At 40.6% G+C, this 72089-nt stretch overlaps 1 pseudogene; it reads left to right on the top strand.

Annotated features, from left to right (window-relative positions):
* The first annotated feature begins 40346 nt into the window (after window positions 1–40346).
* Window positions 40347–48947, top strand: LOC138110976 (uncharacterized; annotated as a pseudogene).
* Window positions 48948–72089: the final 23142 nt, after the last annotated feature.

The following is a 72089-nucleotide window of genomic DNA, read 5'->3' as shown; positions in this document are numbered from 1 at the left end:
TCCATTCTCCCCCACATTTTTCCTCTGTTATAATGCTATTTCACTTATGTTTCACCAATATAAATTTTCACAGCCAAAATCCAAATTGTTTCTGTGTGAGACACAACACCCACTTTCTTCCACTGTCCAAATGAGCTCTTTGAATTAAAAAGAAGTAGACAATTACTGTGATCTAACAAAGATATGACAAAAGTAGTAATGCGGGGCAATATCCACTGTGAAGGCAAAGAATATACACAAAAACTAGGCAAACAGTCCAAAAACAGACACTGCAATGAACTGATACAACACAAAGCATCCCTCTACATATCTGGAAATGCAAATGAAACCAGGAAAACAAAGCTGTAAGACTGAGAGTTCTGTGAGACTTTAATAGCTCTATTAGAACTGGAAGAAGCAAACAACAGACTTTTTTGCTTGGATAATCAACAACTTCTCCAACTGCATCTCAGCTTTCATTTGAATTGCTATTTCACTATAACTGTCTCTGTATATGCACAGTGCTTAATATACATGAAACTGGCTAAATAGCTGCTGCCTTTGCCCTTCCCATCTCCTGACTGCTGAATGTGCCACAAACATTTATGTTTTTATATTGTCACAGCCAACCACCAAGAGCTGAGGACAAGCTACAGACAACTCTGAGGATGTGGTCTAAGCCACCTCCATATTGCAGGTCCCTCTATGATATAGCCAATTTGGACAGCAGGAATTACTGGCCTTTAAATAAGGACAAATATTAGTATTATCTATAACTTCAGAATTACCAGCTGCTATTGCTGCTGCTGTAAATTTTCCATTAATACTTTTGCTTCCAGGTTTATCTCTTCACTGCCGAGAAACAAGAAATTACCATTTTAGACAAAAACAGTGGAGGAGAGTTGGAGGAGCATTTGCAAAAGAGCTTTCAAATAGAAAATTCTTATGTGATGGAAAAGATCTTATCAGTACTTATATTTCCTAGTTTACCCAGATTTCTTCACATTTAATTTTATTTCTTTTCCCCCAAAAGACCTGCTGTTTTTTAAACATGAAAAACTATCCTTCAGGGACTGAAACATAATTATTCTCTGCTATTAACAGGAGCCAAGTCAATAGCGGAGAAATAGATTTCTCAACATTTAGATTAATTAGAAAATCAGATTTATCACACTGTTATGTCCTTTCCCTCTCTTTGCTTGTCGGCGATTGATGCACGGACCCAGACTGGCAGGGAATCGGAATCGTTTATTCAAAGGAATGAGCTTTGAATAAATATACACTTCTCCAAGGCACAGTATTTCCTTATATGACGTGACCTATCCTGTGTTGCCACATCAGCAGCACGCTTCCTTCTATGGGATGATCACTCGCTGTTCACCCATCTGTCAGGTCCCGGCAGGTTCCTCTCCATAGGGGTCTGCCGTGTGACACCTCCTCCCCCCAGGGTCCGGTGGAGACAAGCTTCTCTGTGCCGCCATGTGCTCCTTTGTGCTGCCATGTGCCTCTGCAGGCAGGTTTTACAGCTCACAACCCAATTCTCTCTTATAATTCCCCATAATTCCTCATATTGCTTTATATTAACACTTAGATTTTGTTCATAAAGAAGCATACAGAAAATTAAGATTAAATTCTAATTAACTCCCTCTATAATTTTAATAGTGATGTTTGTTTGGGGTTTTGTTGAGGTTTTTTGTTTGTTAGTCTGTTTTCTTGCAAGAGGCTGTATTCAAAAGGAGAAACAATAATTACAGACCCTAAACATTACTGTGATAAATGGATTCCACTCACTTATTTCATTTTCTTTGGAAGAATTGAAATTCCACTGGTTAATACTTACCACTCCATATTTTTTTACAGTTCTAATCATCCAAATTGAAGAAGAAAAACAATATGTCAATCATATGACTGTTAATAAAGAGATAATTATGTATAATGAGTACAATCTATGAAACTTGCTTTAGCAAACACTGTGATGTTTTTATACAGTTTTTAACGTGTTCATAATTAGAATGGATCAAAATGCATTGCTAACGTAAGAGAAGGAGACAAAAATCTAATATAAATTACTTCAAGTTCTGTGCATATAGTTCTTTTATTCTATATGATATAGTAATTGAACTAAATGAAGTTAGAAGTTAGAAGCAAGCAATATGAAATTGCAGATCATTTTGGAGGTCCCATAATGGAACTGTGACAAATGCAATGGTCTGGAATCATAGAATGCCCAACCCTTTTACACTGAGATTCATAGATACAATATTAAAACATCACTGTAATAAACTGATGCTGTATGCTTATTTTTGGAATTTCTTTCTCTCTATTGCTCACTCAACAGAAGATGAAGAATACTTAACCCAGATACTAAAGCTATATTTAAGGTAGAAAAACTGCACTAATTCCCAATACCAAAAAGGTCTCAGTAATTCATCACTTGACATTTTATTTATATAACACTGGCAGAAGAAAACATTTGTCCTAGTCCAAGTAGTATTACTGTTTAATGGAAGAACCTAAAGAAGTGTACTTGTTGCTGGAAGCTTTAGATAAACTAATGCATTGACTGGGATCATGGACACCATCAACAATCCAGAATCTATAGAAGTTACAGATCTGTGGTGTTCTTTAAACACTTCTCTGCTAGTGTAAATGCCTTACCTTTATAAAGCACTACTACTGCTCTGTCATTTCTAGCTCTCCCCTCAAAATCCCTTTGTTCCTCATTGTTTGAAATGATGGAAGTGAACTAAGCAGAAGTTCCAGATGGTGTTTATTAGTTTGGATTTATTTTTCATGGGAGTCATGCTCTATACTGAGCTGGACACTGTGCAGTTCATCTAAATAATTCAGTTGCTGTATGAATTTGTAGAAAGAGTATAGAGACACAGCATATTCAACTTTTTTATTCCCCTAAATTAAGTCACTTGATGTTAGGAAAATAGAAATACAGCACTTCCTAAACCTCATGAGAAAAAAGAAAGTGGTCATTGTATTGTTTTCTCTTTTCAAGAGTAATGCCTTGGAATGTGTCTAGCAATAAACAGCTTTGCAGTGATCAGATATCTCAACATTACTCGTGCAATTACCAATATCTAATGCCTTAATATGTTTTATATTCAGGACCATAAGCACCATTTCAAAGAGTGTGTATGAATATCTATTCTTTAAAACATGTTTCCAAATAATTCTTATTTTCAGGGTTCTTTCAGTTTTTAGTGGTTCTATGCACCTGACAGAAAAAGACAATTATTTTTAGTTCCACATATGACTGTTTGAAGGATGATGGTTACAAGCACATAAATCCAAAGCAGCACGAGAATATACTAAAAAGAAGATACCAGAGCTTTTAATATCTGTCTGCAAGATAAGCATTCAGTGTGCTTTACCACAAATAAAGTACTCTTGATGTTCCTTTTAAAAGCAATAGAAACCCCTTTAAATTTTCCTTATTTAACTACAACTTTAATGCTGTTGCTCATGCGATGCACTACTGTTTGTTGCAAGTCAATAGCAGAACATGGTTCAAACAGGTTCTTATCTCACCCACAAGTGAGATTCATCAGTGTTTACATTTTAACTTCACCTTATGGATGTGTGAACCCACTTTTTCTGAGATACACATGTAAAAATTAAATCTGAGCTTGAGGAGCCTTGGCAGCCTAGGTTTCCCAGTGCAACTACTGTTTATTAATAACACCCTCTCTAAAGAACTCAAATTGGCACCAGTTAATTACTTTTCAAGAAGAGACATTCTTTAATATATAATTTACAAAGCCAATTATACTCTCCTTGTTAATAAGGGGAATGGGAAGCTGTTGATAACTTCATCTGAATTAGAAAGAATACTTCCCAGGATTTTGTGGGGAAACGCAGAAGGTGAAAAAGCTCTTAGGTGTGAGAAAAAAGCAGGTTTCAGAAATAAAGCAGAAGAGTTTAGGGATCAGCTCTAGCTGCGAAAACTTGAAGATAGAAGAAGATACAATTATACAGAAGAAGATTCAATTATACAGTAAGCAAGGATATTAAAACAATGGTTAGAGTTTCTAGGTTTGGCTGAAATAGGTTTTGAAGTTGCAAAAAATATGCTTAGCAAGATAGATAAGTTTAAGCTTAATAATGGAATACTGTGTGTTCTTATATAAGGTGTAACAAGCGAGTATTGTGTACAACAAATGTACGTGCGCTGTTGTGGATTGATTAACAATTGTCTGTAACTTTTAGAAGCATGCTTATTGGCTAAGAAGCCTTTAAGAATGCTCTGTAACCAGGGAGTCTTTGGATGTCTGGGACAGCATGAGCTTTGTATCATCTCTGTCTCAACTCTGTAGGTGAGACTGACAATGGAATAAAATAATAAAAAGGCTTCTGGAACGCTTTTCCAAGCTCCCCGTCCAGTTTGTTGACAAAAAGGGGAATGGGAAGCCTTTGATAACTACATCTGAATTAGAAAGAATACTTCCCAGGATTTCTTTCTAGTTTTGATGATCTCTGTACTGATTCACACAAGTCTACTTCTGCACATCAGAATCTGATTTCCAGATCCAAAGCCAAAAATCTGTTAAGACATTTCCATTTTCATTACTTTTGCCATTTTTATTTGTAGTATGGAAAATTTGTGATTCTTACTGTACTAATTTCTTTCCCACCATTTCAAGTGAGTGACATGCTTTACTATCATTCATTGTCCTCTTAGTTTATATGCAAATAGACTGTCACTGCAGGAATGTAGATATTTTCTCTACTGTATATCTAAACCACTTCTACCTACACAAGAGATTAATTGTATAGATTTAACTGGAAGTTGTCAGGGTTCTGATGAAAAGAAATATCTAAGAAGTAGCACCTACTGACCAGGAAGGCTCTGCAGGTTCCACATGGGGTCTATGTGAGATACCTCCATAATAGAAGAGCTGAAATGGTTAAAACTAAATTAATTATTAAACTTAAGGGAAAAAAGAAACACACAAAAAAATAAGATACAGGCATTCTTCCATTATGGGAATTGGGATGCAAGATATAATCAGAGGACTTAACAAGTGAACAAAATTGCATTGCCTTGAGAGTCTCCATTTTGTTTTGAAACTGGAACTGCTACCACTGAGGTATATACCAAGCAGTGACCATCCTGCCTAGCTTAACCTGGACATGAACTGCCCTCTGCCTGACAGGAAGGGAATACAAGGTACTTACCTCTAAAAGATGTTTTTCAAGGATCACATTTCAGCCAAATCTGAATACTGGCCACATTGCAGAAAGCAGTTTTATTGGACTGCAGAGACCACCAAGTCCTGCAGTCAACCACTGTGAGTGTAAAGACACTTCTTGCACTGCAATATCTGGGAAGGGGAAGCTAGGGATAGGAGGGATGGGAGGGAGAGGATGGTTCTTTTTGGTTTGAAACATGGCAAGTGGAATAAGTTCCTTTTGCTCATATGTTTAGAAGGAACCTCCTGGACATGTAGCCTCACTTAAAAATTCCAGGGTCCCAATTTTAAAATTATTCTCTAGTCTTTTTCTTTTCTTTGTAAAGGGACTCAGGTCCGTCAGTCATAGAGTCTACCCTATAGTCAAACATCTAAAATGCAAGCATCAGAGAAGGCAATCCTTACTTGTCTAAGTCTGCTTGACAGCAGCTTTCTATGCCTTCCCAAGCAATCTGAATCATTTGCAGCCTTTCTTGGGCTTCATGTGTGTATATTTAAATATTATGTTTCAGCTACCCTACATAGATCACTAGTATAGTAACTAAAATAAAATTGTAACAGGTTACGGAGTGCTCTGAGCCCTACAGTAAATAGTTTCACACAGGAGAAAAATATTCATATCTAGGGCTTTAATAGCTTCACCAAAAGAAAGCTACACTAAATCTCAGATGCAGAGTATCGTGCGGATATGGAGAGTCTTAAAAGGAAAGGAGAAAGTGTCTTCACTAGAACTGCTATTTGTACATGCCTTTAAAAAAGACTTTTGCTGATGTAACGGAATGGATGAAAAAGTCCCCAGGAATCTATCCACTGACTGTATGAACTGTCAGCAAACCATTTCTACTAGCATATCATTTATTGTTGGACTATCCACATATGTCACTGGCAAAAACTCTGCACTGCAAGGCAGATCCAAGGGAAACTAAAGAAAGGGTAATTAATTCACAAGCACTTCCTCAAACTGCCCCCAGTAGATCCATTAGAGCTCCCTGCTTCAGCTGTGAAAGCAAAAAAGGCTCCAACTGCACTTTTTCATAGGAACCTGCACCCCAAAGTTTTCCCTCTAAGCTGGCTCTCCCCTTCATTGTTATTCACAACCACATACCAAGTGGTAAGCTCCTAAGAGAAACAGGCAGTTCAGTTATTTTGATAGAGAAACACAAAATTCTCCTGAAGCTTTTCTTAAGGCTCCCACTGCAAGTAAATCTGTAGTTTCGATATAGTTACTGCAGTGCAGAAAAAGATACAGCACATCACTTACACACATCCCTAGAAAGCATGGAAGCTGAAATGCTTGTATCCTACTGGTGAAATGACTTGGCACTTCAAACACAAAAAAAGGTCTGTGATACAGAAATCTGTGCTGGAATTTCACAAAGCAGAAAATATTATTGAATGTAGGTCTCATAATGACTTGTTATAGTTAGAAAAAACCAAAGTTTTTTCTTGTGTTTTTGGCCATCCCTTTGCTTTCATGACTGTCCAAGCATGTGAAGTGCCAAAGTCTAAAGAAAACTAAGAATCTGTCCTCAAGACATCTGGGCTCCTCTATTCTTACCCTTTTTCACATCACAAGTATCCATAGATGCAAATCCCCTTTTGCAATGTTGAATCAACCAATTGATAGATAGCAGATATATTTAAGTGCTGAAAGGACATGGATCTGCATAAAAGAAGTCACAAAGGAGCAACAGGGGAGGAAAAGTAGGAAACAAAAATCAGTAGAATAAATAATTCTGCTGACAGGCAACTGTAAAACTTGAGTTTGGATTTAGAGGCAAGTGCTTTATTAGGGAGAAAAGAGAGATCACCATGTTCAGCCATGGAGACAATGCAGTTTGGTGGATTTGAATGTGTAATTAAAAAGATGTATTTTTGACCTACATTTAAAACCATTTGTCAGTGACATCATTTCTCAATACTATAATTTCTACATGTTGATCACTTTCCACACACAACACTAGCACAGTAGAATAGTCAGTCTATGTTGGGTTTTGCAGATGACATCAGAATATAAATAGTAAGTGGCAATAATATTAAATTAGAGGAGATAGAACATTCAAACTGTCCAAATGTGTTGATAGAAAGGATGAAGATACACTTGAAGAATATATCAAGCTTAGTTTCATTATCGATCTGCTTGATCTTTACTAGTGGAAGAAAGGTACTTCTGTAAAGTTCTCACTTCAGAGGCAAATTTTAGCAATAATTCAAAAGCAAATACAAGCTACACAATAGAGGGTAAAATTGGGAGAAAAATCAAACAAGTATTCCTAACTATAAAATTGCATTTTATTCCAAAAGGAGATGACTTTTTGATATATTTAATAAAGGGAATTTGAGCAAATGGTATCAACCATTAATGAGAGCTCCTGGGAAATTAGAAATTATAAAAGAAATAAATTCCCATGTAAGGACAAAATAGAGAAGATATAATAATGGACAAGGAGTTAACAGGTTATAAATCTGAAAGATAATTTCTAGCATTAAGACATCCTTTGCAGATTCATTTAGCACTATTAATTTCTGCTCATATTCTGACTCCCAATTTATAGAGTCCTTGTTGAAATAAGGGATTTTTCAGAAGTAAAAAATATTAAAGGCCAAGGTGAAAATGAATATTTCAATTTGACCCACTGAAGTATTTGCGTCTCATGCAAAACCTGTTTTTGTGATTCTAAGCTGTTTCAGAATCCAAAGTTTCTCCCACTGAAAGTAATTGAGGCAGAGAAAGCCAGGATTTTTTCTGTTGTGCCAGCTGAATTTCAGTTTCTGAGGTGAGGTACAAAAGTAGCCTAAAGCAACATAAATTTAAAGCTCTTCCTACTATGTTGTTCTTGACTTGTCATCGTATGCCTCTGATGACTTTTTCTTTTTTAGTGTTTTTTTTTTTTTAATTGGACATCCAGATGTGTGACCACTTGGAGATGATAATAGTAGACCCATTCCTTTTTCTCTTTTCTCTCCAAAGGAAAACAAACCAGACTCTTATATAGAGGTTTCCTGAAATATTTTGCTTTCTTTCTAGCAAAACTCCTTACTACCCACCACATAAAAAGAAAAAATATAAAAATTCACCAAAAATATAGGAATTAAGAAAGGTCTCTTTGGTTTTGGGTCCAAGTATTAATTTCTTTTAGACAGATTGTCTGTTAATTCATTCATTTTGCACAGGACAGAGTGCGTATTTTTGTGTTGTGTCTGTTTTAAGTCTTGATTGATCCTGCACTTTAACCTGCCTCTGGTAAGTTCATAGGTGGACAGACTGCAGAAAAGCAATGAATCAGTATATATTTGTTTTCTCACTCAACACCCACTGGACATGTCTGAGAGCAACTGGAATGTGGTAAGTAATCAGCTTTTTCCCCATTTTGCTTCCATTTGTTCCTCAATTCCTCACCTGCCTCCCCCCCAAAATGCCCTGAGTGGGGAAAGATTCACTGCCTCAGGACAGTGTGTTTTTCAGGAGAAAGTTAGATTCCTGCCTCATTCTACCCAGTAAATGAAACTTAACCCAGATAAAACCCTTTAGGCAGCTCTCATATTGCAAAATGCCTTGTCTTCCTTTAACCATCAGTTCATTAATAGGGTGTCTGATAAGAAGGAGCAGATTATTTTCAAAAGAACAGCAATGTCATTGCTCTCATATTTCTGGTTCTCATTTTTTTCCTTCCTATGATCTTAATGATGTGGCTGTCTCATTTACTTCTCACAGAAAGGTAGAGCCAAGCTCAAAAACTGAAAACATACAGGGACAGTTACAACACAAAAGGTGTCTAAACAGCAAGCTGTTGCTGGTTATTACCTCCCCATAGCAAATCATCTGCACCTGAAACACTGGGTCTAGGTCCTTTCCTTCACAGGTAAAAGCACTGTGATCCTCCTTCAGGTGCCCACCACCGAAATCTGGATTCCACCTCCAGTATTGAATACATACAAGGATTGCTCTCACAAAAAGGGTGCCAGGGCAGAGAGGTCTTGCCAGCCTTTACCTCCCCGGGGCAGCCTATAAACTGTGTCTGAAACACTGGGGCTAAGTGCTTTCCTGTTGTGCCATTTCTGACTGGGGTGCAGGTAATTTCCTTCACAGTGGCTAGTGTGGGTCTATGTTTTGGATTTTTGCTGAGCACAATGATGATAATAGAAATGGGTTTGTTCTGTTACACAGAGCCTTTTGCTGCTTTTAGCACTGCCAGGCCAGCAAGGAAGTTGGGGGTGCATGGAAGGGTGGGAGGGTACACAGCTGGGACAGGTGACCCAAACTGATCACAGGGATATTTCAGACCATGTGATATCATGCTCTGGATATAAAGTGGGGGAAAGAAGGAGGAAGGGGGGATGTTTGGAGTGATGGCATTTGTATTCCCAAGTAGCCATTACATGTGATGGGGCCCTGCTCTCCTGGGATGGCTGAACACCTGCCTGCCCATGGGAAGCAGCGAGTGAATTCCTTCTTTTGCTTTGCTTGTTTGTGTGGTTTTTGCTTTCCCTATAAAACTGCCTTTATCTCATCCTGTGGGTTTTCTAGCTTTTACTCTCTCGATTCTCTCCCCGATCCTACTGGTGGGGGAGTGAGCAAGAGGCTGTGTGGGACTTGGTGGCTGGATGGTGTTGAACCTTGACACTTTCCCATTTAAAAGCACAATCATCCTCTTTCAAGAGTCCACCATCAAAATTTGGATACCACCTCCAATACGGAACATGTTCAAGGAATGCTCTCACATAAAAGATGCCAGGACAGAAAGGTCTTGCTGACCTTTTGTCTTGGGGTGACTTTGTGATGCTGTATCCCGATTGTCTGCTCTATGCTAGATATGACTCCTGTGCCTTTAAGCCAGATCCAAGAGAGAGTGAGGGGAAGGTGGTGGAATTCATTCGGTGTCTGGGTTCAAAAAAATACAGATAATTCCCTTGCTCTCTTCGCAGCTCTTGGCTCTGCAGCAGGGAAGAGAGTTGCACTCCGTTGCTTTTTAGCTAGCTTCTTGTTCATTAGCTGAGGCAAGAAGTTTTCCTGGGACTATGGCTTCTTCTTCTTCTTCTGGAACTGTTCAGCTTTGCTCCAGTCCAGAACACCATCACCGGGAGGCCCCACACCATGGCCCGGAGGGGCCCATGCCGCACTCCAGCTCTGGAGAGAACAGAGCCACACGTACAGAAAGGACTCTGAATCTAGCATGTCTTTTCCACAGCGAGAGGTTTTATTAGCTAACCTTATTTATTTTTTCTTCCTCATGACCGCGTGCACCTTCCTTGTTAAATAAACAGGGTTTTTTTCACTTTCTCCCAATAAATTCCTTTTGAACCTGGGGGCAGGAGGGGCTGCCAAAACCTGCCTTCCATTAGAGGACATGTTCATCTCAGGACATTTCCTCCTAATTTGTCTCAAACCAAGACACCTTTACTTCCTCTGGTCAGATGATCATCTGCAGCACCAACGGTAGGACTAGGTGTTCCCCTTCTCCAGCAAAGGTACTGTCATTCAAATCTAACAGCTGCCTGCTGCTTGTGATACATGTGGTGCTAGAGTTCAGAGAAATTATTTGGAAAAAACACTTTTCAATTAACATTTTTATGAGCATCTTATATAATTAGGTACTCTGTGAGTTAGTGCTGAATTTTAGTTCATATTATTTTTATGCTGTTAGTGTGGACTCTTGAAGCATCACAAAAGTTAAAACTTTGAAAATAACTTAATTTCTGACTAGGAAATAACCCCCAAAATAAAAGAAAAGCTAGAAAGACAAAATTTTTATACCTCCTGTACAACTGGAAATCAAAGTTTGAGATAGAGTTCAAGAAAATGTTACATATCCAAAAAAATACCTAGAAATGGTCTACAAAACATTCTCAATTCTTGATTTTGTTTAATACTTAAAAAAAAATTGAATGTGTCTGCATCTGAGTTGCATATATCAGGAAAGCAACTAATGTCTTTATGATTATATTCTGTTTCTAGCATAGTATATTAAAAAAATCCACGAGAAAGGATATTCTGATTTGTAACATCTAAGATTAGTGGTCAAAAGCAGACCAAAGGTCACTCCCATCTCCATCACCTTAGAGCCTATGGGGTATAAGAAGTTTGTTAGTGTAACTATGGATTTGGATTTCCTTCTTCTTAAAAGTTTGAACCAACTAAAAATTTCATTAGCAACTTTTTAAACTTCTGCTGAAGAGGCAAGGTCATGGAAATGAAACAAAGCAATGGTCCCATTAGTCTTACACATTATTCCTTGCTTTATCCTTTGCTTCTGCTTCACTAATCCTTCTGCTCCCAGAAGTGATGACTCAGCCACATTTGCTTTCTTTTGGAAAATCTGTCCCCCTTCTGACTAACCAAGCATCAGGCTCTTATTCTATCTTTATGCAGTGTGAACAGGAAATTTAATCCCCTTTTAAGCAGAAAGAGCTATATGGACATAATAAACATATCAGCATTGCAGCTCTTAGAAGCTCACATAGAAGGAAGTCGCTTGGTTAATTTTCTTTGCTGTGGTCCATTTTAGTGTGTTCCACAATGTAGCATGTTGTATGAATTTATATCAACATCACATGTCTGACTTTCAGAGCTTCAACTTGCACATACCAGCTTTCAGGTGGATGAATAGCTCTGGGTGACAATTCCTGAGTGCAGTTGCTTCTGCTGGACACAAGCAAAGCAGCTGGGAGCATTTTTCCTCCAGGAGAAACCTGAGTTCCTACCAAAATTTTATTTATGATTTCCCATAGTGTGATGTCTGGGTAGACTACAGCCAATTTTAAATTAGCATTGTTTATCTAGATGTCTAGTATCACTAGCTGATTTATCATAGAAAGGATTTTTACCTAAAAACAAAACTGGAGGAAAAAACCCAGAAGTCAAACTTTTAAATCTCTCAGCCAGGCAGGAATAAGCACAGTCCTTTCACTCTGAAATCTGATCTGTGGTCTGAGTTGACCACAACTGTAATAGCTTCTCTCTTCCACACAGAAAGAAGTGGGAAAATGGTCTTCACTACCAGCCCTATGGTGAGAACTAAAACTGGTGTACTTTGCATCCAGAAGGGACCATGTTTAATATAAAGAAATAAGCAGAGAAAGAAGACTGAAGTATTCGCAATTTTACTAATTTGCACAGTAGTCATTGGGCACTCATTAATTAGTTATGTATTCTTAACCAAATTACAATTTATATTTCTCCTGATTCAATAGAGTATTGTTTAATAAAACAGTTATTTTTGTGTTGATAAAGTCCAAGCTGCTATAACAACTTGATTGTTTTGTAAAAGTACATTCTATTTACACCTTCTTTAAAAGTTTTAAGTGAGGTAGTTTCTTACCTAAGGGCTACAAATGTTGGACTGCATTACTCATGGCTGTATGACTGCAGAGCTAGTCCATCCTAGAGACCTTCATCCTTCCACTCTTTTCAGAGGCCAGTTATCCAATTGCAGCTTTTTTGGCCTTTCTATTCAAGCAAGAATCCAATGTTATCTCCTCCACAGACTGAGAACATAATAAGTGTTATTGCTTGTTGAAGCACTTACTGATATCTTCTCAGTGCTTTTACTCTCTGCAACTATTCCTCAAAAGGGCATTTAAATTTATACTAGCACTCACTGATAAGTACTGAGAAGAATACAAGAGCTAAAGTATACAGCAAAATACTAAGATATTAATTTTCATTATGTCTTCCCAGATTTATCTGTATTCCATACATGGGCCAAATTCCCACCTATAACAGCTGCCAAGTGTGGATTCTGCTAGGGCCATCTGTGAATTTTAAGTGTTCAAATTACCTTCCTTTTGGCCACTCTACGTAAGAGCTCATTCTGCTTAATGGCAAATCATTATCGGAAGCTGCCGAGCAGAACCACCAGGAAAAATGGGTTCCAGATCCATGCATCATCTTACATCTTCTACAACACTTCAGTGACTGGAACTCCACCACTAAATTATTATTTTTTTTTTTTCATAAATAGAAATGAGAGGCTTTCTTCTATTAAGGTTAGGCATGTCAATGAAATGAAGAGCTAAATTTTAACTATTGACTTTTCTGAGACAATGGCCTAAATCAGGATCATGACACTGACAATTGCCTGATATTGCAAAGACCAATATTTGGAAGTTTTCCTGCAAAAAGAATTTGATTTTCTCTCTAAAGCAACAACTGATGCTTCAGCTACTTAAGTATTTTCATCTTGTTCCTGACATGTCATGAAGTTTTATACACTATAAAATTCTGATCGAACAAAGATATATAGGTTTTAGGTTGCAGACACTGAAAATCCCTTGAAGACTAAAGCCTAGTGTAGTAATTTTTAGTTAAAGAAAGTATTTATACATAGGCAAGGATAACAAAATACTTGCCTCAACTTTAAAAATTCCTAATGTGGTCAGACTAATTGAAACCTCAAAATCAAAAGCTTCTATTTTCTCTATCATGTCCACAAGAAAAATGCAGTAAACACAAGAAATTGAACTGTAGAGTTATAGATAATTTTTTATCAGGGTAAAAAGACAAGAATCCAGGCCTAGAAAAAGAAAAACAAATTTACAAATTAGAAACTGATTTTAATGCACAAGGAAGTAGAGTTTTGTCTAGAAAAATATTTCAACTGAGGTTTTTTTGCACTTACAGCAGCTTCTTGAGGCTATCAAGGCACTTGCTATACACTATTTATCCTTCTCCAGAAACACTTGTGAGGAACTGAAGTACAGTTTCTACCTACCAGATGGGATGCGATGTGATGTCATGGTGTAAGAACATGCCCTGGAGACTTTAAATAGAAATGTCAGACACCAAGCATCAAGCAATGTCTTATTTCTATCTCACCTGCCTGGTTGGAATTCAGAACTAAAACTAGAAAAGGACAAAAAAAATGAGGAAAAGAGAAATTTAATACAGGATTTCCATTTTTTCCCATCACCCTTAGCTGTCTCTATTAGCAAAAAGCTAAATTAAGCAGAGCTCCTTTGCCTAGAAGCTCAATTTTTAAATATGTTTCATATTCAGGTGGACTTGGCTAGATCTGTATAACAAGACTGTAATGGTTTTAGCTGCAGAAGAAATATTGCACCCACAGAGCTAGGCTTAACAGATACCCTTTTATCCCAGAGCTACATAATAGCATGTGTTCATCAGAGTGTGGGACCATATATACTTTGAGAAACATCTCAGTGTGTTTGTTTTGTGAAATAACATAGTCCACTCCTAGATATTTCCTTTGCATTTGCTTTCCTCTAGCCGCCTTCCTATCTAAGATTTCCTCCTTTGTGGCTTTGGTTATGATTCAATTGAGTTTGAAGCAGTAAATGGGGGATGATGAGTTCTACCAGTATCAGCAGTCAGAAGAGTCAGGTCCAAACAAATTGAATACTTTCCTAATACTGGCAAATGCCACTTGTGTTCAGTCATAGTTCTTTGACTCAACACACAGCTTCATTAAGTGCCTTTAACTGACAGTGTGGCTTTTCTAGAGAGAAAGGGGAGGTGAAGCAGAAAACAGCTATTAGTAAGAAATATGGATAACCCAGTACCGGTCTAAAACTCATGATGTCCCAATGGGGGCTATGAAAGCTGTTCAAGAGACCAACAGAGTACTGGCATAGATGTCCATTCAACAGTTACTAAACATGTCAGAAAATACATCTGAACCATCAAATTCATGGAGATTATATTAGTTGGCTGCTGGGAGATTACTGAAGAAGTTTCCCCTTTTCTCTGCTTCCTCCGGAGTGATAGAATGGTTTGGGTTGGAAGGGACCTTAAAGATCATCTAGTTCCAACCCTACCAGCAATGGTCAGGGATAGTATCCACTAGACCAGGTTGCTCAAAATACCCAAGACCTTTGTCATGATATGAGTTTGGCACCTCTGGTCTTTCAAACAGGTGAGTTCCAACTCAGCCCTATGTACTCAGTCTTCCATAGAATACCATGCATAAGATGTCTAGGATGCAACTATATAGTCACTCTCAAACATCAAATTAAACACAGTTCCATTGTTGAAAGCCACTTGTCATTATAAAGCACTTTCTACTTTTCCTGACTGCAAAGAAATCAATAATCTTTCAGTGATTATTGCTAATGACCAATTACAAAATGAGATATTTAAAGCATACTCTCCTTTGAATGTTCATGCCCTTAGCAGGAGCTGTAGGAGAGGTAATCTCTTTTTAAGCGGCTAATTTAAATGAGGGACTAAAATACTGCTTATTGACAGTATGAGAGGCAACTAAGTACCATGAGATTTAATGATGGTATTACTTATTTCCTTACTGGTGCTCAAAGCAATAATCCATGAGTTTTCAAGTGTTTGACTGAAACTCTGAAAGCTCAAGTGGAACATAAAGCACTTGAGATAGAAGCGATCTTTAATCAGAAAAATCACTTCATAGGAGAATGATTATTATATGAATACAAGGTTTGAAAAAATCTCAGTCAGAGTGCATGCAGCTCTGGATAATTTTTCCTTGCAAATCTCATAAGTAGGTAAAAAACATTTCTTGTATATATATATTTATGTATTTATTTTTATATATGAGATAAACATCTATGATACAGAGTCATCACTTTATAGATATGGGAAAGATGGACATGCCCTAATACTGAAATTGGGTGGTCGACAATTCCCACTAACCCAGAACACCTGTAAAATGTGAAACACAATGAAGAACTGGCAATTTTAAGGTTAATCCTGTGTTTTCTTTGTTATTTCATGTCTTGGCCGTTTTTCTTTGACTCAGTATTTCAGTGCAGTAAACTGGTTTTAAAGCGCCACTTCAGGCAACCTATACCTCTCACTTGCCTTGCATTGCTTAGTATTCACTAGTCTGTTTGTGATTGATTGCATGCAATAAACATGACAAAACAATGAGAATTTTCAGCCAAACCCAAGTTGTGACAAATACTCAAAACACATTCATGTTCCATACAAAAATAATGTTTCATAGAGTATATCATCTTTCACACTTTACATCCCTATTGTATTCTCAAGATCATATCAAATTACTCACTGGTTCTTAAGCTTTGGATGAACGATAATTTATTGTTGGCTAAGAGAACAACCATCAGCTGGATTTTTAAAAGTGATTTGCTTGCTTTATCCCATTTTCTTCCTGACGAGAAAAAAAGACAGCGGAAGCTGTCTTGGAAGAGTCACAAACTACTGTGCACAAGAGTCTGCATTTTATCTGATGTACTAAAAGAAAGACTCAAAAAGCGTCAACTTTTGTTTTTTGCAAGCACTATGCACTGCCGTGGAAGAAACGGTAATATTTATTCTTAAAGAGAAAATATTCTATTTAATACACTCAGACTCCATAGTTTCCATACAGAGCCCTCCACCCCCAAGTCCACTGATGAAAATCTTCCTGTTTGAGTATAACTTGAGCAATAATTCAAAAGTTAAACCCTTGATTTCAGCCATTCTGAAAGCTAGTCTGCAGTCAGGAAAAAAAAAAAAAGTAATACTTCAATCATTTTCATGTACCCTGTACACATTTATCCTTTGGACACTATTATCTCCTAGAAATTTCTTACATTATAATAGCAGCATTATAAAATAAAGATAGATCCTGTAAGTTCAGATTTCACTTTTCTCTATTTCCAGTGCTATGTGTTTGAATGACCAAGTTATTAATTTGTCCTCCTCAGTACAGAAATGTAGAAAGTTTCCCTAACAGTTTATCTTAATAATTGTTCCTAAGCTGAAATAACTTGTAAACACAATAAACTTTTATGCCATAACGTTCTGTCTTGGGGTGACTTTATGATGCTATATCCCCTATTGCCTGCTCTGTGCCAGACATGAGTCCTGTGCCCTTCTGTGCCTTTAAGCTGGCTCCGAGAGAAAGGCGGGGAAGCCGAGCAAATTCTTCAGCGTGGTTTGTGTTCAAGGACTCACAGACTCCCCGTGTTCTGACCGCTGCAGAGCCAAGGAAGCACCTTCTGCTTTTCCCAGATCTCGTCTCCTTTTCTCAGGAGAGAAACGGAGAGTTAAAATTCGTTGCTTTTCAGCTAGCCTGCTAGCTGAGGCAAGAACTTTTCCTGGGACTGCGTCTTCTTCCTCTTCTCCTGGAACTGTTTCAGCTCTGGTCCAGAGCACCAACACCGCGAGGCCCCACATCGTGGCCTGGAGGGGCCCACACTGCACTCCAGCTCCGGAGAGAGCAGAGCCACACCTATAGACAGGACTCTGAATTTACCAGGTCTTCTCCACAGTGAGAGGTTTTATTATCTAACATTTATCAATTCTCTTTTCTCTCTTGTGTGTGTGTGCACCCTCTTTGTTAAATAAACAGGTTTTTTTCACTTTTCCTCGAAGAAATTTCTTTCCGAACCTGGTGGGGGAGGGGCTGCTGAAACCTGCCTTCTATCAGAGAACGTTATCTCAGGACGTTTTCTCCTAATTTGTCTCAAACCAAGACACATTCAAAATGCGATTTCTTTGTTTACTATGTATCTGGTTTCACTTGCTTATTAATACATCATCGTAATTTCTTCTCTTCCTTGCTATGTACCCCTTCAAGAAAGAGAGCTATTTTTTATATCTTCTACTTTCTCTTTTCTGTCAAATGTTTTGTTCTTTAATTCCTGGGGTGCCCCTGTGGTTAATGTCTGTGCAAAAAAAGAAATATTATTGCAACCTGTGAAGGGTTGGGATGTATGAATAGATCAAAAGACAGTATCTTAAAGTAGCATCTTAATCATGTGCCTTGTGAAATGTAGGAGTGAATAGGACTACTAAAAAACCCATAATCTTTACAAAAGGAAAAAGAAATTACCTGCAAAATTGGTGTGGCTTTTTGTTCTGTGTTTTGGTGTGGACGGAAAGGGATTTGGTAGACTGTGTTATTGAGAACAAATAAACAAGCATTATATGGTATCCAAGGGTAGGAATTAAAGGCTAAAAGTTCTGAATTCAACTTTCTTGTTTTTGACAGGAGAGTGAAATTTAGTTCAGTGTCTGTTTCCCACTGCTTCTCTTTTTACTGTATTTTTAATGCAAATTGCTTTTCCTGGTCCTTTTAGTGATGTCTAATTTTATATCTGTTGAGGGCAATTTCACTTTAACATTGATCCTTAAACAATTACTTGACATTTTGTCTTATCCATGTATTAAATATAGGCCATAAATATGTACTGGCTTACTTTTCTTCTTTGGAAAGCTGAAGAAGCACCCTGGAAGTGTTAAAGAACTGCTCTATTTAGCAAGATGACAGATGATATTTCATATATTCCAAATTTTTTAAAAAATATTCTCTGTTGCTAAATAGCAGGTACATGCAGAATGAACCTTTTTTTCCCCTCTCATAAGGACATTAGCTTGATATGTTTGGTTATTTGCAATGCAAAATAAGGCCCCTGCTGTTTTTTCGCTCCCAGATCAAGAAAACACTTTATCACAGCTATGTACTGTAACATTTTTATGGGTTGGAAATAGACCGTTTATTTTAAAAGAATACTTATTTTCCCATACTGACATATGCTGACATGAGAAGTCTTACTAACCACATATTTATCTCAATTTAATGATCTTACTCTACAAGTTCAGGCCTGACATCAAAGTCTAGTTCCAGTAACCAACTAATGAAAAGCTCTCTCTCTAGTGCAACTTATCCTTCTCTTCTAACCAAAATCATTCTATGACTTGTATATGCAAATTGCCTTTCAACAATATGGCCCTGAAGGAGACACTGCACTGACTGGTAGTCAGCATTGTTTCACTACAATTAAATAGGATGTTGCAAGTACAGATTAGAAGTACGAGGTGAGAAAAAGCAGGTAGAGGAATGTTTGCAATGCTCTTCAAAAAACTGTGAAGAATGACAAATATAGAAATAAGCAGAAACATTGTGAGAATGTAGAAAAAATTGTCTCTGAAGGCTATGCTTTTCAAAGTTATCTGGGATGCACCTGTCTGTTTTTAATGCATGCTTTATTGTGCCAAGCCAGGCCATGGAAGGCAGCAGAAAGAACAGATGGAAAAGAGCTTTAGATTATTGTTTTCCCTTATCTTACTTCTTTTTGATAAGCCTTTCTGGTTATGTGTTTTTTGTTTTTTTTTAACTACTGTGTATGACATGAGCTGTTTTTCACACAGAAAGGTGGCATCCTGCAGACTAGCCACACAAATTTCAACCTCCCTGTGAAAACAGAGCCAGGGATTCATATACTGGTAGAGGGAAGGGCTGGCAAACAGCAGTCTTTCAAGCACATCAGCACTTTCCTTAAGAAAACATCTTCAATCTGTATGGGAGCATGATCTTTTCAATCATGCTCCCATACAGATCCACTATGATGAACTGCAGGAAGCCACTGGCAATGCAAGCGTGGATGCAAGCACAGGGGCTGAGAGAAAAAGAACTCCGGGTTTAGTCATCTGTGGGCTAATTTGTGCTTGCAGCTTTATCACCCACTGAAGAGATTTCTGTGGCATTTTCTTCTTCCCCTGCTGTGAACACCCACACTCGCAGCCTTCTCAATTACAGGTGAGAGAAACAGTCATCCTCTGACTTGATCCTTTTTCAGAATTCTGCTGGTAGCAAATGTAGCACACACTTATATCTCAGAAATTTCAGTTAATCTAAATACACAGCTTCACTTTCAAGTAAGTCTCAATCAGATAAGACAATGTGCATTCTGTATATCCACATCACCAAGCATTTTGTCAGGCAAAAATATTATTCCAGATAAAATTAAATCTTTTGCAGCTTCTGGGGAAACAGTACAGCATTAAAGCCAGCCACTCTGTCCATACAGCATTGCACAAATCTCAGCATCTACATATATTCTGCCTGAAAATGGGAGCAGTTGAACCAGTTAAAGAGGTGGATTTCCAGTTGGCACTTACTGTAATACCACTACAGCACCTGTTAATAAGAAATTGTTAAAACTCTAGCATCAGAAACAGCTCATGTTGTATTGTTCAGTAGTGAGAGCCCAGTGATGGATTTTGATCAAGGTTTGTAGGACTCTAAACTGCATATAAATATTACCAGAGGGTTATTTTTAAAAATAAATCTCCCTATAATATTCATTGGCTAAGCCACGTTTTTCTGCCTGTGGGGTTATCAGTTTTCTTCAGAACTTTTTAATCCATTCTCTTCTTGGAATAAATTTCACCCCAAATCTCTGGCTTTGAATTGTAGCATACCATAAAACCAAAATGACAATTGTATTTATGTCCTATCAAAGTTAGTTCAGTGGAAGGTAGAGGGAGAACATTGAGAATCCAAACAGCATAAGCCTCGCTTTATTAGGGATGTGCTATTCTCTACTGCTGAAATCTGAAAAATCACGATTGCTGTAAGAATTCTGAAATATGCCTGCAGAGTGACATAACTATAAATGCTGTTACAGTGTCTTATTTCGTATAAGTCATCATGAAAATTTAAGAACTGAAAAATCTAGAGAAATTAATAAATAAATGTGCAAATAAATACACATTATTCAATGACAGTTTGGAGCCATTAACTGAATCCTCACTTCTCATGACTCACAAATCCATTTTTCTCTGTGTCTATGGACTCTATGGCCTTAAGTAGCTGCAGAAATACTTGTGAATACAAACACGTTTCTTCCAACAGCAAATTAAAGATCACTGACAAGGCCTTTTGGGGAATGTAAGGTTAAAAACTAATTTTTCTTTTCATTATCTTTTTCCTTCAGGGTTTTAGAATTCCAGAGAATCTTCCAGGAACACCAAAAATAGGTGTTCCAGAGATTGCATCTGGGAACAAAACCTTCCAGAGCAATTTGTTCACAAACCATCTAATCTCTTTACCAAAAATACCGGTCAGCTCAAGCATTTCAGAAAACATAATCCTCTAGGCTTTTCTTAAGAATAAAATAAAAGGCATAATCTAGTTCCATTCCAAACAAGATGTTGAAAATTATTCATTTTTTCAGTAACCTAGAGAGGAAAAATTCAATCACCTCTTTGGACATCCTGTTCCTGGGAGAATTCTGTAGTTGGCAATTTCCACTGTGTTTCTTTGGAGGTATTGACACAAGAACCTGGGACTGCAATTTTACTCCTTTGAGAAGAAAATTGCAGGAAATTCCTGTCCCCTTGCAATCCTACAAAATGCTGAGTTACCCCTCAAAGATTTTTCTTCCTAAGTTACCAAGACATTCTTTTCCTACCTCTTGTACTTTTTGTGAATGAGTCTACACTATGACCAATACCCTTAATGCAAAATCATTAAAAAGTCTCCCCCCAAATTATACTTACTGCATAACTTAATTTGGTTTTTAATACATAGTCATAGACACAAGCAGAATATATCTCTCTGAAAAAAAGTTAAGGTGGATTTAATTGTCAAACTTCCCTCTGGCACCAATATGAGCAAAAATGTCCTTACTATGAAAACCAAATTAGCCATGAACTTCACTTGCATTTCAGTAAGATTAATTGCTTCCCTGATGAGAAAAGGCAGCATCAGGAACCTCAAGAGGAAATATTTTTTTTTAATTTAGTTTTTCAAACAGAAGAAGCTCTGTGATAACACAGGTAAGAATGATGATTTCTGAGTCTGCATTAGAACCAACAATTATTACAGTCACTTTTTTTCTAAATCCATAAAGGTGGGAAAAAAAGCTGAAAACCTGTAAGTCAAATTGTTTTCAAGGCTTGTACTGGCACCCATTAGTTCCTTGCAGCTCCCTCCAGAAAAACTGCTTAAATGCTGTTTCATAATTCTGTGCAAACATTCCTCTCATGATGACAGTCACATACAATTATACTTAATTGTGCTTTTTTGCTTTGTCAAGGTCTAAGTAATGTTTGTTACTTAAGTTTCCTAAGCCCTGCACTTTAATGCACATCCTCATTTACACGGTTTTAAGTATTTTTGTGAACTGCAGCTTTCATTCCCACACTTAATAAGCTGTAAAATGCAAAAATATAAATGTCAGAATCACCTACAAAAAATCTTCAGTTTAATTTAAAGCTCTATCAACAGTCAGAGGGAGAATGCCATAGCAACTAAAGATTCTAAAACTATAGATTCATATAAAACCCAATAAAAGCAAGATCCTTGTGGAATAAATACACATGTTCAAATTCAGAAAATAACAAGAAAGAATGTGACTTTATATTTAAAATTTTGATTTCAAGAGTGCTGAGCTAATGTAACAGCAGAAATCATAGCATTTTTATGCAAATGCCTTGTAGCTCAATGTCTGAGGAAATGGCTATGGCATCTTATATCCTATTTCTTTTAAGGAGAAAAAAATATGGGGCATGCCTTCTTTTTCACTGTTCTGTTTGCAAACAGAAACAATGAGGAATGAAGGCAATAAATTCAGACTCAAATGGAAAGAGTTTTTTTGTCCAATCAGTACTTTCAAGGACAAAACAACAACTCTTGTAGCAGTTGGATTCATGACACTAGGGTTGCTACACCAAAACTACAACAGGGCCAGGGACTTGTTCCTCCTGGCCCAAAGCAAAATTCTCTCCTGCCCTCTTGGTTTTGTCCTGTGGGACATAATGACACACCTTTAAAAAAGAGAAACAAAACTATAAAAGACAAAAAAAAAAAAAAAAAAAAAAAAAAAGAAAAAAGAAACAAAATCCCAGACAGGTGAAAACTATATGTTAAATGTGGAAATTTCCTGTAAAGGAGGTGATTTTTCCCATTTAACTGTCAGAAAAGGACAAGGACCTGCTTGTTTCCCATCTGACTGTTCCTTCAGAAAGATGAAACTGATTATATGGTACAGGGATTCCACAGCACTGGGAGAAACATTTCAGAATTCAAATCCCAAACCCAAGAAAAGCAATATCAATAGTCCCCTTCCCTGTCCCCTTCTGATAAGATATGAGCAGATCAGATTGGCCCAGCTTTCATGGCACTGATTAGCTCTCAGCAGTTTCTTATACTGCCTCTGCAGCTCTACAAAAGATATCTGTGAACCATCTGTTTCCCTTTCTAGTATTTTTTTTTATTCCTTTGTTCATTGCTGTTGAGAGGACTGTTTCATCAATCTATTTAGGAAGGGATAAGTAAGCAGTTTGTTTACTTAAGCAGTAAAAACGTTAATGAGCTCCAAGTTACGTGCCATCATTAAAAGAAATAGACACAGGGTTTTGGCTCCTTTGTCCTCACTGTACATTGTTCATCATCCCAGATGGAGTGGCACCTGAGACCCAGAGAAATCCAGGTCCATGTGTCCTTGGAGTCTCTCTGTCTAAGAGCCTTGTCTAAAACAATAAGCAGAATATTGTGATGGCCTTGCACTTTTCCCACTTCTAACCCAAGGAACCATCTGCTGTTGACTTTTTCCAGTGAAATCTGTTCTGTGTGTGTTGATCACCACTACATGTCTGTCCCATAAAAAAAGACTAGACTGTTTTTGAATTTATTCACTTTTATGAAGAGATATTTTTTGGCACATGCAGCACAAATTTCACATGACCTGATGCGCTGTAGAGATATTACCCTGTTACCTACATGAAGAACAACTTTTCATTTGTATCCTGATGCTTCCAGAGCTCTATATAGTATGGCACTAAATATTGAAGAGATTTCACATAGAGGCAAATGAAACCTCACTCAGAGGCAAGTGAAACCTCACTCACACCAATACACTGAGTCAGTTACCACCATACGGTATGCTCCGTACCCTTGACTCCCTGATGAGGGAAGTATTTTGGGGCTTTTTTTCCCTCATTTATCCTTCCAATTCTAAACAAAATTAACCAATACAAGTTTTACCATAAGTGAAAAAAAAAAATCACAAATCTTACTCCAAGCAAAATTTTGGTCCATGAGAAAAGAAACACAGGTAAGAGCAAAAGAATCTGGATATTGTACAGAGACCATCTTAAAAGGACTTAAATACCACACCAGCAATGAGAAATACCAAATTTTTAAATAAATCAGAAAAAATAAGTCATATGTTAGCATTTAGGAGTGGCAGGGTGTGACAATGTCATAACTTCACCATGGCTCTAGAACAGTAACATAGATTCTGTTTCAAAGGTTTTAAAACAAATAAATTAAAATGAAGAAATGGACAGTAAGTGAATATGAACAAACAGGGAACAAGTGGATAATATATTTTAATCAGAATTGCACACTGTTAATGCAATAACTCTCTTCATGGTACAAGTCTCTTATATAAGTATATTTATACATTGAAAGTTTTAATGTAATTCTACATAAAAGTTTTCATTTTCTCCTTTCCACTGTCTAAAAGCCATCTGCAATCACTTACTAAATATAACCACAGGAGAACCAACAAGACCCCATAGAAAAGGTAATGCAGTTGTGAAACTGCAAATATTTGCCCAAAACCAAAACTTTCTGGCTTGATTCCAGTCACTGGATTTAGCATCTCTGAAGGCTGTGAGTAAGTCTTGAAAATACATTGTTATTTTTCTATTTCCTTGCATTAGGGTGTAATTCCAGGAAAAAAGCTCTCTAAGTGAGGAAACAGGCTGAGCAGAATTCTATTATTATAATGGATATTATATGGGTGTTGAGATTTGTACAATCCAGAGTGTTATAACAAAAATATACAAATTTTAAAAAGGGAATAAAAGAGCTTCAGTGTTCTCTAATGCAACTCAGCACTCACTTCTGTAGACAGATACGCTCCAGTGAGCCTACCACCTTGGCATTATAGCATGTGATACAGTAGCACCTGATTGCTAATAGAAATAAAATACTCTATTTAAAAAAAAAGACTGCATGAGATGCATATGTATTTTCCAAAACAACAAAGAATTATTGCGCCATTGCTGATCAGGGAAGTAGTGTCCCCAGAGCCACTGAAACCTCAAAGACATTGTCAAGGAACTCCAGTCACATTAATTCCTGTGTGGTGAGGTCATGGTATCTTTGGATTTCAAACCACTTTTTTCCCTCGCCCGGAACGGAATGATAATTTTTTATACGATAGTTTCAAACCTGCCCAAGCCATTTTGAATGAAAAATTAAAATGAATACATAAATGTAAGGAGTCATTATTGTTTTCTATTAAGGATTATTATTTCTGTGAAGACTGAAATATTCTACTTTTCTCAATCAATAATATTTCTCTTTGTGCATTTCCAATATGCCTGGAAAGGTCTTATGCCCTGTGCAAAAGATGCTGAACACTTCTGAAATCAAACCACTTATTTCAGTAACTGATGCACAGACTCATACATACTGCATAACTTAACAGGCAAATAACAGTTTCTTTTACATTAAACTTTCAAAATGTTACAAAGCTATTGAAAAAATCCTGAGAATTGCAAGAATCATCTAGATAGAGGGGCTGAAGTTTACCAAGAATAGATCTAATGCACCTAATTTTGGTAAAATACTCACAAGCTGAAAACCTGTCCTGTATCATCTCTTCTTTGTCTTCCCTGTTTCTCTCATTAGAATTTAAATCCCATTCAGTACACTACTTTATACTTGGAATTTATGCATAACAACATATGCATAACTCACTACTACACTTGATGAAAATTAAAGCTGAATGCTATTTTTCACTGAAGTATGCGGATTCAGGTTTGCAGCATTTTTGATTTAGTGTGGGATTTAACTCATCTGACTGTGTATCTTTGAAGAACAAACTATACTCCACTCATGACACAGAATTTTCAGCACTTCAGAATTTTTGTGACAAAAATTCAAATCTGCCTGTAGTTTCAGAAAAAAACAATTTTGTTTGGTAGCCAAATAGAATTAGTAATATTTTTGAGTTCAATAAAATATTTCCTTGAACTAGTAGAATTTTTTTCTAAAAATTTAATGAATTTTTTTTCCAAAATACCTGTATGTGGCAAATGAAAAACTCTTTTTTCCCTGATTTATTTTTCCTAAAACCAAGAAAATAATTCCTATACTTCTGATTGAATCCTGATTTTTTGGAAGGCAACAGCACAATATGCCTATAAGCTTTGTTGACCTCTCCTTCCTTAGGTAATGCCTAGGAAAATCCCTTTATGAAAGCAAAACAGTTGTCCAGATCTAGCCTTTGAGTATACCACTGGAAAAGGAGTCAAAGACCAGATGGGGTGGTAGACCCCACTTAGCAGTATCTACTACACAGGGTCACTTAAGCATGCTTCTAATAAAAAATAAATAAATTATTTAATAAAATAATTTTTTGTTTTGAGATCAGCAACATCCTGTTGAAATACCAGCCCAACTACTGCAGAGAAATAATAAATGGATGAGTAAGAATAAATTATTATCTCCCTTTAAGCCTTGAAAAATCTGTACATGAAATTCAGTTTTCCCTTCTACCACCAAAATTTCTAAAGAAATATAACCTGGAATTTTCTTTGCACTATCAGGTTGTTTTATCTTGGAAATTTGAATTTCAGGAATAATATTCAACATGATAGAGTAGCAAAAGATGCTACAGATCAATCCTGTGGTTTTGTCATAATTTCATTTAGGTCTCTTGCTTTCATTATGACAATATTGAAGTCAAAACTGAAAACTGCCATAATAGTTTTTTAAAATATTTTCTGATGGGACTTTCTTCCAAAAGATTAAAAAGTAAGAAAAATGTACAACAAACTCATACCATATTTTTGTTAGAAAATTTTTTCTTAGCACAGTTCCCACCAATACTTGCTTGGAAACCCAGAAAAATGAAGAAGAGCAACAAAAATCCACTTTGCAGGTGACAGACAGTGCCATGGGCTATTGTATTTCATAACTCTGCCAAATGATTTGATGTAGCTTAATGAAGGTATTGGCATGTGTAATTATAAACTTCCCAGGTAAAAACTAAATTCAGAATCTCAGTTTCAAAATCAAATTTGTATATGTCCAAAAAAATGGAAATTATGCAAAACTGGAAGAAATTCACTAATCTCACTCAGTATTTCTTAGCTGACAAGTCCTCTGCATAAAATGGTATTTTTTTTAACATTTACAACACCAGTGAAAAGCCTAAACAGCATCCTTCAAGGGATTGTCATGAAGTATATGTAATTGGACAAAAAATAATTGTTCCATATTCCCTCTATAATCCTGATTATTCTCTTGTATTTCCTCACCACCTTCTACACTAAGGCAGATGCTGTGAATGTAAACCAACAAGACTGGCTGGACTGACCAGTCCCTGAGCAGCCTTAACAAGGTTGTATTCAGCTGTCATGAGATGCACCTCCCACTTCAAGTTTTAGCTTTGGGTGTTCCTCTGTTGTATGGGATGCCTTTGGGAGGAAAATTTGCCTATATGAATGGAGAACACAACATCAGGTCCTGTCTCTGTTGTACCAGGGATGACAAAAAAGCTGCATAGAATTCAGTCCAGGAAGGAAATGGAATTATTTATTAATTTCCAAACTCATTTATATAACCTGGTTCGCTTGAATGGCATAAGGTTATTGGTCCTTTGACCATCCACCTCTTAGAATGATTGGTTAAACCCTACAACACCCATTTCAATGTATTTCTCCAGTCAGTAACATAATAAGCTGCATAACAATCTTGCACCTGCAAGATAAAGGATTGGTTTACAAAAACCTCTCACTGTTCCCAGCAAGTTTGCATGTGAAAGCAAAACTTTCACATGGATGCTGGCAGAAAGCTGGAAAATTTCTCTGCATCAAGTTTTCAGCATCCACTAGGTCCCACACTTTCAGCACAGTATCAGAAATCATGTTAGTATAGCTCCTCTCCCACTGACATCAGTATCAGTTTTCACTCAACTTTGGGAGAAGCATGATTTAGTAGGGCCTGTAGCAATAAGACAAGTGGCAATGGTTTTAAACGAAAAGAGTGGAGAGTTGAACTTCGTTTTCCTGGAACTTCGGTTTTTGCCTTCTTCTCTTCTGGACTGTTTCAACATCAGAACACATTGGGAGAATTTTCCACCAAGGCCCTGGAGGTGGGTCCACGACCCAGCTCCAAGGAGGAGGAGAGCGATCACACCTACAGAAGGACTCTGAAATTTTCCCAGGTTTCTCTCCACAGCGAGAGGTTTTATTATTTAGCATTATTATCCTTTTCCTGAGTGTTTGTTAAATAAATAGATTTTTATCTCTTTCACTTTCCTCCGAAGAAAATATTTTTTTTCCTGAACCTGGTAGGGGAGGGCTGGTTGTAACATGCCTTCTATCAGAGGATATTTTCCTCCAAATTTGTCCAAACTGGCACAGGATGCTTTGCGACATTAACTATTTTTCATCTCTTCAGCCTGCTCTTTTCAAAGGAATGATTTCTGCATCCAAACCTATAGGTACACAGAGATATCACATACTTCCATGGCAGAGGCCTTTCAAACAATATTCCTGTTCTATATCATTGGGCACTAAAAGTTTCACTGCATTTAACTAAAATAAAAACCTTCGCATCTAATAAAAACAGGGATCAGAACAAGTAAGTAAATGCAATTTCAACTTCCAACCCAAATTTTCTGAACTAAACTTTCATAGGGAAACAATATCTAGTCAAACATGCTTCTTCAGCTGGACTTATTTTTTCCTTTCCAAATGCCCCCCTCTAAACCTGTATCACAGAACTGTAAAAGTACTAATTTTCTCTTCACATCTACCACATTACAGTGATATCACTTAAACTGTTTCCCTAAGTCTGAAGTTGATGAAGGTTTCTTGAGTTTTCCACATGATACAAATAATCTGGATATTGGAAATATTTTTAAATCCCAAGATGCAATGTATTGACAAATATGGATATATTCTATATACATGTGAATAATACACTTCAATGGGTTTTCAGCATCTCTTTTACATTAAAAACCCCTGTTTAAAGTCTCAAATACTTAATAAAAGTACTATATATATTTATTAAATTTTGCTTTCAAATTTCAAAAAAATCATTGAAGACAACCCTACCATAATTAAATTTTTCTTTGCAGTAAGTTGAAACTTCAGAAAAAAGTTCCAGCCAAAAGCTGGTGTCTTGTGCTGTTCTCAGTACTGAGTCCCTGTCTCCCAGGATAAAAGCAAGAGCCTAATTATCATTTCCCTCTACCCCAAGCCAGTTTCCAAACACCTCAAGTTCCCCAAAATTAAATCCCCTCAAACCAGTGGCTTCTGTCATAGGCAAGGTCCTCTGTAGTGACAGAAAGATGTGTGCTTGGTTTGCTTTCTACAGATTACAGATGTCCACAGCTTTTATCATGCCTGATAGCTCCTCAAAAATGTATTCACCATAACACCATTTTGAGGGTCTGCTACACGGACTTCTTCCTCAGCACTTTGCAAGATAAATGGTTACTCTACTAATGGCTTGGCAAATAGAGGCAATTTTACCAAAGCAAGGAGAAACATATGACCTGAAACAGTATCTACCATTTTCACCCCTGCTGATTTTGAGAGTCCGCAAAAGGTAATTTCGTACCATGTAACAAGACTGCATTTCTGCATTTATCATTCACTACTCCACTTAGTATTGTTGAGGCTCATCCTTTTCCCACCCCAAGTCAATTGAAGTTTTGCCGTTGAAGTCAGCTTGAAGGGATCCAGACATAACTTGAAAATACCTTGCCATGTGGGGGTAGGCAGGGGGTGAGCTCTGGCACGTATTCTACCACATTTCCCACTTACAGTATTAATATGGAAAATTCCTCACCTCTTCTGAAACAGTGTCAGAGCCTCTCTACCTTTAGTGCATCTGATATAAAAGCAAGCAAACTGAACTTTTCAGCTTAGCTTTACATTTTTTGCAAGGGAATAGAAGGATTTTATTTCTAAAACTAAAGAAAATGCACTTAACATGGAATTTAACTATGTCAAGTAAATCACTGTAAGTTTCTGGTGGTATATGCTCAGGCTCAAACAGTTGAAACAGAGCTTTAAAAGCAAGCTTTTTTTTTTTTTTAACAAGTTAAGAATATGAAAAGTGAAGGATTCTTCGATACATCACTCAAGTGTTTACACAGCACTGACCTAATACCTGTAAAGCTCCATTTTCTCTTCATATTCCTGCTGTCTTCTCTCCAGTACAATTCACTGGCTGAAAAATTAATAAATACATTACAGACTTCCTTACACATGCTTAACCTCAACTCCAAAATCTCAGTGATGTCAACCTCAGGACTCCCAAGAAAGCCTCCTCTACGATCTCCATGCTTTGGATTGCATATACACTTCTTGAAGCATCTTGTTATTCACAGAAATCCTGCACCAGTTTTGCTCAGACACATCATTATGCACAGGGTACAATGTGAAGAAAGAAAGAGTCCTGTGATTGTCAGTGATACTGGCACAGAGAAGTTTTGGATGCCCTTTCCCTGGAAGTGTTCAAGGCCAGGTTGGATAAGCATTGAGCAACCTGGTCCGGTGGAAGGCGTCCCTGTCTGTGGCTAGGGGGTTAGAACTAGATGGTTTTTAAGCCAAACCATTCTAGGATTGTATAGAAGAGGATAAACATAGTTGTGGTTTCCATAGAGTTGCCCAGCAGGCCAGCAATAAAGACAGGAAGAAAATTCTCCACCTACATCTGTTTCACATATTTGGAAACAAGAGAGGAATTCAGAGTCTTAGGACAACTGTAAACTATGTACCTGTGAATGTATGCAGACATATTTATCTGCGGCCAAGAATCTGTCAGAGGAATTTTTCTTTGATTTTGCTATTAGCTTCTTCTCTGGTTGACTTCCCCAAAGACCAAAACAGGGGAGACAATGGTATAGATCCAGTCATAGTTGCTTCATTTCACAGGAATTTCAATTTTGAAGATCCATAACATCTCTCCTTTAAGGAACCTCCTGGTGGTTCTATGCCATCCCACAAATAACAACTCAAAATAGCAAATACTCGTCTCCTGTATCTCAGTAAGACACAGGAGTATAGGTACTAAACATATAATAGTACATGTCTAATTCACAGGCTTCCTTTTACTAGCATGTTTACCAAAACAGGTAATCAATACTTGTATTAGTAAAACTTATCTTTAAGTAGTGTAGTTAATGCCTTCTTTGGATTATCCCAGATGTCTTTACTACTCCAGTTCCCTGAATAAAAATCAATCTTCTTACCACAGGAACTATGTCTGCCAGTGGTGACAAGAACAAATATTTTTTCCAGGACTGTGTGCGATTTTGAAACTCAAAGGAATTTTAATAAGCAAGAGGAAAATTTCTCTAATGAGAAAAGAAGAAAGTCTTTCTGAGCAGGAGTACATTCTTCAATTTATTATGAAAATTCTTCACAGATATGTCAGCTCTCACTGTTCTCTTGATCCTTATGAAATGATTGAAAATGTCTAAAATTTTGTATGCAAAGGCCACTAGTTCTATGCCACATATTTAGAGTAAGTCTTTTTTTGTCATCTTTTCTCTTATGCCAATTATTTAGTACATTTTTAATTCCTTAAAATTAATTGAAATTAATTGAAATTAATTTAATTTATAATTTAATTTTAAATGTTACCATTTTAAAAAGTAGTTTTGCGTTGTAGAGGCTTTCCCCCCACAGCTGTTTCTACCATTTTGATGAAAAAGAAGATATTTAGAAGCAGAACTTCAGAGCTGGTAGCACGAAAGAAAAAGCAGCTTACATGCTTTGAAGTTAGTAATGATAGAAACATTTTGAGACATGCTACCCAGAAATGAGAAGCATAATCCAGATTTAGTTGCTTAAATAAAAAGGATTTTGACTGTCAGAGGTGCTATGCAGGACAGCATCTCTGTTCTGAAGTCACTCATAGCTTTCTATATATACTAATCTGATTTTCTCGACTGCTTGAATCCCATCCGATCTGCTCCTCCTGGCAAAGTCACATTACATGTTCTCTGAGAATAAGAGAAGCCCTTTGATGAGCTACCTCACCATTTCCTAAGCTTGGTATTTCCATTAACTGATGGACTTTATTTCAGCCAGAGAGATTTTTTCAAATGTTTTACATTTTGCATTTTGTCATCTTGATTGGTAAAACAAATAACTGGTTGTCTGAGATGCCTCTTTGGAAAGAGATGCCAGGTGTGTTACTGTAACATCTTCTGTAATAGTAGCTCCTACACTCTGAGGGTAATTGCTGTTTGGGCATAAAACATAGGAAGCCTGGACTCACCAGGAAAGTGTGAGATGTGGCAAGAATTGCAGACAATCTACAACAGCAAATTAGACCTTTAAAAACAACTTGAAAATGTAAGATCTGTAAATAAATCTGCTTGTCCAAATACAAGAAGGCAAGAATAGGGATTATTATTTCAACTAAGTGAAACTAATGAAAGGAATACACACAGCACTATGGTAAATACAATAAATTCCCTTTCTAAACATGATAGGATCATACAATCATTAAAGTTGGAAAAGACCACTAAGACCATCAAGTCTAACCATTAACTCAACACTGCCTGACCCACAACTAAACCATGTCTATAAGCAGCACATCTATAGGGTTTTTGAATGGTTCAAGAGGTAATGATTCCACCATGTCCCTGGGCAGCCTGTTCCAATGCCTGACCACCCTTTCCATGAAGAAATTTTTAATAACATCTAGACCTCACTTGGAGCAACTTGTAGTCATTTCCTCTTGCCTTATCACTTTGTTAGCCGGTAGAAAAGACTCCTACTTGTCCACAACCTTCTTTCAGGGAGTTGTATAGAACAGTAAGATTTTCCCTGAGCTTCTTTTTCTACAGGCTAAACAACCCCAGCTCCCTGGGTCACTCCTTATTTGACAAAACCTTTCAAGTTATCTTAGGAATCCCAGTCCCACTAGTAAGGTCATTTCTGTTATGGGGTGTTCAGAGATAATATGAAGGAGAAAAGGGGTCTCTTATGGAGGGTATCACTTTGATCTTTTATTCCTTAAATTCAACACCTGTTTAAAGCCATTTGCTCACAGGCAACTCAGCAGTATTCCAAGTTTGCTATTATACAATGAGCTACTTAATATTTTTCTCAGGATTGGACAAAGAGTATCTACATTAACATTTACTGTGGATCAAAGCATCATCAAGTAGGGATTTAGCGCCTAAAGTAGTTGACTTATGATTAATATAGACTCCTTGCATTGGTGATTGAGGACTTATTTAATTAAGTTAATTCCCTTAATTCTTTTAAGTTAAGCAGATACAGAACTACTAGAGATTTTACTACACACTTTAACTATTTAATCTATCTTAAAATAACGAATTGGTTTCATTTACTGTTTAAAGTGTATATCCACTCCTTATTTTTAGTTAGTGTAATTAAAGCAGTCATATTTTTTTTGCATTAAGCACATTAATGTTTAAAAAACCCCACTAAACTCCTCCCCCCAAAGAAAAAAAATCCAAACAAACAAAACCCTCCAAAAATCCCAAAAAGCTCCCCAACACACCCCCTCCCATAAATCAAAGCTTCCCTCCTGTGGTAAATTCTTATTCTTTGGGGGTTTTGTTTGGGTTTTTTTTTGTTTGTTTTAAATATGCAATATTCATATTTTATCAGGATCTCTAACTCCAAACAATTTTGCTTTTAAAAAGAAGTTATTTTGTATTTTCCACTGGTATAGGATGTTAATACTTGTGCTCCATTTCAGTGAAAGCAGAAACATCACATTTTGTGTCAGACAAGTATAGACAACACTGTTTTTTTCTTATAAAAGGCATACTCTACAGAAGTAATCTGGCATGGATTTCTTTCCTATGTATCACAATATCTTGTGGAACCATGTCACTCCCCTTGGCCAGTCAAGTCTATAACTGCATACTAAGAGATGCCAGGCTGATGAAAGGACTGCCATCCACAATGTTTATATTTTAGGGAATTAACTCAGCTTAGCTACAGCCTGGTACAGATGGCCCATTTGTTGCAGGGGCATACAAGGGGTGCTCTGAGATACAGAGCACAGCACAGCAATAAGGACAAATATGACATTCCCTTCAAAAGCACTTACCTGGTCCAACCTTAACCATACTTAGTAGTTTCCGGTGTTTTCCATTGGATCTGATTAGACATCCTCCTACAGACCAGTTGTGCTTCCAGTAAACTCACTGAACTATACCCGTGTCAGCCACAGGATCATGACAGCACAACTGTTTTGCATTTCAATGTCACAACTGACACTATATTAAAATTCTGCAATAAGTTTCAGATATAGGGACTGTAAAAACATTGCAGACTTTTTCTGATTAAGGGGAAAATTCTGTTATATGCTTTTCAGAACTACTGTAATTCTAAAACCTTTTCATTTATTCAATACACAAAACAGTTGAAAGAAAGACTTTAGTGACATCTTCCATTGATCTTGACAAGTAGAAAGAAATATACCTAGTCATTTTCACACCTGTGACTAATAGTCTTGTGCAAGCTAATGCTTCCTTATTTACCTATATCAATGATTAATATGTACTAGTAGATGTCTTAATTTTGAGAACAAAGATACAGTGCTGGAGCAAAGAATGGTAAGAGAAGTGCATCATGACCTGACCACATATTTGAGATACTCTCCAGGAGAGAAGGTTTGTTAGAAGATGTGGAACTATAAAAGGGAAATTTGGGAAATGGGATGTCCCCAAATGACCACCAAAGAACCTCAAAAGACCCCTACTCATATTCAAATAAGTCCATGGAAGTAATTAGAATTCATGCATATATTCAAGAAATGTAATAGAAATGTAGTGAATATTTATTAGTTTGATGAATATAACCTGGTCTATTAGGCTGCCAGGTGTGCATTTTTGTGGAGCGATTCCCCATGTACTCAGTGCACTGAATAAAGTAATGTTGGCCTTCTAACATAACAAATTGGTCAGAGACTTTATTTCCTGGTTTTTGGTGACACCTCTAATCACTGGTTTTTGAAACAAGTTAATGCTTCAAAAGCGTAGCAAGGTGTAGTCATCTGTTGAAAAGTAGCTGCAAATTATTATCCAGTACATTACCCAGTGTTGACAAGACTCCAACCTAAGTGTCTGATACCCACTTATCTGTTTTCCATACAATGTGATAACATTTCCTCAGCTGCAAATAGCATTATAAAATTTTCTCATAGACTTTTGGTCAACAGAATTAATCATTTCAGCTCCAGGTCAAGTCAGTGTATTAACTACCAGCACCAGCTCTGTCAGACACATACTCCTCTGCTTTTCTGGATCAAGATCACCTCAGCTCCTGCTCTGAAGCATTTTATATCAAATCGTACATATGCTTACAAAAACGACATCTTAACTAGTGCACAGGAATTTTCTCTGCAAAAAACTCACTCTAATATTATGTCAAGACACCAAGAATTGGTCAAATTATTTCACAAATTACTTCACAGTGATTTTTTTCTGAAAATCAAACAAAGCAAAACAAAACAAACAAACAAAAAATCCCACAAAAAATATAAACTGCAAACAATTTGTAAACAGATAGAAGACTACATATAATATACTCACTCCTGCTATAATTGCTTTATTTATAAAAAATAGCAAATGAGCTCTTCCTGCTATCTTTTCTCTGCCAAGACGGGCTGGCTGAAGAAGACTAAACCTGGGCTCTTTTCTTTTTAGCATGATGTCCTGGTTCCAGCCAAGATGGGGTTCATTTTTGCAGTAGCTGGGAGGGACCACGGCTAGGACACAGAAGTTACTTTATACCACCTCATGGCATTTCAGAAGGTGAGGGGAAGGGACTCCCTTCTGTGGAGAAAGGGTTCCTTGTGGTCAAGAAAACATCGTGGAAGGAGCTGTCTGGTACTGTCTATTATTGGGAATGTTTGTCTGTGGATACAAATATGCAGCTAGCAAGAATTTCTCTTGCTTCTTTCCAATCCCATGAGATATTCTTCTCTCTCATGGAAGATACTAGTAGAGTTCTATAAACTATGAACACCTGCAACCTTGCAAAGCTTTGTTCATAGTACAGTAGGAAAATATTTTGACAATGGATGTTTTAGGATTTTAGCCAATCACCCCAAGGGGTGGCTGATCCTTTGACCAATTAGACTATGGAAAAAAAGTCTATAAAAGAGTTGTAAAATAATTAAATAAAGGAATGTTGCTGCACAATTCCTGCCTGCTGGATCTCTCTTTTCCTCCCTACCACTGCGGGATACCGTGATATTTGATGACCCCAACATGTTCTGCATGCTGTGACCCAAGCTGCATTTCTCTAGAGGTATGCTGTTGTCCCCCCCCGGAACGGGATGTCCGACGGGACTGAAAGAATGGCGAACAGCAGCTTAAAAACCGATGCTGTGTTATCGGCCTGGAGGGGTGTTTTCAGTTCAATGGACACCTCCATTTCTGAGAACTCACTCTGTGAATTATTAGACTGGGCGGCCCTGCATGGCATCTCCCTGAACGCAGGCACCACCCTGTATTTCAGGCTGTGGCAAGAACTTGGCTCTGCACTCTGGTGCGAGATCCCGTCTGGGGATCTGCCAGTGCTGGAATTACTACGCGTGTGGCGGGTTTTGTTTAATCTGCTGATACAGTTCAAATGTGGCAGCAGAGCTGGCTTGCCCGTTTCGGTGGCAAGTGACGGAGAGATACCCGAAGGAGACCCCACTGACCTGGCTCTAGGGGCATGTGGTGGCTGGTCAGAAAAAGCCCCCCTGGCTCCAAGGGCGGTGAATGCTCCGGAACCTGTACCAGGTCATTGTCATGTGCTGCCGCAGGACCCCGTCCCCCCCTAGGACCCCACGCCAGCAGAGCAACTGGTGGGGGTGTGTGGGCAGTGAAATGGCGTGCAGCCCACCCCACCTTGTGGCTCAGCGGCGGTCGCTGCTTTTTCGGCACCGCGTTTCAGTGGGCTTGCATTCTGGACCCCCATGGCGGCTCCTAGCCCATCTGCGCAGGCGTCTGCTGCGCCAAGAATGCCCAGATGGACACCTTCGGCTGGCGTAGCGCCGGACAGTGCTGCGCATGCACCTGCTATGCCGAGAATGCCCAGATGCGGCCTTTCTCCCTCCTTAGAGACGGACTGCTCTGCACAAGCACAGCACCAGTCGACCTTTTAATACGTCATCTGCCTTTGTTGACAGAGCTGCCAAACATATCACGGCAGCTGCCGGAGCTGCTCAGCTTGCAAAAGCAGCTGTTGCAGCTGCAGGAGATGCCCCGCTGCGCGGGGCTCACTTGGCCTGCGCCACCCACAAGAGACGCTCCAAACCCGGAACCAGTGGCGGCAGTCATGGTTTCAGCGACCAGCACTGCACCAGCATGCCAGCCGCCAGCGGAGATGAGACCGGCAAAAGAAGTGGCGGTCACGGCAGCTGTGCCCTGGCCGGCAGCGGCTCCAGGCGTGTCCGCAGCACCGGAGACGGCTGCAGCAGCCCCAGCGCCGGATCAGTGGAAACTGCCCGCGATTGCATCCCCGAAAGAGGCTGTGGTGCAACCCTCTGCACAGCCGACTGCAGCCTCTGCTGTCGGTTCTTCTTCTGGTCAGGCGATTTCTCCCCGCCTGCCTCTGTTAGTTCATGGCTCTTCAAAGCTGCTCATACCCAACGATTCATCGTCAGGCAGTGAGGCAGAGGAGGCTTTGGTCCCAGGTTGTAAAGCAGCTGTAGCTGGGAGGCGAAAGAAAAGGCTGCTCCAGTCTCGCCCCTGGACCTTCCCAGACTGCACTGTGACAGTGCGTCTGACTCTATAACTGTTTCTGGGAGTCGCTTAAGATGCGGGCTCTGGAGGAGGGCGATTGGGATTTATTGGAAACACTGGGGAAGCCAAGCAGATTTGAGGATCCTGAGAGACTGAATTTTAACAGAGACTGAATTTTAAATTTCTTGTGTTATGGAGTCAGAATGTTATGCAGAATATTGGAGCCGTTAAGGCTATCCAGAAGTAGTAATTGATGCAGAGCCCTTAAGGCTATTCAGAATTAATGGCTGGACGTATACCTGGGTTTGCTAGATGTATTTCTCATGGCATTGCTGGAGAATCCCTCTGCCTGCTTTAAAGTGGTATCTGGTTTGGATTCTGTTTGGTAACTGGCCATTACTTAACAGACCCCTTATGCTGTGTTTGTTCTCCTTGCTGCACGGGATCCCGCAGAGGATTACAAATGCAACCTTTTGGTCCTTTTAAAACAAAAAGGGTGAATTGTGGATACTAAAAAGCTAGTAGAGAGCTTCTCGCAGCTTCTCACAAGCTTTTCACCTGTGAGAAGCTTTCGTTCTCACACAGTCTCTCATGAGAAAGCAGTTAGAGAAAAGTAAACTCTTGGCAGCTGCATAATTGTTTTGAGAACTGCATATTGTTTTGGGTACATGGAAAAATAATATTTATGGATGGGTGTTATACCGCTCAACCTATCACCTTGAGAGGTGGTGGGTGAATAGGCCAATCATGTAATTTCTTTATTGCGAACCACACTATAAAAGATGAGCTTTCCATTAAATGTGGTCTTAGCTCTGCTTCGGCCATATCATCTGACCTGGAGTTATGTCGTGATTTTTGCTGTCTCTCTGGGGATAACAGCAACACTCAGCCACCCTAGAGACAGCACCCAGGGATAAGATGGTTTTGATGTCCACACCTCAGCAGCAGTCATATTAGACTCTAGCAGTATTTATAAGGTTCCCTTGGATGCATATGGACCCCTAGCCCAGGGATCCAGTGTGATGCTGATGGGAAAACCTGATATTACCTATCAAGGAATCATAGTGCACTCAGGAGTTATTGACGCTGACTTTACAGGTCAGATTCATGCTATGGTCTTGTCTTGGGGTGACTTTGTGATCTGTATCCCCTATCGCTGCCCCGGTCCAGAAATTAATTTTGTGCCTTTCTGTGGCTTTCAACTGAGCCTGAGAGGGGGGAGAAAAACCTGAGCAAAACTTCTTCAAAGCACTTTGCAGCTTGTTCAAGGTCACACAGAGATAGAGACTTTTTTTTCAGCTGCGGCAGAAGGGCGAGAGTGGGGAAAGCACCCTGCTCGTTTTCGGCCAGTTTTTCAGCTCGTTTTTCTTTCTCCGGAGAGAGATGGAAAGTTGAACTTTTGTTTTCCTGGGACTTTGGTTTTTTTTCCTTTTTTTCTCTGCTGGACTGTTTCAATATCAGAATACATCGGGAGGAATTTCCACCGAGGCCTTGGCCCTGGAGGTGGGCCCACCACCCCGTCCCAGCTCCACGGAAGGGGAGAGAGAGATCTACGGAAGGACTCTGAAATTTTCCTGGGTTTCTCTCAGCAGAATGAGAGGTTTTTTTGTTTGGCATTATTATTCTTTTCCGGTGTGCTTGTTAAATAAATGGGTTTTGTCTCTTTCACTTTCCTTTGAGGAAAAAGTGGGGGTTTTTTTCCCGAACATGGTGGGGGAGGGGTGGTTGTGGCCTGCCTTCTCTCAGAGGATATGTTTCTGGATTTGGCCAAACTGGCACAGGACTCCATGCAAAAACCCCCTGTCACTGTTCCTGAGAAGACCCGACTTGCTAAATTAGTGCCTTTTAAGTCTTGTGTCCCCAGGATAGAACAACAAACTCACAAAGATAATGGCAGTGGATCTACGGGACTTCCGCAGGCCTTCTGTACTGCAGACATCTCTGACCAAAGGCCACAGATGACACGTACCCTGGTCCTGCTGAACGCCCAACCACCCCGGATTCAGCTTCGAGGTTTGATTGATACGGGTGCTGATGTAACTGTCATCTCCTTCTCTGTGTGGCCTCCCTCATGGCCTTTAGCCCCTGTGGGATCGGCCATCGCAGGAGTAGGAGGAACCACACAGAGCTATTTAAGCAAATGGCCTGTGATGGTGAGGGACCCAGAGGGATGCACAGCTACAATTAAGCCTTATGTTACTACCACTTCCCTTAACCTTTGGGGGCAGGACATGTTGGCAGCTTGGGGGGTACGGATTGGGACAAATTTTTAGCAGGGGTTACTGTGTGTAAGGGCACACAGTATCCTACACTGCCTTTGCAGTGGCTGACTAACACACCAATCTTTGAACCGCAGTGGCCCCCACCAAAGGAGAAGTTAAATGCCCTTCATCAGCTGGTTCAGGAACAGTTACAACAGGGCACATTGAGCCTTCTACTAGTCCCCAGAATACTCCTGTTTTCATAATTAAGAAGAAATCAGGGAAATGGAGATTATTGCAGGATCTCCGGAAAGTTAATGCAGTAATGGAAGGTATGGGGGCATTGCAGCCTGGCATGCCCTCTCCCACCATGATTCCTATGGGGTGGGACATCCTGATCATTGTTTTGAAGGATTGATTTTTCACAACTCCTTTGCATCCTAATGACAAACCAAAATTTGCCTTTACTGTGCCTGCCGTTAACAATGCTGAACCTGCTAAGAGATACCAATGGAAGGTCCTCCCTCAAGGGATGAGGAACAGCCCAATTATCTGTCAGTGGTATGTCACTCAAGCTTTATCCGGAGTCTGCAAGCAGTTTCCTGATGAATGCTGCTACCATTACATGGATGATATCCTGGTGGCAACATCCACCTGGGATGAGCTGCTGAGAATACAGCCTCAGCTGCTCGCTTCTCTGCATGCCTATGGATTAGAGGTAGCTCCGGAGAAAGTTCAACAGCATCCTCCTTGGAAATATTTAGGAGTAAAAATTTTGGACCAAGCTATCCAACGCCAAGAGGTACAATTCCCGGATTTGATTAAAACCTTGAATGATGCTCAGAAACTGCTGGGTATCATCAAATTGTTATGATCTTATTTAGGTCTAACCGTGAAGCAACTTTCTCTGCTTTTTAATACATTAAAAGGGGACCCTGATCTGAATTCACCTCGGGAGTTGACTCCGGAAGCACGACGAGCACTGCAGGAGGTCCAACGGGCTGTTTCCGCTCGTCAGGTTTATGGAGTGGATCCCTCCATTGCTATCACTGTTCTCATTACTATTCCAGACCTCCATCCTACAGGTATCATTGGCCAGTGGAATGCACAATAGCCTGATCCTTTGCATTTCCTAGAATGGGTCTTTTTGCCTCATCAGCCGAAAAGGACTGCAACCACGGTGTTTGAATTGGTCGCTTCTCTGATAATCAAATGCTGCCAACAGTGTTTGCAACTGATGGCTGCGGATCCTGCAGTAATTGTCATTTCAATCTCGAAGGAACACTTTGAGTGGAGCCTTATCCATAGTGCTCCTTTGCAAAGTGCGCTGCAAAACTTTTCAGGGCAGATCACTTACCATCTGCCCAGCCATAAATTACTGCAGTTGGCAAAATCGACCGTGCTTTCCTTGCAGCCGAGAAATAGTTGAGTTCCGATGCAAGGACCCACCGTCTACAGATGGTTCTGGGAAAACTGGGAAAGCCATTGTTACCTGGAAGGAGGGATCGGAATGGCAGGTGCTGAAAGGCCACGAGTCAGGCTCTTCTCAGTTAGTTGAATTAAGGGCTGTTACCATGGCTTTTCAGTGATTCTCACAGGTACCTCTGAATTTGGTTACTGACTCTGCTTACATAGCAGATATAACCCAACGCTTAGATTGTTCATTTCTGAAGGAGGTGAACAATGCAGCTCTGTTTTCACTATTGCAAACCTTGTGGTCTGTAATACACGCTTGAGTTCACCCGCATTACATTCTGCACTTTCGAAGCCACACCGATTTACCAGGTTTTCTAACAGAAGGCAACGCCAGGGCTGACATGCTGGCCAACCCTGCATGGGTAGGGCCTCAGCATGACAAAATTGCACAAGCCAAGGCATCGCACGGTTTCTTCCATCAAAGGGCACATACCCTGCAGAAGCAGTTTCATTTAACGCCAACCGAAGTGCGCGACATTGTCAGCACTTGTGCTGATGTTGCAAACGAATCGATGACTTAGGTGAGGAGAGACATTGCAGGCAACCGATACGATTGATATAAGCAAGCTCCGTTTATTAGCAATACAAAGGCACTTATATAGTGTATTGAATACAAGCTTATCAGTTCTTTAATTAGTTGAAACTTATAAAAGCCCATTCTGACCTCTACATAATTGGGTTAGATAAAAGACTACATTTGGCAAGCTTTTTATTATTTATGTTTTGTCTTGAGAGATCAAAGATCTTCCTCCCTTCTTAGGGATGGTCCATCTTATCAGCACAGCTGCACCTTCTCAAAAACTCCCTTCTGGTTCCCAGCCTGGTTTCTCACACAGGCCTTTTTACTTGTACAGTTGGATTATTGATCCAATAATTCTATCAATGAGCCATGTCCCTGCTCCTCTAGCCATTCTCCAACATGCTGACTGTCACGGACTCGCTGTGCCTTTGCCAGCGGGGGTAAACCCCAGAGGGCTAAAAGCCTTGCAGCTTTGGCAAACGGATGTAATGCACATCCCTGAATTTGGCTGGCTTAAATATGTGCACGTGTCTATTGACACTTTCTCCTCAGCTATGTGGGCTTCTGCTCACAATGGAGAGAAGGGCCGTGATGTCATTGCCCATTTTAAATTGGCTTTCTTGGTCCTGGGTGTGCCGGCTATTGTGAAGACCAATAATGGTCCTGCCTATGCCTTGGAGAAGATGCGACAGTTGTTGCACCTGTGGGATGTAGACCATACCTTTGGTATCCCACATTCTCCTACTGGCCAAGCCATTGTCGAACGCACTCATGGTACTTTGAAGTGTGTTTTGGAAAACCAGAAAGGGGGAATGCATGGAGAGACCTCACAGAGCTGACTAGAAAAACTTTGTATTTAATTAATCATCATAGAGTACCACGAAATTCAAATAATCCTGTTATTCTGAATCATTTTCTCTCATTGCAGTCTGCAGGTGAGACACAACTGCCCCGGGCAAAAGTTTGGGTATGGAATTTACTCACTAACCAGTGGGAAGGTCTGCATGAGCTTATCGTTTGGGGTCGTGGGTATGCTTGCGTTTCCACAGATACTGGGGTACGGTGGCTACCTTCAAAATGTGTTCGCCCTGATCCACAAGCAGAGACTGGGATGGTCCTTCCTTCCACAAGCAGAGACTGGGATGGTCCTTCCACAAGCAGAGACTGAACTTTAAATATCTTGTTATGGAGTCAGATAGTTAAAGCCCTTAAGGCTATATTTAGAATTAATAACTGATGTAGATTTCTATTTAAGATTAATACCTAGTAGAATTGTTGTCTTATGAAATAAAAAGGGGGAATTGTGGATACAAATTTGCAGCTAGCAAGAATTTCTCTTGCTTCTTTCCAATCCCGTGAGATATTCTTCTCTCTCATGGAAGATATTAGTAGAGTTCTATAAACTATGAACACCTGCAACCTTGCAAAGCTTTGTTCATAGTACAGTAGGAAAATATTTTGACAATGGATGTTTTAGGATTTTAGCTAATCATCCCGAGGGGTGGCTGATCCGTTAACCAATTAGATTATGAAGAAAAAAGTCTATAAAAGAGTTGTAAAATAATTAAATAAAGGAATGTTGCTGCACAATTCCTGCCTGCTGGATCACTCTTCTCTTCCCTACCACTGCGGGATACCGTGATATTTGTCCATGTGAATAATTTATTATCTTATACCCTTTGTTATTAATGTTGTTGCTTTTGCTGTTAATTTTCTTATCTCATTGCTGTTTAAAGTAAATTGTTCTTACCTCAGCCCACGATCTTTGCCTTTTGTGCCTCCACTTGGAGGGGGTAGGGGAAGTGCCACATGCTTTGGAGAGGCTTGGTAAGGGCACTGAATTGTGGAGTTCTGTTCATAAACCATAAGATGTGATTATCAGAATTACCAATGCTTCTTCCACAGTTCTTGTCATCTTGATTAATCCATAATGCCTAAAGTCTGGGGATTGATTCCTAGGGTCAGGTGAAGCTCACAGTTAAAACACAATGTAATTTTTTTGTAATTAAATAGCTTTTTGTCTGGGAACCAGTGAAAGAGAATAAATATGAAACACTGACATGATGCTTTCCTTCAGGGACTCACTCTTCAGATAAGCTCTACATGCAGAAGGTTTTCATTTATCATCATAAAAAATGGCAGATGATTAGCATCTCGCAAAACTCAATATACACACTTCAGTGATGCTGTGATTAACAGGCCAGCTACTCATCTTGTGATGGCTTCTTTGCTGTTCAGCCAGCAAACTTAAAGAAAAGTCTGTTTAACAGGGAACTGTGTGTTGATCCTGCTCTGTGTAGTCTGAAGGGCACTTCAGTGGTACCAAAACTTAAACAGATAGGAACAAAAGTACTTCCAACCAGAAACTGTTCTCCTGTACAGCATCCATCCCCTAAGTTTTATTCTCAATCCCTTTCAGACAGAGTCAAGAATTTATTCCACTCAGTCCACTTAGTTCTGATTTGCTTTTTGCTCTTTTTTTTTTTTTTGGAAGTGATATATCACTGCAGATATTTTGCAATTCCTTCATAAACTTTAATCAAACAAGCCGTATCTTTTTTCAGGAAGTATAGTCAGAAATATTGTCCATGAAATTCATATAGGAGGAAACATTTTAAAGGCTGTTCTCAATACCCAGGATTGTGCATTCATAATAAAAATCTAGGCTGCTTTCAGTAGAAATTTAAAGTAGTAAATTTGAAATAGAAGAGTGAGTCTGGAAGTCTTGAAGAGGTCAGGGGCTGCTCAGAAATATGACAGAAATTTGTTACATTTCAAACCAATCGGACTGATGCAGTACTTGAGAATGCTTGCCTGCAAATGAGCAGATTATTTTAACTGTCAGTCACATTAGTCTCTCATGTTTCAAATGCCACAGAGATCTTTTGTGAAGGCAGATACATTTCATTTCAAGTTCTTCCAGAGACCTCCTATGCATTACTCTATGCAGGATGTTTCACCTGACCCTGCCTTGCTCTTCCCACCAGTTAAACATTGCTCTTAATCATCCTCCAGCTCCCAGAGAATACAAACTATTTCCAGTATTGTCAGAGAAGCATAAATACAGGTCTGTGGTGCACAAATGAGCCTTCTACAATTCAGAGCAGACACTGGACGTGAGTGGGAGGCTGTTTTCTTCTGATGAATGAATGTCAGAGATACTGAGAAAATTTAAGTATATATTGAGTCTTCCATGTCTGAGAGTGATTACTGAAGTATGAATGCTTTTCTGAGGATGCCAAACCATTTAGATACATTTTTCAGACCCTGGCTATTTATAAACAGTAGTCCCAAATACTTGTTGTCAAGATACTAATGCCAAATTTAAGAAAACTGTTACAGATATTCTGATACATCTTGCTTGTCCCATTATTTCCAATTTATAGAACACTTCCATTTCAAAATCTGCAAGGCTGAATTATTCTCTATAAAGCATCCAATATTTATTTAAGTTTGAAAAGCTCACTGTCTGGCTCAAGTCAGACAGTTTTCTATTTGCTCCAACTACTTCAAGTATTGGATTGTACCATCCCACAAACACACATTTGTACCAAGGCTGGCACATGGCTCACTGTAATAGTTGGAAAAATTTGGTCTTTGACTTCATAGACCTTGCTCCAGAACCAGCGCAGAACAGCATGGGTGCACCTCTGCCTCCCATCCCACCCATTTCCCCTTGGTAAGGGCTACAGTGAGACTCCAGGCTCTCTTTCAGCTTCACTACTGCGGGCTTGTGGGGCTATGAATTTTGGGTTCTCTGATCATGGGGCAACTTTCACAGCACCTGGCCTGCTGGAGCCAGATGGGCTCTGTCTATATGTTAAGGGCAAAATGATTCTAGCCCATGAATTGGTGGAACTCATTGAGAGGGCTTTAAACTAGGTTCGAAGGGGGAAGGGGATACAACTAGGCTCTTCAGAAGCAAGTGCAAGGGTGATAAGCCAGAGTCAGGGGTGAAATCAGCAGCCCAGCTGAAGTGCATGTACACTAATGCACACAGCATGGGTAACAAACAAGAGGAGCTGGAAGCCATGGTATAGCAGGAAAGCTATGGTGTAGTCGCCATCACGGAGACGTGGTGTGACTACTCACATGACTGGAGCGCTGCAATGGATGGCTACAAGCTCTTCACAAGAGACAGGAGAGGAAGAAGAGGTGGAGGGGTAGCTCTTTATATTAGAGAGGCTCTTGATGCCATGGAAATTGAAACTAATGACAAGAAAGTTGAGTGCCTACTGGTAAGAACCAGGGGGAAGGCCAATAAGGCTGACATCCTGGTGGGAATCTGTTATAGACCACCCAGACAGGAAGAAGAGGTGGATAACTTATTCTACAAGCAGCTGGAGGGTGTTTCAAGATCACTAGCCCTTGTTCTTGTAGGTGACTTTAACCTACCAGACATCTGCTGGGAATGCAGCACAGCAGAGAAGAGGCAGTCCAGGAGGTTCTTAGAGTGTGTGGAGCACAACTTCTTGTCCTCCACACACTTTCAGCTGGTGAGCCAGCCTACCAGGGGACAGACTACTCTAGACCTGCTGTTTGCAAACAGAGATGGGCTGGTGGGAGATGTGGTGGTTCGAGGCCATCTGGGGCACAGTGAACATGAAATTATAGAGTTTTCAATATTTGGTGAAACAAGGAGGGCATCAATAAAACTTACACACTGGACTTCTGAAGGACAGACTTCGGCCCACTCAAGAGACTCATTTTGAGAGTTCCTTGGGAAGCAGCCCTTAAGAGGAGACAAAGGAGTCCAGGAAGGATGGGCTTGCTTCAAAACAGAAATCTTAAAGACACAGGAACAGACTGTTCCTATGTGCTGAAAGATGAGCTGACAAGGAAAACTACAAGCCTGGATGGGCAAGGAGCTTTTGAAGGAACTAAGGAAAAAAAAAGAGGGTGTATCACCTTTGGAAGAAGGGTCAGGTATCTCAGGAAATGTTTAAGGGGGTAGCTAGGGCATGAAGAAAAAAAATTAGAGGCAAAAGCCCAGTTAGAACTCAAATTGGCAACTTCTGTGAAGGATAATAAAAAATATTTTTATAAATACATTAATGGCAAAAGGAAGGGTAAGGACAACCTCCATTCTCTATTAGATGTGGGAGGGAATTAGTAATTAAAGATGAGGAAAAGGCAGAGGTACTTAACACCTTCTTTGCCTCAGTTTTCAACAGAACGACAGGTTGTCCTCAGGACAAGTGTTCTCTTGGGCTGGTAGATGCTGTCAGGGAGCTGGATGGTCCCCCTGTTATCCAGGAGGAAGCAGTCAGAGACCTGCTGAGCCACTTAGATGCTCATAAATCTATGGGACCAGATGGGATCCATCCCAGGGTGATGAGGGAGCTGGCAGATGAGCTTGCAAAGATGCTCTCCATCATTTACCAACAGTCCTGGCTCACTGGGGACGTCCCAGATGACTGGAAGCTGGCCAGTGGGACGCCCATCCACAAGAAGGGCCGGAAGGAGGATCCAGGAAACTACAGGCCAGTCAGCCTGACCTCGGTGCCTAGCAAGATAATGGAACAGATCATCTTGAGTGCAATCACATGGCACCTACAGGATGGCTGGGGGATCAGACCCAGCCAGCATGGGTTTAGGAGGGGTAGGTCATGCTTGACGACCTGATCTCCTGTTATGACCAGGTGACCTGCCTGGTGGATGCAGGAAAGGCTGTTGATGTTGTCTATCTGGACTTCAGCAAGGCCTTTGACACTGTTTCCCACAGTAAACTCCTGGAAAAGCTGGCAGCCCATGGCTTGGACAGGTGCACTCTTTGGTGGGTTAAGAACTGTCTGGATGGCCAGGCCCAGAGAGTGGTGGTGAACGGTGCTGCATCCAGTTGATGGCCAGTCACTGGTGGGGTCCCCCAGGGATCTGTGCTGGAGCCAGTCCTGTTTAACATCTTTACTGATGACCTGGATGAGGGGATTGAGTCCACCATCACCAAATTTGCAGATGAGACCAAGCTGGGAGCATGTGTTGATCTGTTAGAGGGTAGGAGGGCTCTGCAAAGGGCCCTGGACAGGCTGGATAGATGGACCAAGTCCAACAACATGAGGTTTAACAAGTCCAAGTGCCGAGTCCTGCACTTTGGCTACAACAACCCCCTGCAGTGCTACAGGCTGGGGACAGAGTGGCTGGACAATGGCCAGGCAGAAAGGGACCTGGGAGTGTTGGTCAACAGCCAATTGAACATGAGCCAGCAGTGTGCCCTGGTGGCCAAGAAGGCCAATGGCATCCTGGCCTGTATCAGGAATAGTGCAGCCAGCAGGAGCAGGGAAGTCATTCTTCCCCTGTACTTGGCACTGGTGAAGTCACTGTTGAGGCAGACACGACATATACACGCACACCCCAACTGCTTCAGGGAAAAAGCATCTTTAATTCTACAAAGCCTTTTTTATACACTTTCTTGGCACTCATGCTGCGTGTCCATTGGCTACTAAATTACTACATTACAATTTATTGGTCACCTACAACTAACACCTATTCTAAACCCATAAACAGACTCCCACAAACAGCTGTGCATTCTTCTTCTGTTGTTTTGGTTTCTTGCTTCTGTTGATACTAGAATTCTCATGGGTACAAACCGATTTCTCAAGGGTACAAAGTGATTGTGTCCAAATCGGTAATTGTGAGACTTTCACTCCAGCTGTTGGTCTCCACACTGGTGAGGCCGCACCTTGAGTGCTGAGTCCAGTTCCGGGACCCTCAGTTTAGGAAGGACATTGAGACACTTGAATGTGTCCAAAGGAGGGGAACAAGGCTTGCAACACAAGTCCTGTGAAGAATGGCTGAGGGAGCTGAGGTTGTTTAGCCTGGAGAAAAGGAGACTCAGGGGTGACTTTATCACTCTCTACAACTACATGAAAGGAGGTTGTATAAAGAAGTGAGAGCTTCGGTGGATCGATGCCGCATTTGTCCCTGCCGAGTCCCTCATGGACCGCTTAGACGGCACTCTCCTAGCACCTATGCATGCACACAATTTCACCTTCGCAGGTGGTTGCTAACAGCCACTCACACACACAGTCTAAACACGAACCAGAGACAAAGAGGCAAGAGGGGTTCTCTGCGTGCAATTCTGAGGTGTTTGATAGCAACACCCCGAAGGGAACAGAGGCAAGAAAGAACAACAACTGAAAGCCCGCACCCGTTTTATCCCGAAAACTCCCAAAGGTGGGCAGAGCATCCAAAACCAATAGTCTGAGGGCTAGGGGGCAGAGGCAAGGTTGAATGGAATAACAGGGGCTAATGGGAAAAGGGATGGGAGGGGGAGAGGGCCAGTGACCAGCAGAATCTAGACAAAGGGAGAACTTTCTAGCACAGTGTTGTAAGGAGAGACCACTTTTAAGGCAACTTGAGGCGTGTAAAGTGGACTTAGCCACTGCAACAGTTGTAGCCAGGTGGGGGTTGGTCTCTTCTCCCAGATAACAACTGACAGAATGAGAGGACACAGTCTTAAGCTGCGCCAAGGGAAGTTTAGGTTAGACATAAGAAAAAAAAATCTTTATAGAAAAAGTGATTGGGCACTGGAATCATCTGCCCAGGGAGGTGGAGGAGTCACCGTCCCTGCAGGGGTTTAAGAAAAGACTGGATGTGGCACTCAGTGCCATGGTTTAGTTGATGAGGAGGTGTTAGGTCATAGGTTGGACTAGATGATCTTAAAGATCTTTTCCAACCTAGCTGATTCTGTGATTCTGTATTTCCTTTCTCCTTCAGATTCCGCACTTCATCTTGCTGCTGCAACAGCTACCTCTTTTCCTGAATCCAGATATAGGACTGAAAAATTTTACTTCTGCTTGGGAATCTAGATGGTGTTCTTTACTGCACAGTAATTTCAAAGCTATTGTACTACAGGGAGAGTATTATCTGGAAATACAACAAGGACTCTTTCTCCACAAGCTTGTAGCTTTCCAATATTAACAACTCTAGCACCTTTTTCTGCTGGGGTCTCCTCCCCCTGCCATGTAGCCCTGGGAGAGGGGCCCTGAGGGGAGGCACGGGGTTTCCCTGCCCCTGATCAGCCTTGTTCCCCATTGGTTGGTTTGTGTTTCCCTGCGCGGGCAAGGACCCTCGGGTCCCGTGACTGTAACAGTTCCTCAGCAGATTCCCAGCCATGTGGCTGGAGAAATAAACATCTCTGAAACATCTACCAAGAATCCGTCCATATGTATTTCTTTTCCACGGGACTCCTGGTTTGGTGCATTGTGTTACAGAATCCCCGCTGTAACATTTTTCTATAACTAGTTTTACCTCATCATTGTAAGTTAAACTTGAAATAAGAATACTGAGTGATGAAATAAAGGAACATTTGAGATGGAACATGGAAAAGTCACCAGCATTATTAAAGTTATGTGATTTTTGAATATTCATAAATACTTTTGTAACATTTTGCCAGAAGCAGACCTTGACTTGTCTCTATTTATCAGACTGCTCCAATTCATAAAATGTTTGTAATTTCTGTAATTCAGTGTACCAAGAATCTCTAAACAGAATCATATGTGCCTAATTAATATTTAAAATATCAGCAAAATTTCAAAAGTATTACTTCACGATAGTGCTGAGACAAAAAAGTAATCTTGAAAATACTATTTGGTTCTTTAAAATGCCAGATGCTCACAATTTCTCACAGAAAAGCATCTCTTTTATTCCTAAAATACTCCTTTGAGACAGAACAAATTATAAACCTGTTCTGAACGATTTCTTTCATGAGGTTTCATCATCATGACACTTTCTTTGGTGAACTGCTTCAGTTTGCTTACAACTAATTTCTCTCACAGTAATAATAGAAAAAATGTGGGATGGCAGAGTTTGGTTAAAAGCCTAGACAGCTCATCCCAGCTGTACTGTACAAGGAGACTAGTCCAGCTACCTCCATTTGCTGTGGTCCCACTAATTTTATATTTTTTGTGCAAGAAGTTAATCACTGTGTTAAGAATTTTATTTTAAGAAGATAGGAGACAGTATTATTCAGTTATTTCTGCTACCAACAATGCTCTTTTATAAAAAGAGGATAGGATTCCAGAAAGAGGAAAGTACATCTTCTTCTTCTTCTGATTGTAACAGCATATTTAACTGAATTTCAGTAATTTCCAATTAGAGAAGTCTGACATTTATGCTCAGCACAGTGTGCTTCAAAAGAAACACAAATAAAGATTAGGTGACTATGAGGATCTCTCCATTAGCTGCTCTTCAGTAATAAGAAGTTCAAGAGAACAGAAACTAATGCCAGTTTATCATAAACATTATTATAATCCAATATGGCTCACCTAAGTTGTCTGTTTACTGAAACATCTCCAGAATTCTGAATTCACCTATTTGCAATGCAGATTTTTCCAAACATGCAAGGTGCAGTAATGTATTGTATCTTAAAATCCCAAAGTAATTTTATTAAGAGTTTTCAGTTTGAAATATAATTACTAATACACCCACTCTCACTTCGTAGTTTTGTATTTTTTTAAATCTAGAGTTTAATGACAGTTCATAATTGTAATTTATTACATAGGTGAAGGGGTTTGTATTGGTCTTTCTTATCATGAGTGGTCTAGTAACATATTTGAAATAGTGCCCATGACTGTGCATAGGAAGAAAGCACATATGACAAGTTATTTTTTTTATCTAAACCCCAATATTTTAAAAAACCCGTGCCATGTAGGACATCCCTATTTTTACTTGTCTTGCAATGATGATACAGTAAAGTGTTACACTCTTCATTAGAAACAAAAGACAGAAAATTTGAAGCCTACACAGTATGACAGGACAATCATCAGCTTCCTTATTTTTAAAGAAAATGTAACAGTTCAGTTATACTGTTAGTAATGTTTAATGAAATCAATCACTGATTGATGCACTGAACAAGCTTCTTGAGCTCCAAAGAGCTTAGAATGGAGCCCAACATCTATGCTGCCAGATCAATTCAACAGCAGTCAGCAGTCAACCTTTGAATCCAGACACCTAAGTAGCATACACTTTCACAAAACCACCAAACAAAGCAAAAAAAAGCAAAAAAGCCCCAAACAGACACTTTAAAAAGAAAAAAAAAAGGGGGGGGGGGGGGGGGGGGGGAGAGAGAAAAAAGAAAATTTCCATAATACAGGCAAACTACAGAAGAGGGTGTGCTTTTTGTAAACTGAATTAGCGAATTTTCAGTTTCTACAGGCTCTTAGACAGCTAAAGGCACAACAAAAATTTGCCTGTATGTTTTTTGATTCATTCAGCTACAATTCTCACCTGGAGCAGATGAAAACATGAAAAAGTCAAGTGGAAGGCCAGTTTTAATGAGTATTTAATTGTTTGTCTTCAAACTTAGAATTTGTTTAGTAAAATCTTAAAAGGAACAAATCCTATTATTGGATCTCAAAATGATGCACTTAAATAATTGCAAAAACTCTCATAAACAACTTTCTACAACTTAATATCCTTCTTTCTCTTTTTTAAAATAAATCACAGAGTGGATAATGTTGGAAGGGACCACACTAGGTCACCTGGTCCAACCTCCCTGCTCAAGCAGGGTCATCTTAGAGCACATGGAAAAGGATTTTGTCCAGATTGTTCCCGAATATCTCCAGTGAGGGAGACTCCACAGCCTCTTTGGGCAACCTGTTCCAGTGCTAAGGCACAGTAAAGAAGTTATTCCACATGTTCAGGTAGAACTTCCTGTGCAACAGCTTCTGCCTGTTGCTTCTTGTCCTATTGCTTGGTACCACTGAGCAGGGCTACTTTTGGAAAAAAAGCCTTTTTGTCCTTTATGAAATAGTTTCAGAGGCAGGTGCAGAAATTCTGGGCCAAGGCACCTAAATGATTTGTAAGCATCACCATTATCAAGCACACACAGGCCAACCCAAACATTATCATGCATACACATGAAATAAACTAAAGGTGTCCAACCTTTGAATGAAATTATTTTTTTGAGTTAATAATGTAAACGGGAGAATTTTAGAGAAGAGTGTTATTTCAGCTAATTAATAGTAATGTAATAAAGTAATAAATGAAGTTTGATTCTGAGAGAAGCTAATTCAGAACAGGGCATTTTAATTTACTTTTGCCTCTAATCAGCGGAAAATTTTACTGTTCTAACCCTTGAAGAAATAAGCTTTGAAGGAAATCACTTCGTTTTCAAGGACTGATCTAATCAGTAAAGAATACCCATTCAGCTTTAATTTCAGTATTCCTTCCATTCAGAATTAGCGTTTATTATGGAGATAAGCGTCTTAATGTATTCATAAATCTGGTCTTGTACAAAACCAATTTTTGCACTGTAATAAATTCTGCTGAAATTGTTATTATTACTGTCATTAATAAGCACTTATTTGATAGATTAACAAAAAACAGAAATGGAAAATATCAAACTATAATTGAATCAAGGCTATTTGAAAGAAGGTCCCTTGGCAATCAATTCTTGAAACAGTACTTTTGTTCTTTTTATGAATCCTACAGAATAAGATAGAAATGTTGTGAGCCTTGTAAGTAATGTAGAACAATGCAAATGAGAGCAAATGCAATCCTTCAGTGACTTCAGAGCAGAATGTCAAACAGAGAACTGTTAATCCCATGACATTTCATTACGGAGACATACCCAAAACATGCTAATAATGGTGCCCAGATTTCTAAAAATTATTGAGTATAAAGGAATTGGGAGTATCTTTTTAGTGCTCAACATATACGGCAAAATGAGGTTTCTTTTTTAAAAGCATGTGGCAAATCAAGTAAAATAATATGCCTGACAGTGCAACCAAATTAGATCTTGTAATGCTCAATGCAGCCCTTCTCAGCTATTTTTCTCCACAGGGAATATTCCACTTTGATGTCTCTAAAAATTCACTAGGTTTATTAGAGATCACGGGCTATTAAGGGCTTGATTGTGTCACATGAGCTTCATGGTTGAATCTTCATGATATTTATCTGTAGGTACAAAAATGCTGCTAGTGAGGATTTTTTGTTATTTTCTAAGTCCGTGAGAGACTTTTCTCTCTCACAGAAGAGGTAGCAGGGAATGTAAACAACCAAGCCACCTGCAACCTTGAAAAGTCTTGTTTATGGTATAGTAGAAAAATATTTTGACAATGGATGTTTTAGGATTTTAGCCAATCACCCCCAAGGGGTGGCTGGCCCTTTGTCCAATTAGACTATGAAGAAAAAAGTCTATAAAAGAGTTTGTAAAATAATTAAATAGATGAATCTTGCTGCACAATTCCTGCCTGCTGGATCTTCTCTCCTCCTTCTCCCTATGGCTGCAGGACACAGTGATATACTGTAAGGAGCCAGGCCAGCGGTAATATTTATCTTTAGGAATACTGATTTCCCAGAAGTTATTTTGTTGGATATCATTAAAAAAAATATATATATATAAACAAAGCCAAAACCAAGACTGATTTCATAGAATCATAGAGTGCTAAGGATTTGAAGGGACCTTGAAGACCATCTAGTCTCACCCTCCCCTGCCATAAGCAGGGGCATCTCCCACTAGACAAGGTTGCTCAAGGCCTTATCCAATCTGGCCTTGAATGCTTCTGGGGATGGGGCATCCACAACATCTCTGGGTAATCCGTTCCAGTACCTCACCACTGTGTCAGTAAAAAACTTCTTCCTCATATCTTGTTGGGAAATAGAATTATTGGGATCAATAAAAGAACTGTAGCAAGAGCCTGCAAGCAAAAGGCCTGTGTGTGAGAAAAAACTCTCCATGAGAAGATTCTCGTGTGAAGAAAACAAGCAGGCCTGAGGAACAGAGAGGGAGTGAAAACTTGCAGCTGTTCAGATAAGACCCAGAGCAGGGAGGGACACTGAATTCTTTTAATCATAACATGACTATGAAAGCTTGCCAATGTAAGTCCAATTATGTAAAAGTAGAAATATGTTTTGATAAGCTTTAAGCCACTTAGGAGTTAACAAGCTGGTACACTATATAAGTGCCTTTGGATTGCTAATAAAGGGAGTCTTGCTCTTATCAATCATAATGGTTGGGCTGCTTCTCTCTCCACCCGCCGGGGGCCCGGGCTCCTCGTCTTGTTAAGCTTCTAACAATATCTAGCCCAAATTTCCCTTCTTTCAGTTTTTACCCATTGCATTTACCACTACATTTCCTGACAAAGAGTCCCTCTCTGGCTTCCCTGGAGGCCCCCTTCTCCACCCAAACTTCTTTTCTCCAGGCTGAACAGCCCCAACATTCTCAGCCTGTCTTTGTAGGACAGGTGCTCCAGTCCTCTTATCAGCTTCATGGCCTTCACTGGACTTGCTCCAATAGTTTCATGTTTTGGTGCAGGTGACTCCAGCCACTCTGTCTCCTGAGGAGAACTCAGACAACCAGCTGGGGTGGTCAGCAACCCAAGTTTAGTATATAGCTTTGCAGTCATAGTGAGAACCCATGATTCCTTTGTTCTGCTGTTTGCATGTTTCCCCTGATTGGTTAGTGTTTTTCCCTCCTTGCTTTATGTATGAGGTTGTGTATATTCATTTCCCAAGTTTAATATGCATCAGTTCTAGAAAGTTCTTTGTTCCTTGATGCCCCATTGGTTCCTTCCCTAAATCCCTCCTTTGTGTTATTTCCTTTGGTTCCCTTGCCCTCAACCCTGTCTCTTGTCGAGTATCCCATTTGCCGTATCCCTTATCCCCGCCTTTCCTATCCCCACTATAAAATCCCTGGACCCTGTCAGATATTTGGCTCTCCATCTCCTCCCCCCATTGTCTCACCTCAATAAACCTTCTGTGTAGAAATTACACAGAGAGTCCACTCTCTCCTTCTTTGCCTCTGCCTGCGTGCCTTCATACCCTGTTCAGGGACAGCCCCCTTGGGTGAGGAGCGCACCCTCATCTGCCTGCACTTTCATGTGTGTCTGTGCCTGCCGTAGTGCAGTCAGGTTGCGGCTAGACCTCTGGGCTCTCTTTGAGCTAGCACGCAAAAACCTGACAGTTTCATGTCCTTCTTATGTTGGGGAGACCAGAGCTGGATGCAGTGCTCCAGGTGGGGTCTGACAAGAGCAAAGTAGAGGGAGAGGATCACCTCCTTCAACCTGCTTTTCATGCAGCCCAGGATTCAGTTGGCTTTATGGACTGTGAGTGCACATTGCCAGGTCATGTTGAGTTTTTCATCAACCCATCACCCTCAAGTCTCTCCACACAGCTGCTCTCAGTCAATTCTCCACTCAACCTGTTGTTATGTCTGTGATTGCCACAATCCAGGTACTGAACCTTGCACTTCGCTTTGTTGAACTTCATGAGGTTTTCACAGTCCCACCTCTCTAACCTGTCCAGGTCCCTCTGGATGTCATTCCTTCCCTCCAGAGAGTTGACTGCACCACAAAGCTTGATGCTGTCAGTGAACTTGTGCTCAATGCCACTGTCCACGTGTACTAGTTTGAAAACAAACCAGTGGGAGATCGCAAGTCAGAATTATGATTTAATAGGAAAACTAAAATAGATGCAATAGTACAAGAACACAGACAGAATCAGGATACAACCTGACACCCTGTTAGTCAGGGTGGTGGTAGCAGTCCTCTTTGAAGTGGTCCTGTTGAAGTGGTGATGCTGTAGAAGGGTCTGGTCTTCATCTGAAGGTCCAGTGGTAGCTCTTGTCCTCTGAGAATCCAATAGGTAGCGCTGACTGTGGTGTTCCAAACCTCAGATTATATCCAGGTAGGAATGCTTGGTTCCTCCCCCTGGGCAGAGCATCTCACAATGGGATGATGTAATTTTGAGACATGCAGTGAGGCTAGATGGCTCATTAACAGAAGATATCACCTGGAGGGAGTTATCAGGGATGTGTCATGGAAGAGATAAAGAACATTCCCCACCTAGTTTTAACAGATGGTGATAGAATACATACTTTTGGTTACATCTTATATTGTAACCTAAGACACCATGCTGCTGACAAAGATGTTGAACAGTATCAGCCCCAGTACCAACCCCTGAGAGGAGACACTGGTCTCCACATGAACAGTGAGCCCTTGACCACAACTTTTCACGTGCAGCCATCCAGCCAATTCTTTATCCACTGAGCAGTCAATCCATCAACCATCAACTCCATGTCTCTCCAAGTTAGATTATTTGTGCTTGACTAGGCATTCAATCTTGCTAGAATTCCCTTTTTTGTAAGCTACTAGTGAATTTTAGCCCTTGGCTGTTAACCACACAATAGCACACAGTCAATGCTTGATTTAAAGAGACAACTGCAACAGTGTCCATTAGTTTCCAAAGAGCAAGCAACAACAGAGCCATGGGATGTCCTGGTGACACTTAACCAAGCAAGCATACCTGCGGGAACTGTAGTGTGAGGATGTAAAGCAAACAGTTGAGCTGCTTGACTTACATTTCTTCTATATTCTATATGTACATACAGAAAAAAGATGCAGACACAAATGCACACTGCCTTTATATGAATCTTTTAAAATAATTAATAATGTAAAAGAATTAATAATTGCAGAGTAATTTGATCTTTTTAAGGCTACAGACAGCAGGAGGAAAAAACCCACAACACCACATAGACCAGCTGAAGCACAGAGTAAAAGGCTGGACTTAAAGAGCATCTCACGCAGACAAGGGAAATGCACTACCTATAATGCAGGAGGAATATTAAGAGCTCCAGTTTAAAGAATCCAGAGTAGGAGGGTTCAAGTTATTTGGAAAAAAAGGGTAGAAGATCAGTTACAGTCAGTCTGGGGCTCCATGGATACTGTTTCAAAGAAAAGAGGAATATTTTTAAAATTTCCTCCACACACTTCATGTTGTTAGCTTCAGCCTGAGTTATAGCACATCTCTTCTCACCACTGCATTGAGAAAAAAATGAAGCTACAGTGGTACTTATGGTATATACATTCACTCTTGAACTATACATTAAGATAGTCTGTCAATTGCCAAATCTTCATCTTATCAAAAAGTCTCAGAAGCTGGTTTTATTCTCAGTGTAATTTGACTGTAAGGAGTTGCTGCTTCCAGGAGGATTGGAAAGACCACCATGGGCAGGAGCTAAAAAATAGGGAGCTTAGAAGTCACAAAGACAGAGAGAGATAAAGGGGAAGAACAGGGTAGAGAAAAAAAGTGGACCTAATAAGATAAATTTTAGACACACAGAAGAACCAAACCAAAAATCATCTGTCTAGATGCTTTCTGAATTTTTGTAGCCTCATAAGTATTCAGCAGAGTAGCTGATCAGGAGGGACTTGAATTTTTACGTGATCAGAGATATGACATATGTGTGAGAATTCAAGCAAGCTTCAGATGAGTCTTGCATCACTACAAGAGAGAGAATACAAGGGTTGTGAAGACCTACAATGACAGAAAAGAAACATCTCTCTGACCATGGAGCCAGCATAGAGGTTCAAAGAAAGGCCAAGCATCCCCTTGCATCACTACAGGCCGAGAGTGCTGAGCGGTACTGGATATTGCAAAGGAAAAGACCCCAGTTAAGACATGGAAGAAGAAGAGGATAAAAGTGGCAGGAGTATGGAGGAGTATGAATGCTAAAGGTATGACCCATAAATCTATACAGAAGTAGGGATGCCAGGGAGAATACAGATTCAGTACCAAATGGAAAGGCCACACTCTCCTTGGCTTCCTGCAGGAGAAGTGATTTAGTAGTTAAAACACATGCCCGACAGTCTGGATGTCTTTATTCTGCTCTCATCTCTGCTTATTATTTGCTGCATGATCCCAGGCATTGACTGCTTTGTGTCTCAGGATTTCACCGCAAAGATCTGAACAATTCTGTTGTGAACAAGTGACCCTTCAGGCTGCCCAGAGGCACCCACTGCCAGGGCACCAACCCCTGGAAGGACTCTAAGAATGACTACTGCTGCTGAGGCAGAGCCATTTTCAAAATAAAAACATAAATCATACCAAATTTACCTTGTACAACCAATGAGATAGTCTCGTTGGTTTTCAATTCAAAGAGAAAATGAATTTTAAAATTCTGATATAGGACTCAACCATGTCCTGGGCTGCATCCAAAGCAGCATGGGCAGCAGGTCGAGGGAGGGGATTCTGCCCCTCTTCTCTGGTGAGAGCCCACCTGCAGTGCTGCATCCAGCTCTGAGGTCCTAGCACAGGAAGGACATGGACCTGTTGGAGCAAGTGTAGAGGGACATCACGTTCATCAAAGGGATGGAGAACCCCTCCTATGAGGAAAGGCTGAGAGAATTGGGAGTGTTCAGCCTGGAAAAGAGAAGGCTTTAGCATGACCTAATTGTGGCCTTCCAGCACCTGAAAGGGAGCCCTTCAAGGAAGATGGAGAGAGACTTTTTATAAGAGCATGCAGTGACAGGAAAAGGAGGAATGAAATCAAACTGAAAGATAGTAGGTTTTGATTAGCTACCAGGAGGAAGATCTTTGCTGGTGGGGTGGTGAGCCACTAGAACAGGTTGCCCAGAAAAATTATGGATGCCTCATCCCTGGAAGTGTTGAAGGCCAGGCTGGATGGAGCTCTGAGCAACCTAGTCTAGTAAAAGGTGTTCCTGCCAATGTCTGGGGCATTGGAACTAAACAATATTTGAGATCCTTTCCTACCCAAACCATTCTATGAATCTGATTCTGAGACTGAAATCCAGGTACCCAGGACAAAACTGAAAGGAAATCTCTAACGGCACTAATGGCTAAATTACTTGAATGATTCATGTACTTCTGTTCTCTTTAAAAATGTGCTATTTGGAATTCTATTTAATTTTGCAGTAAAGTTGTGGTTATTTTTCATTCAAAGCCCTTCACATAACACCCTTACCAGGAAGCTCTTCAGATGGGGAACTTCATATAATACTGTTTCCATATAACATACAGGGAAAAAGACAATATAAGCTCTTACAATAATTGTAATGTATAAAACAGGACATGATAGTTCGTAGGTTACACTGGAAGACAGGAAAACTCTCTTTTCTGATCCTGATAAGAGATTCAATCTTCTGACATAACAAAATCCAACCACTTTGGCTGGTTTTGACTATATGAAAAGATTGAAAATTCTTCCCTTATATTTGGGCTAATCTGTTTAAGGTTTCTTCATATTGATTAGCTGTGACAGCTTGCATCTAAGCAACAAGAAAAATTGTTTCTGCCTTCCATACTGGCCTGTACTTGTTTGAAAATAAACCAGTGGGAGGCACCAAATCAGAATAACAATTTAATGGGGAAATTAAATAAAAGGAAAAAAAAAAAAAAAAAGAGAACACTGATTCAAACTGACAGAGTCAAGATACAACCTGTTGTAGCAGTCTGGTAGAATGTTGGCTGCAGTCCTCTGGAGCAGTGATCCTGTAGAAAAGGGTCTTCTCTTCCTCAGGTCCAGTGGTGGCTGTGTAGCTCCTGTCCTTTGGAAATCCAGTGGAAGGATCCTGGTGTTCAGCATCTCAGATTATATCCATGATGAGATGCTTGGTTCCTCCCTCTGGGTGGAGCATCTCACAATGGGGTAATGAGTCATGAGGCCAAGTGTTGATTAGGCTCATTAACAGAAGATAGTCTGGAGGGAGTTATCTCTGAGTCATGCAGCAGGACAATGATGGGCCATTAACAGAAAGATAGTCTGGGGGGAGGAGGCGAGGAAACACTGCCCCACCTGATTTCCACGGCTCATGAGGATGGTAATAGAATACACTGCAACCCAGGACATGGCCTTATATAGAATGCCTGCCATGGAAAAGATTGTGTGAGTGTAGGGGGAGGGCAAAGAGGCCACCTCCTACACTCTTCTAGGGTCTAAATAAAGGATTATTTTTGGTTATAATTGTTTCTTTTTTCATGTCTGTTCTTCTTGTGCCTAAAGTTAATTAAAACCATAAATGAAAAAGACTAGAGAAAAATAGGAAGGCAGGCCCTTTCTCACCATATACCATAGGTAATCTCACCAACAGCTGTAAATCAGAAAGCAGAAGGGAACTGATTAGAGACAGTTTTATTCTTTTTTCCCTCCTTTTTGATGCCTTGAGCCAAAATTCAATGACAAAGGAGCAGATACATGCACTAAACTTATCCTCTTCCCACAAGCAATACTGTACCAGAGGATGGTGGCAAATGCTGCTTGTACAAATGCTTCTGCATTTGTTTCACTCAGTTCTTTCTTGGATGTACTTTATTCAGAAGGACTCTTAACACATTTCCTCCTTTTTCCATGAAAACTAAAATACTGCCAGAACCCAGACTTCCTGCTACAAGCACAACTGGCCAGCAGAGATATTAGAGTGCTTTGTCTAAGCTATATAGTCCAGATGTATGCTTGCAAAGTATGTCAAACTAAAAGCTTTTAGGGCATAGTAAATTTAATACCCCAACCTCCCAAAGTCGTTATGCTTTACCAGAAAAACAACAGCAATGCAGTAAATGTGCCACAAAACCTGTCTCAGTGCTGGGATGGGAAGAGTTCTCCCTTTATTTAAGGAAAGTACATAGAGTCAGTAATACACCTACACCACGTGATTTGAAAGTAGCTGTGGAACAACACCATTAAGACTTCCTGAGATCCAAGAGGCAATATGCCAGGCTCCTATGTATATACTTACCACAGTTTGCTTTTTTACAGATTATCTTAAAAATTCCACTAGACACAGAAACTTGATTAAATGGGAGTTTTCTACAATGAGCATATTTTGATATGCTGAGTAATAGATGGAGAAAGAGCTTTTACTGGCTCATGTTTTTATAGTTGACTTCATAAAGTTTTTATTTTGCAACCATATCTGATATTGCATCTCTCATTCATATGCATCATCTGTAAGAGAATGACAATATTGGTGCACTACAAAACTTATGCAAACCAGGAGGAGAACTGCAAAGAGTGCAAAGGAAAGTGAGTCCCACCTCAGCTTTTCTGTCGCAGTTATAAAGCAGCATGTTTGTCAGTCTTGGGTTTTTGGCACAGCTTTGAAACCCCAAGAATATGCTTGTTACAGTGGGGATACTGCAACACGCCTATATCAAACCAGGAGTCCCGTGGAAAAGAAATATATACGGACGGATTCTTGCTAGATGTTTCAGAGATGTTTATTTCCCCAGCCGCATGGCCGGGCTCTGCCGAGGGACTGCTGCAGTCAGCACCCGAGCTGCTTTGCCCGCGAAGGGGAACACAAACCAACCAATGGGGAACGAGGCTGAGCAGGGGCAGGGAAACCCCGTGCCTCCCTCAGGGCTACATGGCGGGGGAGGAGACCCCAACATCTCACCCGTTTTATTTTAATAAAAGGAGAATGAAGACAACTGGATAACCATAACAAGAACTGTTTCAAAACAAAACAAGCCACCCTCCTGAGTCTTTAAATGTCCAAACAGGTTCTGTGGAACATCTTAGGGCTGACAGAAGGGAGACAGAACTCTCTGAACATGCTTTGTGGGGAAACTGAGGCAGGAGAGGGTTTAATTTCTTCCCTCCCCCTTTTCATCCCCCACTCGGCATTGGAAAAGGATTTTTGGGGAAACAATTGGCAAAGGCAGGGTTTTGTGAGGGAAACCATGGATGAAAAAACGGATTGGGAATACACTGGGGGTAATAGGACATAGGGTAGAAGGGAAAGGTGGGATTAGGAAAGGGAGACTGTAGGGGGGGTTTACAACGGAGATATTGTCTAACATGACTACGATTTTTTGCATATATACTGCCTTTTACAGGAACACCATCAGGCCCAGTGACCTGCGATGCTTGTAACCCTTTTCTACCTTGTATGATTTTGAATTCTACCACCTCTCCATCTCCCAAGCTTGGGATGCATTTTTCAGGGTTATTCTTTTTAATAGCAGTTCTATGCACGAATATGTCTTGCTGGTTATCACATCTTGTTATAAAACCATAGTTTTGTTTAACATTATACCATTTCACTGTCCCTAAGATCTTAGCTACTATGGTCTTTTCCTTTTTCCGAGTGGCTGCTGTTTTCTGTCTCGCTGTGTCTTTGCTCTCTCTTTTGGTCGCTCCCGTGTTGGAACTGTGGGGGCTGCTGGTTTCGGCGCACTTTTCCCAGGGTCGCGTTCGGGGCCACGCGGGCCGGGCCGGGCCGCGCCGCTCCGTTCTCTGTGCGTCGCCTCCTCTGCTCTCAGCTGCGTTGCCACTGCCAGGGGCTGCGCCCACGTCTCGGCTGGGCCCCCGAGCCCCCCTGCGCCCCGCTCCAGCGCGCGTTTCGGCTGGGCACGGCTCCGCTCCGCCGCCTCCAGCCGCCGCCCGCGCGCCGCCCCTCTCGTTCGGGCGCTCACGGGGCTCGCTCCACCACGCGCTGCGCGGGGCCGGGCGGGCACCGCCGGGCCGTGCCGCTCCTGCCGTGCCTCGCTCCGCCACCGACACTGCGGCCCGCGTGGCTCCACCCGCGCACGGGAACCGTCTCGCTGCTGCTCGCAGAGCGCTCGGTGCACGTGGCCTGGGTCGCACGGTCCCTGAGCCAGGCTTCCCTTCACCAGGACACAGCTGACATTGCTCAACAGTCTCGGTTATTAAATAATATTCACGAAAATATTCTTCCATCGGCATATATTTTGACTCAAATATTAACTGGGTCCAAACGGTCTTCCAAAAGCTCTTGGTAAGAATTAAATCCCAAGAAACATAGAAAAAGTCCTTAAACAACCATGCCAGGAAGTGTTTCAGTTCTTTCTGAGCTTGAATCAAGCTAAAATTTACAAATCGTTGTTCAAGAATCATTTTAAGTTTAAGATAAATGTCCATATGCGGCTCTGAAAGCCAAGAGTCTTCCCACGGTTCCTCCATAGTTTAGATATGGAATAGCAAAACAAAACCAAGAAGAGGAATCCAAAGTTTCCAGGGTTTACTCACACAAAGTCGCTTAGGGATCGGGGATCGTTCTGTCCTCAATTCTCCACAATATGTTGCAGTGGGGATACTGTAACACCTATATCCAACCAGGAGTCCCGTGGAAAAGAAATATATACGGACGGATTCTTGCTAGATGTTTCAGAGATGTTTATTTCCCCAGCCGCATGGCCGGGCTCTGCCGAGGGACTGCTGCAGTCAGCACCCGAGCTGCTTTGCCCGCGAAGGGGAACACAAACCAACCAATGGGGAACGAGGCTGACCAGGGGCAGGGAAACCCCGTGCCTCCCTCAGGGCTACATGGCTGCATGGCGGGGGGAGGAGACCCCAACATATGCTTATGCATACAGGGCTTTTTATACATTTATCTGAAAGACAGCTTTCTTCACTTGGGTTCCTACAGCTCTAACAATTTTAGGAAGAAAATATATGCACCTTCATTGATTTAGACAAATGATACTAAAGTTCCCAGGGTATCCATTACAGCTGCATCTTCAAACTCAAAGTACTTTATTTTCATAAATAACCAATATCAACATCATTAGTAATGTCATTCTTCCAATTCAGCACTTGGGGAAACCTATTTTACAAAACCATGAAACAAGCAAAACAAACCCAGAGTACAAGAAGAAGTCATTGTGTTAAATTAAACATAGTAATGCTCTTTAGCAAATTCAAGCAAAAAAATACAGATCTCATGACCTACAAAAAATACTGGGGCTGAGAAACTATCCCACTCCATTTTTCAGAAATGACAGTCTGGTTTTAATCCCATACTGTTAAAGACAATGGTAAGGGTTCCCAGCCCTATCTCTGTTGTAGCTATGCACCCAACGTATGTCAGGAGATATCTGGTATTTACAGAGAACTGCCTTAAGTGTCTTTCTAATTTGTAAGTTTAAAAGTGCACAAAAGACCTAGGTATATTTCACCCTCATCCACTTACAGAAATATGTGTCTGTATGTCACTCTAACTTATTCTGAGCCTAAGCCTTTCCTCTAGGAATGGACATTAATTGTATTTCAGGGTTTTTCATAAAACAAGATCTGATAATATTCATATGCCACTCACATGTGATCAGTTGAACCAGAATTTTAGGTAACAGTCATTCTACTGGTTCATATACTACTGCCCTAATCATAGATAACAAGCACAGGGGGAAGATGCTTTCACCTAAGAACAGGTTTCTGAACAGCATTGCAGACATCTCAAAGCAGTTCCTGCTATTGTCATGGGGTTTACATTCCCAACACACTGCTGAATCTTGTTAAAAAAACCCCCAAAACCTAAAAACATTTGCATGACAATACAGCCTTCTTGTTCCGCACTTAATTTCTTCTTTTCCCACTAGCCAGCTGATCACTACTTCTGGTAGAGCAACAGTAGCAAATAGATGAACATCACTCTACAAACAAAATACTTAACTTCTGAATGTATCTGAACAAAATGGTTCAGGGCACAGAAGACTTGGGTTGCAATTGTTCTTTTCTGTTTTGAATAATGCTTGTGAATAAACATACCCTCTTCTTGATTGTCCTTCCAAAGACTAAAACCTGCTGTTACCTGTTCCTCTGAGGAACAAGATCAGACCAGAAAGTGGTAAGCTTGCAGTAATAGCTGTAGAAAGCCTTTCTCACTGAAAGCCACACTTCTGCATAAATAAAATCCTTGTGGAGTGTGAATAATAATAATAATAATAATAATAATAATAATAATAATAATAATAAAATAAATTTCCACTTATTCATATTTATTAAAAATCAGAACTTACAATGCAACAACAAAGACAAAAGTGTCTACCATGCAGGGAAAAATATTTGAAACAAAGTCCGTTTAACCTTACCAACTCCTACAATGCAATGCTGTTTCAAAAAGATAGGCAAGACACAGATTTTAATATTAATAAAATTTTTTCTGTAACTTTTGCTGAAAATTCCCTGGTAAGGTCATTTTTAAAGGAAGCCTTTTTTGCTAGGAAAAAATTGTCTGCATCTTCCATAATTGCATAACAGCCTAGTAATCAAAGAGTAAGCAAAGAGATTTAACATCAAGAAATCCCAGGATATTACTTCTAAACCAAAGAGTTGTGCAAATATAACTACAGCAATTTCAGTTGTTACAGTGTTCAGGCATGCCTTCACAACCATCAGTTTAATATTTAGCTAACCCAAATCCATCCACATTGCTGCTCATACAGAAGTATGAGTATGGCTTCTTACAGAAGTAAATATTTTCTTAACATGTCCTCACAGGGTTTTTCTTAATTTATGTCTTTAAGCACAGGCTGTCTTTAAAATACGGTGTATTAGACATCCTGAATCTGAGTATAACACATGATTCTGATAAGGACTGTTGAACAGAACAGCACAGCCTTGGAGAAATAGATAAAGGACGTAACTGAGGCAAACAGAAGTCATGCAAAACGCAAGCAGGATGCCAGCTCAGCTGTGCAAGGCTGACAAAGCAGAAGTTATGCAAAACAACAGTATTGCGCTTACTCAAAAGCAAGGGTTGAGGAACAGCCCCCTAAAAAGGACACCAGACATTGAAGACAGACCCCAAAGAACTCTAAGACTTCTGATAAGGGGTGTAAAATAAAGTAATATATAAAATAAGCAGGGATAGCCAGTGAACATGTAATCAGTGTGTATGATAAAAACTCTGTTTACCTGACACTTGGGGTACTTCATTAGAGGAAGGATCACCCTAGTGACCAGCATGCTGCAATAAAGAATGCCTGCTTTCTAATACTCAAAACTGTGTTCGAGAGTTTCTATCTGGCCAATTTCAGTATCAGTTCCTAGAAGTTCACCAAATATTTTTTGCAGCATGCTGTAATTTCTCAATGAATTAAATCATAATATTACTATTTTTAAGTGCCTTGGATCTTGATTTAAAACTTAAGAGAACTGGAGAGCTCATTATTCTAGCAGTCTCCAATATAAGCCTTGCTTCTACTTAAATCTGTCAGTGTTTCCTTGGATTATCCTCCAATATGAAAATCAGTTGTGGTGTTAGTTTAGAGACCAGTAAATTTAGAAGCCCACACAATAACACAGCCATTAGCATTCATTTCAGTATTTTCATTCCATAAAAAAATTCTGAGAAAGAAAAGTTTATTAAGAACTGATTTAATAGATATTATTTATCTCTACAGTTTATTTCACTATGTCGTTCCGTCAGTTGCCTACTATTCCAATTCTATAGAAAAAGCCTGTAATTGCAGTCGAATGCACCAAAATTCCCAGCCAGTCAATATAAGCTAATCCAAATAAAACAGGAACAGTGTCATATATCAGCAGGTGAGATTTGACTAGACACATGGACTCTTTCAGATGCGATCGTAAAAAGAGAAAGGAGAAGATGCTGGAAAACTCTGTGCCCTTTCTGAGCCAAGCCAAAGAGAGAAATGTGCCACAGTCCATTTCAAAATCTGTATATGACCCTAGTATCTCTGGGTCACAATCTGTTTTTGTAGAGCAAAGCAGATTTTGACAGAACTGTATCTCTTTGTGGCTGTAATAATGTATCAAATTGGTGAACAAGAAAAAATAGGATGCCATTTTTCCAAGTTCACTGGAAACCATAGGCGTGAGTTATTACACAAACGAAAAACTCAGAACTAAAGAACTCAAATAGGGCAAAAAACCCTCTAACGGAACCTTGAAGTATCCCCCCCTGTAATCTACAATTTTACAACAGACAAATACACAAAGGGAAGCTTTAAACACCAAGTGTGACTTGACTCGCTATTAGGTGTAACTGAATTTTGCATTTGTTAAATAATAAACAATTCGGTGATTACCATTTCATTTACATGTAGAGGCCATTTGCAAACTTCAGAAGGTCAAAAAGATGTTTCCAAAAAACATTGCAGCAAAATAAGAGGTTTTGTATTCTGCAAAAATACAGCACATCGAATACAAGGAAGCCTGGGGACCCAGCAAGGGTCATGAATACTTTCACAAGCCTGCAGAAAACAGAAGAGTGACTTGCTGTGATTTGTTGCCAATGGAGTCTAGCCTATGTTATTATTTACTTTCAAAATCTCTTGACTTCCAAGGAAGTGCTGTGGCATTTAATTATACATTAATTTGCATGACTAAGTAGCCCTTAATTTTTACCTTTTTTAAACACCTAAACAATAAAATTTTTACTTCAGGTTAGTTTCAAGAAAATATTGGTTAGTTTCTATTATTCCAGAGAATAATTACAGATCCTTGATCACCTCCAAGTACAGAGAAATGTGTGCTTAACAAAAATTTTTCACAGTTGATAGTATGCATTTTTATAATCCTTTACAAAGCACATGAAATGCTTTTCAAAGAAAGCTTGCTCAGCTGTCCTGGTTAGATAAATTCACATGACCCAAGTAATATTTTCCTGGAGGAAATGAAATGTGGATCACATCAACATAACTTCACTTAAATATCTGAATATTTACATAATGCATGTTTTTATACAAGCATACATATTAAGTGTTTATTGTAAAAATATGACACCAAAGACTTTTAAAATATTACTTTACATAATACTAATGTGATATCACACCAGAGGCAAAAAGACAACCCAGGAGCTGGTAACAGAAGGCAACATACAAAATGTAAGGATGTCATAAATTTGAAAGAACTTACAGGGATATTTTTGCCACTGTCTCACAGTTATGCTCCTAAGCTCCAGTATAATTTATTTTCTTGCCTTGGTGAAGGAAATTAGAGCACTGCAAACACCAGGAATGAATGTCTCTGGTCTGATTCTCTGCTAAATAAAAGCTCTCTGCAAACCAGTTTGAAGAAGTGTGTTTAGCTGGTAACATGCATCAGGAGATATAAGCTGCCACATTTTATAAAAGTCTTAGGCACACGAATTTAAGCTATATAGACTGGAATGAATTCACTTGTGTGTGATCTCTCATTTAGAGGGCAAGGACAGTAACACTAGTCAAACCCTACCCACTTGGCTTCTGCTTGGAAAGTGTAGGGGGAATGGAGTACATCGTACTATTTTCTGTAGGGAAGGTTACAGACATGAGCTATTGTGGGATAAAGCAGAGAAAATATTAGATAGCTGGCACTCTAAATTTCCAAACAGCACTCCGCTACAGAGCAAGGTTATATTTCCCTCTCTACAGTTCACATGCACCACATGTAATGCATTAATTCATACTAATTTTTCATAAGATACAAATAACTCATCATATCCCAACCAGTTTGATACTAAACCTAACTAGAAATGAAAAAAAGTTTCAGAGAATGAATTCCACTTTTTTTTTGGAATATTTTCAAGCCTTTTCCTGTATACATAAAGAGCATCTGCCTATCTGTTTGATAGCTGTTATCATAAAACATATAATTCAGCTCAGCACTCCTATACCAGAAGGAAATCTACAAGCATTTAACAAAATGATCACAACAAGAACAGTGTTTAGTATGAACATTTTCCAATAATTCCTCTGCTTGCTGTGTCAAATGAGTATAAGTAGATGTGTCACATCCTCTAAATTTACAGAAGCAGAATTGGTCCTTACCCCATATGAGAAAACTAAAAACTATTACTTCTCTGAGCTTTGACAGTGATACTGCGACAAAAAAAATACTGAGTGGTGTAGATACAAAAATGCTGCTAGCGAGGATTTTCTTGTTATTTTCTAAGTCCGTGAGAGACTTTTCTCTCTCACAGAAGAGGTGGCAGGGAATGTAAACAACCAAGCCACCTGCAACCTTGAAAAGTCTTGTTTATGGTATAGTAGAAAAATATTTTGACAATGGATGTTTTAGGATTTTAGCCAATCACCCCCAAGGGGTGGCTGGTCCTTTGTCCAATTAGACTATGAAGAAAAAAGTCTATAAAAGAGTTTGTAAAATAATTAAATCAATCCATCTTGCTGCACAATTCCTGCCTGCTGGATCTTCTCTCCTCCTCCTCCCTATGGCTGCGGGACACGGTGCTATACCGTAGGAACCAGGCCTGCGGTAATATTTGGTGCTGCCCGACGTGATCTGCACTCTCTGACGTGTCCTGCTGTTGCGAGCCAAGCCGAATTCCTCTAGAGGTACGCTGCTCCCCTTTCCCCCCAGGACCGGCAGGTCCGACAGAACTGAGAAATGGCAAACAGCGGCTCACAAACCGAAGCTGTGATGCTGGTCTGGAAAGGTGTGTTTAGTATAATGCATACCTCCATTCCTGAAAACTCAGTTCGGGAATTATTAGACTGGGCTACTTTAAAAGGGATTTCCATGGACAGAGATAGTGCCCTGGACTTTGCCTTATGGCAGGAACTCGGATGCGCTGTCCGACAGGAGCTCCCGACTGGGGACTCAGCAGCGTTAGAATTATACAAAACCTGGCGCTCATTATTTTTCCTGCTGACAGACCTTGACTGTAACAGCAGGGCTGGCTCGCCTATCTCGGTGATGAGTGACGGGATGAGCCCCGAGGGGGACCCCGTTGACTGGGTTTCCGGGGAAAATGATAATGGATTCGGAAAAATCCCCCCGGCTCCACAGGCAGAGCCTGCACCGGCTCACCCTGCACAATCGCAGGACTCCGCAGCCCCCAGGAACCCCGTGCCGCCAGAGGCGGGGGGGTCGGGGCAGCGAGAGGGCGCACAGCCTGCCTTGCCATTCGGCTGGGCAGCGGCCACGGCTTATCCAGGGCCGCAGATCAGCGGCTTAGCCACTTGGATGCCCAGAGAGGCTCCTAGCTCGGTTCCGTATGGACCTGGATCTAACTTCTTAGGCGGCGTAGCGCCGGGCGTGCCTGCCCCGGGACTCCCTGGGTGTGGTCCGCTGCCCTCCCTGGCGCTGGACTGTTCTGCGCTATCGCAGAACCGAGCCATCGACCTCTTAATGCAGCACTTGCCTTTGCTGATGGAGCTGCCAAACCTATCCCGAAGAATGGAGGAACTCCTCACCCTGCTAGAGCGGCGAATGCCCGAGCCCGCGCCGCCCACGCCGGCCCCGCCGCCCACGCCGCCTGCGCCCCCCCCGCCATCTGCGGGAGATGCGGCTCCGAGCCGAGAAACGGCACGGCCAGCGGCGAACCCGGAAGCGGCGCAGCCGCGGGAAAAACCCGGAAGCGGCGGCGGCTGCGGAGACGCGGCCAGAGACGGCGGCTGCAGAGCAGCGGGCAGGGGCAGCAGCGCCCAGAGCGACCGCTGAGAACGGGCCAGGGGCGGCAGCGCCGGGCGCGGCTGGGGAGCGCGAAACAGCCGCGGCAGCGGCGACCGTGCCGAGCGCAGCTGCTGTGCCAGAGGCGGCGGCGCCGAGAGCAGCTGTAGCCCCAGAAACGGCGGCAGAAGTTCCAGTACCAGTTCGGTCGGGGCTGGCCGAGACGGCCTCCCGTATAGAAACTGGTGTAAAAATTGCTGCGCAGCCAGCTGTAGTCTGTCCTGTCTGTTCTGCCTCTAGCGAACTTAGCCAAAGTGCCCCTCCACGTACATTTCTGTTCACTTCCAGCACCCCAAAGTTGCCTTTGCCTGATGATTCCTCATCAGGCAGTGAGGCCGATGAGGTGCTGGCCCCAGGTCATCAGGCGGCTGTAGCCGCGCGGCGAAGAAAAAGGCTGCGCCGGTCTCGCCCCTGGACCTTTCAGGACTGCACAGTAACAGTGCATCCGACGCATTATAATCGCTTCTTAGAGTCCCTTAAGATGCGAGCATTGGAGGAGGATGACTGGAGGTTGTTAGAAGTCCTTGGACTGCCAAATGGATCTGAGGATTCTGGGGGTAACTGGGGAGCTGTTACACTCCATCCGCAGGCTGTGCCAGAAGTTCAGGATGGTAGTGCTTCCCCTAAAGGGGAGGTCCAAGCTTTCCCAGTGTATAAAACTGTTGGGGTTTTAGTTTAGTCCTAGTTTTTTTTTCTGTTAAAGGAATTTTTCCCATATGCATGTTGCTAGGGGACAAATGGCCATACTTAAGAAAGACAAAAGCAGCAGCCCGTTTGGGGGTGGGGTGGACCTGGCTACTCTTTGTTTCACCTGGGCGTGTTGGCAGTTTTCTCTCAGCGTCTGGAGAGAGAAGCCGCAGAGAAAGGAGCTGCTGGTTCCCGTTTTCGGCGTCTTTCTTTCTGCTGGAAACAACTCCGGGATCCCAAAGCTGCTTTCCCTGCCCTGCTGGAGACTGGGCTGTGGCCGCCCTGCCCCACTGCTGCTTCAAGCCTTCGCTGCGTTGTAGCCGTGCTCACCCTGCCTGCCTGAACCTCCGGGGGGTTCCCCTTTTGGATACATCTCGTCTGCCACTCAGGATTTGTGTTTGTGCCTGCTGCTCCAGCCTGCCATTCCAGCCTGCTGTTCCGGAGAGTCCGGGATCGGCTGCCCAGCGGTTTGTGAAGCTTCTGTTCCATCCTTCCCTGGGATCCCAGGGCACCAGCGCCGCGTGTTCCCCGAGCTCGCTCCGGAGCGCCCCGTGCAGCCACGGGGGAACCATCACATCTGCCCTGCTCACCGGGAGCCGCCAGCGATCCCTGCTGGCTGCGAGCAGAACTGCACCCGAGGGGAAATAGCCTGACAGCCGAGAAGGCTGGGACTGGGTTTGTGTTTGCTGTTACTG

This window comes from Aphelocoma coerulescens, chromosome 5 (assembly GCF_041296385.1).
Source record: "Aphelocoma coerulescens isolate FSJ_1873_10779 chromosome 5, UR_Acoe_1.0, whole genome shotgun sequence".
NCBI classification, from domain to species: Eukaryota; Metazoa; Chordata; class Aves; order Passeriformes; family Corvidae; genus Aphelocoma; species Aphelocoma coerulescens.
The sequence above is the reverse complement of the archived record's forward strand: the minus strand, read 5'-3'. Positions and strand labels throughout refer to the sequence as shown.